This window comes from Ambystoma mexicanum, chromosome 4p (assembly GCF_040938575.1).
Source record: "Ambystoma mexicanum isolate Mex_15411 chromosome 4p, UKY_AmexF1_1, whole genome shotgun sequence".
Lineage (NCBI taxonomy): Eukaryota > Metazoa > Chordata > Amphibia > Caudata > Ambystomatidae > Ambystoma > Ambystoma mexicanum.
In genome coordinates this window covers 1,036,531,773-1,036,603,861 of record NC_090927.1, presented here as the reverse complement: position 1 = coordinate 1,036,603,861, position 72,089 = coordinate 1,036,531,773, and positions in this window count along the sequence as shown.

Sequence of the window (72,089 nt, the reverse complement as noted above, 5' to 3'; positions counted from 1 at the left end):
GTAGTCGAGTATGTTTACTATGTTTGACGTTTTTTTTGGGGGGGCTTGCCTCTCCATCATTGTTTTGTGAAATCCTTATTCTGACAAGAAAAGACTCAACTGGGAATGCTTTCCATTCAAACCTACGCTTTTCACTCGGAGTACGTGAAAATTCCTGTATTACATTGGAACACGCTCTGGAATCAGTTGATTGGAGCGCACGAAATAAGTGAAAGTTAAGTCCTAACGTGTTGCACTGCCAAAATGCCTGCTAAGGTACAGAGCAAAAATAAACATTACAATTTAAAGAAATCCAAACCTTACGGCAAAAACCTTGGGTAACAAAGAGAAGAACGTGATACTGCTATTAATGACAAACGAAATTATGTAGATGTAGCACATTTAAAAATAGAACCAGAACGGAAAAAGAAACCTTGCCATGCTATACAAACCTGTGGCCAAATTACTGATTTTTTTAAGCCTGGGAACGTTGGATCCGCCACTGCAGCAAATAACGAAATTGCTACAGCTGTGGCGGAAATCCATGCAATTATTTCCAACATTTGCTTGGTATCTGCAACATCTATGGGGGCTACTGAGGACAATTAATTATTAGATCTCTGCTACCAATACTGAGCACCCCCAAACAAACTCTGATTATGTCAAGCAAGGTCTGGGAGATAAAAAGACAATTGTCTCCACTAGACCATCGACTTCTCACACTCTGCCCTCCTGGCATCAGGGAGAGAAATGTGGTGGAAATGGAGCAAAATTACACTAAACAGAAAGATGGTGTCTCTACACCGAATGGGGGGGCTATCTTCTAGTAGCCCGGTGCATTTTGCTCAGAAAATTTTAATAAAATTATGTGACAGGATTTACTCACAAACTCAGAAACATAGTGAGATACTTTCTAAAAAAGTGAATTCGTCTGAGAGTGAGAAGAATAATATTGGCTCTCCGTGCCCTTTCTTGACTACTCCTGTAAAGAAAATCACCACAAACACTTCATGCAAAACAGTTGCTAGGGGAATCGTGAAAGAACCTGCGTGCCTGCTTAATATTAGAGTGGTAACTGATAGCGAAAAGAAAGATAAAAGAACAAAAAAGCATTTAAATAATTCAATGCTAGTTAATCTATTTTCAAAAATTCCACCATTGAGAATTTTGAAATCTTGTGATTTTGACTTCATACAACTAATGAAAAGAGATTTTGGAGCCATACCATTAGTGCACGGCGCACTACCTGCGACAGCCACATTGATCCGATCGCAAGAAGAATCTTTGGATCTCCTCGGATATGAGTTAGATAAAGAGATTGCTGTCTCTAGCCAAATCTCTTAGTGTGAACATTGTTGCATGGTAAAGAACAAAGTCGCTAGTAAGAATAATGTAGAACCGACTCCAGTTTGAGAACCAAGTGGGTTGAAGGTGGCTACAAAATGTAGTACATCAAACAGAAATTGCACAACCATGAGTATGCACTATTGCTGAGTGGAATACCCAAAGCAATGCACGCTTTCTCAAAATGGGCACCTCCCTTGACCGGATAATTGTCCTATATTTATGCTACAGGAGACGTGGTTGTGAATGATTTCCATACCATATTTCAACTAAATGCAAAAAAAAGGTCCAAAAGGCTGATTGCGTGGTGGCCTATTAATTGGTGTTAATCATGACTTGCATATTAGAGAAATTAGGTTAAAACAAGCAAATGATAATCTATTAGCAATCCAAGTGAAAGCTAAACATGGTGCTGTTGCTCCTAACATATTGATCATTAATATATATTACCCTCCCACTAGAAAATGTAAAAACAATATATTTGAAAGCGTTGATCTAATTATCACTGATTGGTTTCTGACTGTGGGTAATAATATGATCATTATGGGTGAAGATCTTAGTGCTCTGTGTGGTGTCTTCTCTCTGCCTGATCTGACTGATGAAAATATTGCTGTAACAAATGCAATGGAGAAGTCCAAAAGTAACGATAAAGGTTTAGAGTGGAAGAACTTTATGGTAAACTATTTTTGTGGTAATACATCTGCTCTTGACTATATTAGTGATTTTGGAACAGTCATTTACTGTATAGCGATCACTCTTTAATTTATGTCGACTCGAATATGCCTCTTCCCTCTGAGAATGAAAGGGATCGCATTAATGTTACCGCTAACTAATGATGTGAAAAACAACATAAATGTTATGAAGACTGAGGAAATTGAAAATCTAATTAAATTCACTAAAGCCGACGTTGCTATGATGCACGGAGCCCCTTTCATTGCCACAGGGAAAAGGTTAAATAAGTCCTATGATGGGGAAATATCAGTGGTCAAGAGATTGCATCTGAAGAATCTCTGTAAATTAAAGTGTCAGAATATGCCTGCTATAGAAAATCATATGAAACAGAAAAAAATGAATAATCTATATAGAAGCTGGCAGAAAAGCTAAAAAGCTGAGAAAATATACTCTAAGTGGCAACAGATGATAGGTGTATTGCAAAAAAAAAGACACCAGTAAAGTGTGGACATTGCTGAATAAAGTTAGAGGAAACTCCCCTTCTCAAAACTGAATTCTATTGGTGAGGTAAAATTAGTGACTTACCTCATAAATATGATGTATGAGGACCATTCAGAAATTGTTGGTAGACATTCAATGACAATGGGCCTCATTACAAATCAGGCGGTCCGGAAATAACGGTGGCGGTAAACCCGCCGCCACCGTTGTTTCCGGACCGCCTGATCCCGACTCCTGCAGGTGGGAGGTGATGTTCCCGCCAGGTCTGACCTGACGGGTTTAACACCGCCCACCTGCAGGCGGACGAGGAAACACCGGCAGCATTACGAGATGCTGCCGGTGTTTCCATGATCCCCATTCCCATTGAGTCCCATAGGACTCAATGGGAATGGAGATTAACACCATTCCGCCTCCGTGATTCCCAGGAAACCGGGGTTGTAATGCCCCGGTAATTCTGGGAATCATGGAGGCAGAATGGTAATGCGAGTCCGGCGGTAACCAGGCTGTTTTACCGCCTCGGTTACCGCCGGACTCGTAATGAGGCCCAATATGTCCATTAAAAATGTTCAATGCACAGTATCAGATAATTAGTAAAGCTTAAACTTCTAAAGCCCCTGTCCCAAATGGTCTAGCGACTATGGTTGTTAAATATAACCCTGTAATTTGAACAGAAATTATACATGTTCTCTGTATGATAGTGTGCAGTGAAAAACATATCACAGCTTCTTGCAAAACTTCCATCTTAATCCCTGTGTATAAGGCTGGGGAGAGGCTTGCCCCTGAAAATTACTGCTTACTTTCATTATTAGATACTACTAGTAAATTATTGGCGACCAATATCTTGATATGATATGATATTGTTTTTATATTGCGCTCGTACACAGGGGTTTCCGAGCGCGACCAGGTGAAGGGAGGGGAGCAAGGGAGAAACAAAAACAATGATCTTACTAGGCCCAGTGACATTGAGAATGTGCAAGTGCATGGGAAAGGTAAAAAGGATGAAAGTGCATAGAAGGGGAGAGACATAGGAAAATGCGGAGCATAGAGAGCAGAGTAAATAATAAGTCAAACAAATAAATAAAGGTGATAAACAGTGGTAGTGCAGCCGGTAAGTGGCGAAGTGCTAGGTTAGTCAGATAGGGTGTATCTGATAAGTGCAGAAGAGGAGTGGGTGGGGGACTGTATGGGTACATATACAGGCCCCAGTGCAAGGGGTGGCCCAGAGGCAGTGCAGGAGGGTGGCAGGGTAAGCAGGTACCTGGGCCCGAAGGAGAGAGGGTAGCCAGGTGCACAGTGCCGAGAGAGAAAGCAGATCAGCAGGGGAGAAGAGGGGCAAAAGCAGAGGTGAAGAGGAAGGTCTTGAGGAGCTTCCGGAAACGAAGATGTTTCTCCTCAAGTTTCAAGGTGGCAGGGAGGCAGTTCCAAAGGGAGGCCCCAGCCAAAGACAGAGATCTACCCCCAGCTTGTTTCTTTGAAAAACGACTGACCCTGAGGGAGTTACAGGTAGAGGAGCAAAGGGCCCGAGAAGGGAGGTATTTACGGAGGGATAGTTGAAGGTATTTTGGATCCAGGCCGCAAAAAGCCTTGTGGGGCCATTTGCAGGGTCGGACTAAACACAATAGACTTCTCCATCCTTTTCAGACAGGATTTAGAGCCGGGCCCAGCACTACACACAATATTCACCTATTAGATGCGATAATATCTAAGGCATAAAAGAGTAACAATCCATCTGTATATGTTACGTTTATAGACTTTTGATAGGCATTCAATAGTGTGGATCATAAGAAGCTGTGGGAAATATTAGAAGAAATGAATTCCCTCAGATTTTATTAAAACGTCATACTTCTAATAGTGCTCCAATACTCCTTGACAACAAAGGCCACCTGACTAGACCTATAAAGGTTAATAAAGGCGTTAAACAAGGTTGCCTGTTGGCGGCTCATTTATTTAATCTCTATCTAGCCAAACTAATGAAACGTCTTGAATATAAAGCTAATTGTCCATCTAAATTTAAATCTACAAGGGTCACAGCATTGCTTTATGTTGATGATCTTGTTGTAGTTGATCATACTTACAGTGGTATGAAAGCAATATACGAAGAACTCAGCCTATTTGCTTCTGAACATTCCATACACATTAATCTTAAAAAGACCCAGATTATGCTGATTTCAAATGAAAAGGTGAATAAGCCTAAAATGGAAACAAGCTGAGGGCTAATAGACTATACTGAATCCTACAAATATATAGGTGTTGTAATTCATAGTAGACTTGGCCACAATCCTCTCATAGAAAATAAGGTATGTCGAGCTAAACAAATAACTGTGCTAGTACATAGCTTTGTGTCAAACTATGTAGGATATTTTCTGAAAGGAATCATGAAACTATATATTCAGTGGCTGATTTCTGTGACAACTTATGGTCTAGGGGCCCTTTCAATTAGAAATCTATCCTGGTTGGACAGGGTGGAAGGATATTTTTGGCGAACTGTGCTTCGCCTTCCTTCATCATGTCCAATTCAATATGTAAGAGTTGAACTTGGCCTGTTATCGATTAAAGGTACCATTCTGCTACAGGGAGGTCTACTCCCTTTGAAGGCAATCAGTCATCCTGAAAGCCAAATGTTACGAACAATAGGACAACCATCATTGATTTGAAGACGAAAAAACATCCTAATATATATGATGATCTGTGTAGAGAATTGTATACCGAACTCCAATGGTCAACTGATTTGGCTTGCTCCGTCGATATAAATACATTACATTTAAAAAAAGTGGAAAAATGGGATAGGGTAAGTAATTTCATATATGAGTTCACTTCATAATTACCCCCAAATTGAGGGAATTATTCACTCATATTTTCTCCCGCAAACTCATCTCCTTTGATGCCCAAATCCAGCTGTACATAAATTTCGATTATTAATGAGGACAAACCAATTGCCGGTTAGGGCAATATGTGGCGCCCAATGGCAATTGTCTATTAACCAGCGCTATTGCTGTATTTATAAATGTAATACAAATCTTGAGACAGTAAGACATGTTCTTACTGAGTGCCCAGTTTTGACGTCACTATATATCTCTACCTACGTCCGGTATGTACATCAGTATGAAACAATTAAAACCGAGCACTTTTGGCACTGTTGCCTAAACACGAATACTGAAACAATGCATATTGCGTTACATAGTGTTAGGCTTCATCTGGTGACTGCTTTCAATCAACAGAAATTAAAAATGAGAGATTAAAATGTCAAAATAATAAACCTGGACATATAGAAGTAATGCGGTTTCAAGTATGAGGGCATGTGTGGCAGGTAGCTTTCAGTCTATAGCATCTGATTAGTAAGTTTGTTTTGTACACACTGTGAAGTGTTAACCTAAACTTTGAGATGTTCATATAGAAAATGTATGTAAGCTCATTGTATTGTATTCTTTTGTAATATTTATAAACGTTTGTAATATAATTAACTGAACGAATGAATTTTGATACACATTTTATGTAAATATATATGTAACATTTGTAAAAGATTCTAGGAACTAAATACAATTGTAAAAATAACTAAATAAATAAATAAATGCATAAATAAAACACAAAGTGAGCTTGGCAATAAAGCAATTAATCAGCAGTGAGGTGGCCATTTTAAATAAAATGTCAGCAGCTTAACTGTGGCCATGCAACGATCAGTCTGGTGAATTGAGAGTTACTGTAACAATGCAACAGTATGAAGGGTGAGTCAGCAGTCCATCAATGGATGTTCTTAGAGGTCATCGCTTTACCTGCCATATTTGCTATGGAAACCGTCATGGGACTTGAAGGTGCTGGTTTTGGACAGGCAGAGATCAAGCAAAAATACATCACTGTTTGTCTATGTCCTTTACTACCCACCTATCCGCCTAGGAAAGGCTGCCAGAGCAATTTATAGTGAACGACGGGGGTCACGTGACCCACAGGAAACTACAATTAGAGAAATCAGTATGTGGGAGTATAATGCGGCAAGGGCGATACCTGACATACCTGCCTATGTTCCAAAATAAAAAAAACCTGATGATCGACCTCCCTTCAAGGCCATGCCCACATGTTTGTTTGTTTGTTTATTTATTTGTTGTGCGCGCCGGACCCTCGAGTAGCAGGGCACATAAAACAAGGAAGTTTACAACTTGGATGCAGAAAGGTTACGGTTACAACATATGACAGGAAACAGGATATTCTTGGCTCCACAGGGTGAGGCATGTACAATACAGGAAAAACACAGCCACGCATTCAATATATAGCTAACGTTGCCTAGTAACAGGTCAGTCTATGACAGGTGAAATGCATGTAGTGGTGGGAGGGAGAGTACCCATTATATGGCATTTTCGGTAAGCCATTTTATAGTGTTTGTTCTGAATTTGTTGAATGTTAGGTCAGATCTGAGTGCCTGGAGTAGGGAGTTCCACAATAGAGCTGCCTTGACAGGGAAGCCAGGCCCACACTTTTGCAAGTGGGTAGTGATGTGGGAGATTCTGTTGTGGCACACAAGGCTAAAGTGTAACTTTAATTTTGAAATGAGAGTGGCGACGTTAATACATTTTGCGCTTCAATCACAAATAAGAGTGCACAATTAAACAAGGCTGCAAAAGAGAGGTATGATCTTCTCTTCCCATAGAAGATTATGCTTGTTTCATTTGTCTAGTAATGAAACACAAATCAAGTCCTCCAAACGACTTCCCCCGACAGGATCAAGAGGAATTCCTGCTCTCAGAAAGGTTTCAGCGTTATGAGTATTATTGTGTCGTGCAGCAGAGGACAGGTGGAGAGGAGGAGGAATGCAGCGAGGAGACAAGAGGGGACACCCAAAGACACAGACACTCCATGCTCTTCCCAGAGACACGGAGAACAGCGTTAAAACCCAGAGTCTCTGGACTAAACCCAGAGGTTAGTCGGGTAGGGCACGGAATAGGCCAGTAAGGGGAGAGGCAGAGTTGGATGTGTGAGTGGGCACAAAGAGGGGGAAAAACAACGCTCAAGCCGCACAGACAGCACTCTGAGAATGGCAATCAGGGGTCCCAATTGGAGACCAGGGAAAACGGGAACAGCCAGGGCAGAGAAGAGGGCAAGATCAGGAGACAAAGTAGGGTTGTAGATGGGCACAAGAGAGAGCTCAGCGGGTTGAGCGCTCTCTGCTGTGATCTGTGCGTGATCTGCAGGTCGCAGCTTCAAATCCCGGCAAGGCTGGCTCAGCCTTTGATCCTTCCGAGGTGGATAAATGAGGACCAATTTCGGTTTGGCGATATTGTATGTAAATATGTGCTCTGTAAAGCGGTTTGGATTAATGCGCTATATAAATAACACATCATTATCATTATCATTATCAAACCACACAGACAACACTGCAAAGAACATGGTGGGCCCATGCAAGGGTTGCAAGCAGTGGGGAACACGCATTCATCAGCATAAAAAGTCGGTCATCTAAGTGCCTGACCTGCAGCATGGAGAGGGAGAGATTGACTAACAATAACCCCTTGCAAAGATTACGGACATGTTTCTTGTCATCTTGTCTTGGATATTGGCAATCATAGGTTATGCATTCATTCATCACGCTCTGCAGCGAATGACCGAGGCGTGCCCTGATATTTCCCATGTTTTTCCCATGGTTGGTAACATTTTATTTTATATTTTATGCCCACTGGCAACGAGGCACTTTAAGGAAACTTAAGGAGGCTTGCTTGCGGGTTACAATATGCGGCCCAGGAAAGAATGCTTAGATACATTTGTTAGGTTACAGTTGTTATAATTTGAAACATTACAGTTGTTCACTCATTCTTCTTATCCAGGTAACAGACTGCAATACAGATAGATTACATATACATAGTGACACATGTATTACAGATCTAATGGGGATCTGCTCTTTAGATAAAAAGCCAGGTTTTTAGGGCCTTGCGGAAGGCTGTGTGTGAGTCGATTGTTCTAATCTGAGCTGGGAGGTTGTTCCACAGGGTTGCAGCCATAGTGGGGAAGCTGCTGCTTCCTGCATGCACTCTGCGCGTGTGAGGAACCATGATGCGGTTGGCATAGGCCGACCTCGAGGGTCTGGACGCTGTTTGTTTGGTGATCCATTGTGCAAGATAGGGAGGAGCCTGATCAAGGTGTTAGAGCCAAGGTTTTGAAAACCACCCTTTCCCTGATGGGGAGCCAGTGTACCTGCTTCCTGACCCCCGAGATATGTTTCTTATGCGAGATGCCTGTAGCAGCCCTTAAGGCATTATTTTGGGCAATCTGGAGTTTGGCAAGGTTTTTTTGAGAGGTTCCGATGAATAGGGCATTGCAATAGTCCAGTCTGGATCCGATGATGGCTCTGGCTATGGTGATGCAGTTCTGTTGGGATAGGAAAGGCCTAATGGCATTCATGAGTTTGCAGTGGTATGCTGCGGAGGAGGCGACGGCATTGACCTGCCTGTCCATGGTGAGGCTGGGTTCGAAGTACACACCCAGTGTTTTAATAACAATTAATCAATTAGTAATAAAAACATGGGGGAGATTACCTGAGTTTATAGAAACAATGCCATATTGCTTTCCGCTTATTGTTAAACCCATGTTCAGACCCTAATTCTCAGAACATTTTCCAATGGGGTTTTTCGATTATAAAATGCTTCTGTGAATTAGGCCCTTCATGTCATAAACTGTGCCTGTCTGGATTTCTTTTTACAAACTGAAAATGTTATCTGTTCACAAACACCTCCTTTTGTTGTCAATACGGCTCAGCATGAGTCAATTATATTAACTGTAACCATTTGAAATGTTAAATTACGGCAGATCAGAACGACAAATATGATTTAAAATTCATGATGTTTTCAATATATTCGACGGACGTACAACAGGCAATTTAATTTATTTCGAGGAATCAAAACCATCCAGTGTAAACAGTTTCTGCAGGAGGAATCACCATTGTCATGTTCATTCCCCTAAGAGGCTGTCTGCACTCATGCATGCAGACTGTGACTGAAAATATATACTTTACCATTTTAATACGCTGTACACATCACCGAGCCAATGTTAGTGCTGATTGCCTTCACGTTATTCTGGTATGTTGTCTTACGCATATTGGATGTGGGAGATAGCATTACATCAAATTATTTAGAAATTAATTCAGTACATAGTTTGAAGTGGGCGGGACCGGTCGGGAGCGGTGCTTCTACACTTTTTATTTTTAAGTGTCACTGTTCCTATACTTTTATTTTAAAAATAAACCAGGAATGGTTTTGTTTTAAAATAAAAGTGTAGGAAGAAGTTGTAACTTGCACTTCAGTGCATTGCACTCAACATTCCCTTAAATAGCAGGTGTGTTTGTTTGGGGGTTTGGATTGAGTGTGGGAGGGGGCGCAGGGATGGGGTTTGTGAGGAGCTGGGGGAGACAAGCAGGGAACATAGTTCCACTGCTTCTTTTCGTGCACTTCGGCCACTGTGGACCATGTGACGTTTGAAAGACTTTTTGAAATGTGTGGTAATGTATCGCAGCAACGCAGCTGCCTAATGGATCCATGTCACATGAGAACCACTTTCACCAATGCCCATATTTAGACTTGTAGGCAAAAGTTGGGAATACTAGATCCGGAATATAATGATAAAAGTCCCAGAAACCAACTGGTTTCCCTAAAATCCAAGGCAGGGTGGCAATGACCATCATGCCATGAGTTCAGTGTATAGTTATGTCCATTGCCTCTCACATCTGTTTCTAGGTTAGTTATTTCAGTGAATGTTTCGTTTCACTAGGGCTTGTCTTTTCATACCTTTGTCACGATAAATACTCCATCTAGAATCAGAAGTAGCGGTTGGGTGGATAGGAATGTTTTCACCGAAAAATTGAATCAGCATAAGGAGGTATTCTTGACCCTTACCAAGTGCCACACCCACACAAAGGGGCAGGATGTGTTATTTATGGGCGAACTGCCGCAATCAGGTGTCTCGCTGCTATTGCAATCCAAGAAAACTGCCTTATTGTGTGCAGTCCTTCTGTACACAAGCGATGACAAAAACAGTAGTTTCAGACCTATATGGTGCATGTGTCGGGGGCAGGGAACAGGGACGTCATTTCAGCAAAATGCCAGGAGTAGCGGAAGTGACATTACAAGACCCTGGAAGTGACATTACAAGACCCTTGACCTATAATGACATCACAAGAAGTGATGTCATTTCACCCACCCCGAAGTGACATCACAGGAAGGGATGGAAGATGACCTTTTACCCCTTGACAAAGCAGGAAGTGGCATCACATAGCATTGCCCCTAAGTACACTCGAAAATAAGGTCACGATATCACTGTAAAGTGATATACATTTCATACAAGAATGGAGCACCATATGTATCGTTAATATCAGTGCATTTAGGCCCATATTACCAAGCAGACTTCCAAGGCCAAACGATAATGATGTGTTATTATATCGTACTTGTGATTACATGCTTCGTATAGAACAAATATACATTCAATATCACCCAACCTGTGTTAGCACTAATTTGTCAACCTCAGCAGGATGAAAGGCTGAGTTGACCTTGCCGGAAGGCGAACCTGCAACCTGCAGATCACACACACACATTGCAGCTGCAAGCGCTCAACCCACTGAGCTTTCTTACCTCTATCGCTATCAGAAAACCAGCCACTCCAGAAACAAAGAGCCACATGCTGCTGGCCACAACCCCGAGCCTCAATTTAATAGGGGTAGCAAGGGAGACCACAGGGGTCGCAGGGGAGACATCAGGGGGCACGTGCACGACCCCTGGCGACCCCTACATGACGTCCATGACAGGGAATTATTTCTTTACAGCTATCGGCAGCTCCATCCTTCATGCCGTAAGGGCACATAAAGTTCCCTCCTTGTCTCAGGAGCACACAATCCACAGCATTATATGCTGTGCGCATCCACACTATTTTGCATGCAGATGGTTAAGACAATGGTGGTAATGCTTGGTATTCAGTACTTCATTGCCTCATTCCCGTACCATGTACATGAGAACAGTTGCCAGTTGGTGGCTATGCCACCAATGAGCGAAAATTAATAAAGACCCATTCCAGCTCCACAAGAACAGCAGTGTACTGGCCCATGGGCTTTCGACCAGGGGCCGAATTGAATTGTTGTTGGTGTCGGACGATTTTTCAAGCCATAGCATTGGGGAGAATTTAACTGTATTAAATACACACTTTTTTAGTGTGTGTTTTAAAAAAATAACTTAAAGTTTGTTTTTCCTGGATGCAGCCTGAGCTCTGCTGATGCTCTCTGAAATCTGACTGTGTTTCTAAGGGGCCTAACTTGTTACAATTAACACTCTGGGCCTGATTCATGGAAAAGTTTGCATTGATCCTGCAAAGTCCATGCGCTGAAAGCGACTATGCGTGTCTCTAAAATCCTAAACTTTGTGAGTTTGTCTTCTGCACAGTGGTTACAAAAGCACAAAGTGTACGTTTATTTCCATGTTCCTAACACGCTAATGTTCAGTGTTGTAATTTCGATAAATTAATGGTTTAGTTAGCTTATTTGGATAGGGCAAGTCGCCGTTTGGAGCCCTGTCATTTGTTGCTCTGTGGTTTCCTCCTTTCAATATCTTCTGCGGCGGTGTGTGCCTGCGCATGTGTTTGTGTGAGTGTGCATGTCTCTGTTTATATACGTGTGCAAGTGTCCGTCTGTGCTTGTGTGCCCGTGCACCTATGTGTGTACACACATAGTAAAGCTGCTCAACTAGAAGGAAGCTTAAATTGGTTGTCTTTCTTTAGATTGACACATTGAATCCCTACAAGCATCATCTTCAGACAATCGAGAAAACAGTAATTATTTTCATGGTTATGTCTGAACACGTGCCAGCCTTCTGCTCACACAGGCAAGGTGTCACTCTGAGCAAACATAGCCATGTCCCGTGCCTCACCAGCTTCTGCTCTGTGGCCAATAAAAGCTCATTTTAACTGAGAGAACCCCAGACTGCTTGTCCATTTACAAATGGGTCAAGCCAGCATGCTAGTGCAGTCCTAGTTTTTATATTTGCATTCTGAGACTTACAGTCCTAGATGTATGGTGGTGAAATGCAGTAACTGCTGAACCCATATGCATGCATTAGTAATGGCCGAGCCCCAAACCCTCACCCATAATGATAGGCTCACAACTTGTTTCAAGTGTTGGCAATAAAAAGGCCGTAGGATTTTATTGTACAGATATGGGTTATGACAATAACAATATCACATATCATGATGGTATCATACTTTTGGGCACCGGGTCCTGAGGTTACCCCCTCGGACCCGTGCCGCCTTCTTGTGTCCCACGACTTGCTGTGGGCACCGTACAGTGCCTTGTACTTCTTTTTGCTCTTCTCCCCTTTTTGTAGGGTGGGTGGGTTATGTGGTAAAGAAGCAAGAAGATGTGGAAGACACTGAGTAAACAGTGAACCTCCTGTTTGCTTGGGTCCCCGGTCAGGGTCCACAAACAGATTGTGTTTACTCTGAGCATGATGCTCTCATTTATAGGACCCAGGGAGGCCCTGGGTCTTTGTTGTTTATGTGATGGGGGCTGCTGTTGTCGCAGCCCCCGGCCGGATAGCCGACTGTCTGACCCCCTGGTGGGGGCAGATGTTTGAACCTGGGCTCTGCCTGATGGTTGTTTCCTTGTGGCGCTTTAGCACCTTGCTGTTTGGAGGAATGGTGCGATGACTGTTCACACCTTACCCTTCCGTGGCTTTTGTGCTGCCGAGACTGCGTTTCTCCGTAGCTGGGGGGGAGGAGAGGAGCAGGCGCGGGGGGTTGGGGCTGCCCCTCTCCCAGCTGCCGATGCTAACAGCAGTTACCCTGCCTCGCTTGTGGGATGCCCATGCAGCATTGCCCAGTCTTTAAGTTTCAGAAGACAAAAATAAAACCAGGCCTGGGCTACCATCACATGAATGGAATGAGGAGGCATGTTGGCATACGTGTCAAGTTCATGAAAGGTTGTGGGTTGCACTGGAATGGTACTCCAAACGTGAAATGGTGCATAAAAGTGACTGTCGTTTGTATTTGTGAGCATTTGTTAATTTGATGCCCACACAGAAAAAAAATTAAATTTCTTCAGCAGATTCAAATCATCCATATGAATTGCACACTCGACAAGGTGACCCCTTCCATTCGGTTGCTGCTATATCATTCCTGTATTTTACTTTGCATTCTAGTACTTATAACACTGAATTTGCCCATTTTAAATCCAATACTAAAAATCCCAGAATGCAAAGAAAACACAGGCTTGGGCTGTCATCTCCCGAATGGAATAAATTATAGACCATGTTTGGATGCATGCTATTGAGGAGTGGGATTTTCTTGTGAAAGGGGATAGTGTGTTTCTTTTCGTTTTTTCTGGAAAATGTCTAAACGTCCTGAACACTCTACCAAGCCCTGCATTCACGGAGAAGGGCCTGTGCGCTTAAAACTCACGCAAATAAGGCACTTTGTCATCCATGGTGGAACTCTACTTGTTGCCTGACTCAAAATACAGTGATTTCTTCTGCAAAAATCAGCTAAGTGGGTTACAACGTCAAACCAGACACTCTCACTCCACGAGGGAGGTTGGGGCGGTATGGGGTAATTGTATATCTCAGTCATGCTCGACTGTTTTATTTATACACCAGAGGTTCAAACTGACATGTGAGCAGATAGCAGATCTTTAGTTCTTAAAATCTATGTAAACATGTCCAGACACACAACAACAGGATGCTGTTTTAGCTATTTTTTCATTGATGTCTGTGTGAACTTATTTGCCCATGTCTGTGCATCTGTGTCTGCACAAGCGTCTTTCATAAAGTACTTCATTGGGTGGCATTGATTGAATGCCTGAGACGTTTTTATGTATAAATTAGCGCCTTCTCAGCACAGGCAGCCATGAATCAGTGGACAAATGGTGCTTTAGCTCCTCCCCACGAAACTGTGGGTTATGTTGACTGGACCTCTCGGTCACTTACAGAGCTGTCATGAGACACTTATGGTCCGATTCATGGAATAGAGGGCAGAGATCCTGCAAAGCCTACACGTAGAGAACAACACTGTTTTTCTGCACTCTCCATGTATTCATGGAATTGTTAATTCATGGAATTGTTCCTTCAAAAGTAACGGTATATGCAAGTTGTGACCGGAATGCCCCCAACACGCCCCCATGCAAAACAAAAACAGTCAGAAACAGCTACCTTTGCATGCTCCTTAGGCGCGGATACATGCACCCTTAAAACAGTGCATTGGGTCCCCTACAAACAGGATTGCATCTCAGGGACCCTGGGTGGGTCAAAAAAGTGCAATGCAATTGATTCCATGAATCGATAACCAGGATTTTGCATGCAGTTTGCCACGCATTTCCCCATTTACCATGAAAATGATTCCATGCATCAGGCCACTATTGTTGCAGAGGCAGTTGCATCCCTAAACCACTTCATTGTTAGCAGCTGTGCTTTTTGTATGCGAACATTTTTAGCTATGGAAATTGTGATGGGATGTTAGCACTTGCATGTTAGAGGAGTTCTTTCATGGGTAAGAGGGAACAGGGAACAATTCATCTTCACACAACAGTCCTTTAGCGTCTTGTTTCAGAGGTGAAGGGGAGAGTTTGGATACTTTTCACATTGAAACTTCAGCAGAAGAGTCTCTCTGGGAGTCAACGCACACAGTGTATTGGAGGAAACCAGGTAATAGAAGCGCTTGGGTTGAAAAGAAAATGTATATATAACCTGGATAGCACCAAAAATCTATGATGATGCTGGCTGCTGCACCCTTGTGCGTCTAGTAGGTACCTCCACCCTACTACAATGAAACCAAAAAAGGGACAGTGGGCCCACACAAAAGGTGCGCTGCTGGCTTGGCAAGTTTCAATAGGTACTAAAATTAAACCATGATATGCAAACACCAGATGAGTGGTGATGAAATTTGTGCATGAAGACTTTAATACGTTCTGTCAGATCTGTCTGCCGACACGTGTTTCGACCCTACCCGGGTCTTTCTCAAGGCAAAGGTGTGTAACCAGGACTGGTAATACAACAGGCCTGAGATGGCTGGAAGAAAACTGGAAGCTTGCCCAATGGCAACTCAAAGAGTTCCGATGCGTTAGGCTAATGAGTAGATTTGTGAGGAGTGTGCAAAGGGACCCTCTGCTGAAGTGATGTGATATCATATGCTCGAACAACAACTATCCACTTTGGGAATTCTGATCATTCTTATATCCAATGGACTAATACATGGCGTGTGCTCAGTCACAAGCTTGATATGCTTAATATTAAACAAGTCCAACGCTAGACGGATATGATAAAGATAGTGGCAGTATTATTATAGAAATAACCATGTTGAAATGCAGCAATATTGTGTGAATAATGAAATAGACCTAGGGATCCATGCCAAGATAGTTGACAAAACAGGTATATAAGAGTATATTATATTATTCTGGTTTAATAAAGAGACAAATATTGACTTGGTCAAGTAAAAACAGAAAAATATGTACTCAAAGATTCTGATGTTGAATTCCCCAACCTAACGACATCCTCTCTCTTTGGTAATGGCTCAATATCAAAAAGTGATGATAACATTAAACAACAGATTTAGAACAATATATGATAACGAAACATTGCAGGATCCGGAAATAATTATGTGTTAGTTTTAGTATGAGAACACAAATAATGTCACAAAAAAACATTAAGTTCCTGCTCGGAATTGAGACCATCTACTGTACATCTGAGTTTTAAGTGTTTGATTTCTAGTTAAAATGTTTCTGGAATATACTATACAAAATATGATTATCTTGTACATATTTGGTGATGAAAGAAACCTGATTATTATCCCTGATAGTTTTGGGACGATCTCGTAATAAATCCTCCCTCAATACCAAATTGGTCTTATGTACTGCTTTTTGTAAACATTTATTTCAGTATCCTCTTTCCTTCAACGTCTCTTGTATAAAAGTACACTATAGTTCGTATGCCTCCGGCATACTGCAATTCCTTTTGCAACGTAGAAATTCACCACCTGGAATGTTGGATTTAACTGTTTGTTTGTGACAGCTCGCAGAGTGTAGAATAGGTGGATGTGGTTTTCCTAAATGTTCTAGTCTGTAAGGTATTGCTGTGAATGTCAATTCTAAGATCCAAAAATTCCAAATGGGTGTTGCTTATTGTCCCTGAAAATTCAATACCAAAATTATCGGTATTTAGTGCCTCAGTACAGTCTAGAAATTGTTCTTTCGTCCCATTCCAAATAATAAAACATCATCTATGTATCGTTTCCAGGTAACGGTTTGTGCCTGGTATTTGTTAGCAACAAAACTATGGTGATATTAAAAAAAAAACATAAACAAATTGGCTAGTGAAGGAGCAAATTTTGCACCCATAGCTACACCTTGGGTCTTCAAAAAATATTCTTGATTAAATAGAAAATAGTTGTGTTGGAGTGTAAAATCAAGAACATCTTTAATCACATGAATGTGTTTTTTATATGATGCTGAGTGGTTACGAAATGAAAAGTCTATAGTTTCCAGTGCCAATTTGTGCTGTATTGAAGTATATGAGGATTTGACATCTAGACTCGCTAAGCGATAGCCAGGTTGCCATGTGATAGAATTCAGGAACACTAAAGTATGTGTTGTAGCTTTCAAGTACGCTGGGAGCAATACTAACAAGTCCTTAATTGCTGTATCAATATACTGTGAGAGGCCTTCAGTTGCCCATCCCATGCCACTCATAATGGGTTGGACCTCTGGCAACTCTTGATATTCTTTATGTATTTTGGGCAAAAAATACATAGTCAGCATTACCGGATGTGCCCTGATCAAAAAATGCTTTTCATCATCTGTCATCAATATTGGAGCCATAGGGTTAGTTTCAATCCGTTGGCAACAACCCGGTTTGTTCAAATGCTTATTGGCCATAAGTATATAATCTGTGGTATTGAGAATAATGATATTGCCACCTTTATCCGTCTCCTTTATTACGATAGTTTTATCATTAGCTAACTGAGAGAGCGCTCTGCGTTCTTCTGAAGTAAGATTAGGTTGACTACTTGAAAACCCATGTTTGGCATGATCAATACTGTGATGAATCTCTTTTGTGACAGCTTGATAAAATGTCTCAATAATACTATCATTAGCTGGGGAGGTGTGAACCTGGACCTATTTCAATGTTCCAATATATCCATATTCCGTTGATGTATCCCTAGTTCAGCATACAGATTATGGGTCGTGGAAGTACTGTCAGAAACTATAGAAAGAGCAAGTTGTCTATTTTCAATGTCTGATATGGAATAGTCACTGGGTTTAACATGTCTAGGAATTCACTTGTGCGTGCCGATAATGTTGCATGTTCATATTAATTGGACTTAGTCTATATTAACACAAGGCATTACTCATCCTCTCCCTTGGTTGGGCTCATAGTATGACAACATTTTTTGAGAGCATAATATCTCTGTTGTTTTCCACTAACCTAACAGTAATTATTGTTTTAGATCTTTGTTTTGGACCTTAACAGGATACTAATGTTTGTTATATTTTTGTCTCCCCACCCTTATATCTCTTGTGTTTTGTCTTTAACTATATGTTTTTGAATATACCAATGCTGATTTTGTTTGCATTTCATATGCATAACTGTCATGCCATTTATGTAATTTCATTATTTAATTTTTAATTTGTATTCTAATGTACCATGTCCTTTATACCTCTCCTCTTGATTCATACTTTTAATTTTTTAATGCAGTTGTGTTGTTTAGTAGGGGTTCAATCCACTTGATCATGGGTTTGTTGGCCTCACTGCTGCACCAACAAATCCATTGTGAGAACGCAGAGCCTGATCCACAACCCAGTTGACTCTTGGCCTCTAGGGGAAAATATTATGATCAGGTAATAGGACACATGTTCTCGGTTTTGGACCCTACTGGGGGTGATTCACAAAGATGTGAGAATCAGCAACTCTGACTTAATCCTCAGGTATACATGTATATAATGTTAAGATTTGCAAGGAACTTCCTATGAGTAACTCTGACCTACTTCTGACTTACTCTGACTTTCTCCTGATGAGATGAAAACATTAAATTATAGGAATGGCTCAAGGTTCAAGTACAAACTGAATAATAATAATAATAATAATAATAATAATAATAATAATAATAATGATGATGATAATAATAATAATAATAATAATAATAATAATAATAATAAATCAATACAATATGTACAACAATTCAGTAACACTTTTTTAAAATAGAAATGTTAATTTGGCCTTTCAACCCTCTCTACCTCCTGATTTCCTGCAAAAATGCAGTTTCTGTGTAAAATCGAATCAACGTATCTTGATCAGTCGATTTTAACATCCCCTTAATGTTCATTATCCCACACTGCATTCCCCCCTTAGCAGCCAGCCAGTCAGATCAAAGGCAAACAAACATAACTCTCACACTCATTCAATCCCTCCCTCAACAATGTCCTCATCGCCTTTACCCAAGCACCCAACCAAATATCCCCTGACAAAAGATTAAAAAAGAACATAACCATCACCACAAGCTATAGATCAACAACATCCTCCTTCAAACAGTGCTGATCTAAAGGCAAGATAGCAATACAAAGTGCCAAATCTGTCCACAATCTCAAAGCCCCTCCATCTGCCCCAATCACACATAAAACCTTTAATACCATCAACTCACTCTCAAGACCACCATCCATGCCTAGCACACCCCCATCCACCACAGTATGCAACTCTCTCATGGACAACTTCAACTCCAATATACCAAACATCAGACTAGCCACCCACAGGCCCTCTTTCACAACCCTCAGCCAAACCTTCTAGCACAAGCAATACATGCCAAGTGATCGACCAATCCACCCTCATTGCCAAAACTAATCTTAACCACTTCCTAGAAGATGTATGTCCAGCTCGAGCCACATCAAACTGCATCAATGACCTAGCTCCACAACAGGTACACGTTAGTAACACCTGTGTTTCACGGTGCACCATCACTCCTGCAATCAAAAGAGGACACATCTCAACCCTCCTGAATAAACCATTCCTTGATCCCACATGCCCTGAACACTAAGTTTCCATCACAATCCTGTTGAACCTCTCCACAATAATGCAGCACCTTGTAAACATCCAACTCCAACACCATATCACAACAAACAACCTGCTCAACCTATTTCAATCAGATTTCCCTTGAAGCCACAGCACAGATGCTGAAAACCGTCCCATCCTGTATGACGTCCACAATATCACTGACAAAAAACAGACAGGCCTTCAAGTACTCCTCTGCCTCACTTCAACTTTCAAAATCATTCACCAAACCATCTTCTTAAACATCCTAGTCCAGAGGATTTAATTCTCTGGCACTCTTCTAGCTGGTTTCCCTCCTTCCTCACTGCCAAGACAAACTTCATTTCCATTCCTCCCATTGATCAAATCCCACTCCAGTCAAAAAAGGAGTATGACGAGGGCCTTTCCTATCACCCTGTTCAACCAATGCATTGAATCTCTTGGACAGACTCTAAGAAGCCACAACATCCACTTTCACAAATACCGAGGTGACTCATAAACATACTTTAAGATCCCCCTCAGAACTCTACTCCTTCAAAACAGTCTTTCCACCATCGCCACCTGGATGCCCACCAATTTCCTAAACCTGGACACTTCTCTATTTCTATGGTGGCAGGGCGAGACATGAAGGAGTGACGGCGAGACAAGAAGGAGTGGCCAGAGTAGGGAGCTTGGAGCCCCAACAGGTAAGTATGGTGCAGGCAGATGGGAGATGATGTAGGCTGGGCAGGGGCAGGGTTAGGGTGCGGAGGAGGATTAGAGAGGGGCCAGGGGCCAAGGTATGTAAAGGTGGCTAACTGGTGGGCCTTTGTGGGCTTCATATGTTATTTCTTCCATTTTGAGATACTTTATATCATAGTATTTACTGTGTTCTCGAGGTGCCTATGTCAGGGCCTCAAAACGTGCTACATTCAATGTTTTGATTGAATTGTGAACACCAGCATTGCTTTTTGCAGCTTCCATTTCATCGAAATGTATCCCATCTGTGACTTTAGGAAAGGAGATTAACAATATGGAAAGTGTCTTGGTCCTCCGACCTTAGAGAGTATTCTCACACAACATTCTATGCCTGGTCCCCTCTGCGCAAGGATACAAGTAACCCCAGACATGTTTGAGACTATTTAGGGGATTTATTTATGTTTTATTTAATTTATTTAATAGGTTATGTATAACACGCGTAATACCCAGAGGTTTCTAAGCACCGACCAGGAGATTGAACCTGTGTGCTCTCCGTCGTCTTGCTTCCAAGGCGAGCTCGTTCCCCCTGAGCTATTCTCCCGGATTGACAGTGAGGTGCAGCTTGATACCTAAGGACCATTGAGAAAGAGACTCAGGTCTGGGCATACAGCCTTCAATCTCCGGAGACTTAAAATAAACATCAAACATGCTAAATGGAGAGCTGCAAATTAATCATAATCACTGCCATTGCTCTATGAAGATTATATTTAATCTTTTTTGTCTGATTGAACAATTGCTGAAGAGCAGCAGCCATATGCAAATCAGTCTTTGCGCTGCCTCCAATAGGGGAATTCCAGCCAGAACTGTGAGTCCATGTCTCTCAGCATGGGAATGCAGGTCATGTGTCAGCATCATCAGTTTATTTTAATTATTTTGCATTTTTAAAGCACTCACACAGCCTGGGGGCATTGAGTCGCTGTTACAGGAATATGTCTCTTAGTTGTGTATTTATAATGCGCTTAAAATCTGGAGGTTTTTAAGCACAGACCCGGGGATCGAACCTGTGTTGCTTTGTGTCGTCTTGTTTCGAAGGCGAGCACGTTGTCGCTGAGCTATCCTCCTGGCACGCAATCAGTGCAGTGTGACTTGAATCCATGCGATAGTGATTCTGAGACCCATGCCAGGTATGTCCCATCCTACTTGGACACCAAAAAGTGATTGAAAAAATCCTAACAACTCACATTGCTCTGGACCGCTTCAATTTCATGTTTTAGCCCACCTATGCCATTACCAAAGGAGACTATCCGTATCAACATTGGTCTTGGTTTTACCACTAAGGGGAGCAGTCCATCACACACTGCTTGGCCAGATCCCCACTGCATGGGGGCACAAGTAATCCCAGATATTTTTAGGCCCGGTAAAGGTATAATTTGTGAAGTGCAGATTGATTGTCTAAGCACAGCGAAAAAATACCCACAACTGGGCATGCCCCTCCTTCTCTGAGAGTACCAAGCTACATATCGGTGATGCTGCAAAGTGAGGCTGAATGATGTCTAGCAATGTTTATGTTCTCAAATAAAAGGTGTATGGCCTAACAGGTTAACTGGACTTCACCTTTAGAGGTGTTTGTTTCCTGTTCTGTAATGGCATGGCAGGCTGATTTATAGTTTTGCCAAGGGCAATGTCAGTGTTAATGATTGATTCAAAACTTTCCATCTATTACCATTTAGATTTTGCTCACATGAGGGCACTTCCCTGTGAGGGAGATTTACTTCTAGTTGAGAGTGTGATGCAGTTTATGCCTAAGCATTCATCTGAAGAAGGAATAGAAGGCAAACAGAGCCTCATTATGTGAGTGACCAGTGTCGGTGTCCCAAGTAGATGTGTATGAAATATAATCTAGCTCCCTTGGGGGACAGGGAGGAGCCTATGCTTGAGGCAGAGATGGAAAGGGAGTTGTGAGAGTGACAGTGATTTCCTTAATGGAATCAGCGATCATCTGATAAGGGTGTTGAAGCCCAAACATTTTTGACCTAATTAAATAATAAAATGATGTTGATCTCTGCATGTGTGATCTGCTAATCAGGCCCCTCTTTCTCAAAGCGTTGTGCCAAAAGCATTGGGTACACCTGTGCCTGCTGTATTCTGATCTGCAGCTTATCCTCTCCAGTGGCACAAAGCAGGTTCAGAGGTCACTGGTGCACTGTTTGACAACTGATGTGCCACAAAGGTCATTGCAGTGCAGAGGCTTGACTTAAGTTTCGTCCTCTGTTCCAAATCCATAATAATTATGATAAGCTATCACCTGGCGAAGGATAATCTAAAAATATAAGCCAGACCTAGGTTTTGGTATGGTGGCTGATAGTTATTAAAGTCCCATCTGAATTGTAGCATACCATACAGATTCGAGAGGCTGTGCAGATTCCAAGTACCTGGCTGTCTACATTCCAGTGAATGGCGCAAAAGTCAGGATGCTGCCTCTGTTGACACCCTGGGAGGATATCTAACTCCTCCTTGCCTAGCCCAGCAGACCACAACATGAGATGTCCTGGGAGCCTGGCTTCAAAGAGGCAATTCAATGTCAAAAGCCTGCAGCATGCTATGGGTAGATGCATTTTGAAGCTGCAGACTGAAGGATGACTTGTAAATGCTGCATCAATCCAAGCATCAAACTGCCAGGTCTTTTCAATGCAGCTCAGCTCGAACCACTGATTCATGGTGTCACTCATCAACCCGAACCAGCATGACTCATCATTTCTAACCATGCTGGATCACTGAACCACTGGTAGTGATCCATCGACCTGCAACACTCCCCAGTGCCTTGCTCGAACAGACTCATTGCTGATTCACTGCCAGGGATCAACACGACTCACTGCACTAGAACCTGGTTTGATGCAAAAGCATTGCATCTCAAAGCCGGTTTCAGGCCTGTTGAACCTTCTAAACTCTTAAGGACTGGAATCAGGTATTATTGAGAGACCATGTCCCTTCTGTCCATTTTCAAGTCCAAATTGACTGGTCAAGGCCCTTATGCACTTTTTTTCTTCAAGAAACATATCCTTTTGAGAGACATCATTCCCCTTTCCCTCGTGCCAAACTATTCAGAATGACTACACACATGTTGTCTGCATTTTCTGTTTTCTTATACAGCAGGGGCAGGGTTTTATAGTGTTTTTTAATAGGTGTATTACTGATTTTTTAAATTAAAATATGTGTATTTGTAGAAAACCATGATTGGAAATTCTTTTGTATTGGAACATTTGTATTAGGTCTCCTTCGGTTGCTACTGTCTCACATGCACACCCCTTCTAAGAGTATCTATAATAGCCTCCCCTCAACCCATGTTACAACACAAGGCAAAGGAGGTATATCTCTTGGCTGTGCCTGTGTTACCTTTATGACTGGGATCATTGTTGGTTTGTAGAAGTGTAGGGCTGAGAAGGTGGTATAGACAGTACTCATCCTTGTACTGCCGAGCAGAAGTTATTTTGTCACAGTTCCATACAACACCCTGCACTGATTTTGCACTGACAGCCACGCACAGTTTTTAAACCTCAAACTTCCCCTGTGGCAACCTTCCCTTTCCAGTATCTCTGGCATTACCAACAATTCCTCCCTTTCTGGTCTGTTTCTTAAGAAAGACACTCTCCAATGTTTGTGAAAAATCTAGGGCATCCTGAATAAAATGTCAGGCACATTTACCATCACGGAAGAGCAGACAGCAGGACTGCAGAGACAAAACCTGGACGCACCCACCCAGGTTAGAACGTCAATAGATGTGAACAAATGTTTTAGGGTGTACCTAAATAGAAGCACTGCATATGATATTAGGGAGGAGCCCTAGGCCACTGGCCAAGAGGTTGCCATGCCCACTGGTGGATGTTCCCACCATGAAGGGGAGGTCCACATGAAGGTGATTGTTAGAGAGATAATAGGCCAGAGAGATGGTGTCCAGAAGCAATCAAACTATGAGAAATCAGGAAGAGGCTTATTTGGATATATGGTCGCCTTTCAATGATGTGTATGGTGCATAATATTGAATTTGGAGATTGTTAACTGTTATCAGCTTATTCAAGTGGGTTGTGATGAATGCTAGGCATGCTGAGTGAGGGGTGTGTGTATGTTTTATATGAAGTATTTGACCTCTGTGTTTTTTTCTTTGTTTTTTCTTCTTTCTCTTTCTCTTATTCTTTTTATGTTTTTCTCCCTCTTTATCTTGGTTTTAGATTTTGTGTGTTTACCAATTGTATATGGAGGGTGGATAACAATGGGTATAGATATTTTTTGTTAACCTACTCAGTGGATATTTATTATTTTTTGGGAATTTCTTGTTTCACTCATAGATGATTCTGTAAATTTTGTAAATATTCCGGTTAAGTTCCTTGAATATTATTGCCTGTTGTTGATCTTGTTACATGTTCTTTGGTAAAATATAAATAAAATGTACACACACAAAAAAAAAAACTATTCGAGAGCAAAGAGGATTTGTGACTTTGGTGATGCCCTCAAAAACTCTTAGAGATAATTCAAAGACCAAAACTTTGAAGTCCTGTCATGGTTGGTGAGGATGATAGATGCAACATCTAGGGAAGACAACAGGGCTCCATCCTCCTGCGAAAGAACTGGTTGGAGAGCAAGAAAAACATTTTCCTGAGAGAGATGACAAGAAGAGACCACATTCAGCTTGCAAGCTGGGTGACAGTGAAGGATAACAGAGAAGCGATGTGTGTTCCCCAAACCCTCTGGCCGAGGCAATAGCCACAAAAAAGAAAATATCTTCAGAATCACATGTTTTAAGTTTGTCTACAGGAGGGGCTCTGAGAGGGTGGATTCCAGGAAACCTGTGAACCAAGAGCAGATTCATAGGATGGGCCAGAAACATAAAGGTATGTAAACATAGCCACCTCGGGCTGGGCCAATTGGCTTGTTAACAACTCAAACGTTGATGGACAGGTGGGCATCTCCTGGGAGGCTGCTAAGTTCCTGCTGAGGAAGTACGCACCTACGTTATTGATCATCCTTGTGTGAGAGGCTGCTAGCGATTCCACATTCTTTTCTGTCTATTGACTCAATTAAAGGAAGATTTGGCCGCAAAGGGCTCCCTGATGGTCCACATAAGAGACTGCTGTTCTGTCATTGGAAAACAACCTCCCCACTGGGACCTGATAAGGAAGGGGACGTCCACAAGGGCCTGTGGATGGTTTCCAACTCCTTCACAGCCTTGAGCACTTTCACGTGTGTGGTGAATGCAGCTGGCAAGGGAAAGTCGAGGGAAACCCTCTGAGGAGTATCTCATGCAAACCTATATGTGTAGATTACATTTTGCCAATTGCAGTCTTACATTTACAATGAACATTAAAACTATACGTACCTTTGTTATTCACCTCTGATCATCTGTAGGGTCTGTATCACAAACACATAAGTGAGATGATGTCCCTCTATTGCCAGTGTCAAGTCCATTCTGAGGTATAATTCTCAAGATACTGATATGTGTCCACGTTTTTATGTGGGGCATAAAAATTCAAGGGCAGTAGGCACTGCTGAAAATGGAAATACAATACTCTGGGATTCCACCTGAGGGTGGAATGATGGGGTTGAGCTAGGGCTGGAGAGGAGTCGTGGAAAACCAGAGAGAATAAATAAGACCCGAGTTTTCACTGGCTTGTTTCTATAATTTAAGAAAGCATTTGCTGAGAGGAACACCTTATTTGAGTTTATAAGAGATGCAGATCACGGTCATGTAACTTCAGTTTTTATGACAGGCTGCACGAACTAAATGCTACTGATTAGTTTTAAATTGTCGGAAGGTAATGTTTGTTTTATTCAAATGAATGAATTGCGGAAGGAAGCTTTATTGTGGTGCTGGCGGTGTATATTATTCACACATCCATACAAAATCCACACATGTCAGAACAGGTAAAAGTCTTTCCTAGCTTGTCAAGACCACAACCATACATGTCACACGTCCCTGATAGGCACACTGCAGCCCCATGTGTATTTGCTTTAATAGTTAATGTACAAATTACACTGTGGATGCTTGTCAGGCTGTGGAAAGACACACAATCCACACCTCTGAAGTGTTAAGGAATTAACTGTTTAAACACTGTGCTCATATGAAACTGTGGTGTCTTCTGATACATTTCGGTCCCATTTGACGGCCCGTAGACAGATCTCTTTAATTATTGTTATTGGTTTTTATTGTGAACGATTACTGTTTTTTTTAAATAATGTTTTATTTATTTGCTATGTAAGGTTTGTTATAAGCCATTTCACTATACATAGGCACATAAAATAACTGAGTTTTAAAGAGATGCCTTGCGGGGTGTACAGTTCGCATAATAAACCAACACAAAGATATATCAACTATTATACTACCATGTTTAGCAAAACAAATATTGACTTAATGTAACATCCTGAAAGGAGGCCGGAAATTACCAGCATGCAAAGTCATTTCAGTCTATTACAATCGAATCTGGATTTAAATTTACTGTCAAGACAGAAAAGAAACACAGTGAAAGCAGATGCATTGCGAACACCTGAATGCAAACGTTATTACACAAAGGTTGCAGATTTACGCACCTTCCCCTTTCTAATCACACACTATCAGCTCCTCAGAAGGGACCAGGGGTGGACTGGCCTATAGGGAACTCTGGAGATTTCCCAGTAGGCTTCAGAACCCTGGGCTACTTTTGTTTGGTAAACTATTTTATTTCCAAATGTTCTCATAGGCATAGGGTTGGGCTCGCTGGAAATGTGTAATATTCACCCAAATATGCGGCTCTGTATGTAGCCAACTCATGCTTATAGCATTATATTGTACATAACTGTAAAACAAAGTCACACTACAGCCACGCCCTTCTAAGCTTGGAAGGCACCGAACAATGGGATCAGCTGATCACTGCAGGAGCAGGGTGCTCGAAACTGTGCTTTTAATTATTATTATTTTTTAAAAGATGTATGGTTCAATTCTTTAAACCTTTATCTTTCCATCCCAAATCAAACATACTAAAAGTAGAAGGTAAAGAAAGATTCATCCCTTAAGTACATTAGGGTGCAGCCTTTCCCCATATAAGTCAACATTCTGTCAATTAGCCTCACAAGAGTTCAGCAAAACATTCACCCTCCCCTTTCTTCCCATTTCCTCATCATGAGAGTTATCATTCCTTGTCCCCCCACCCCAAGATTTCCTTTAAAAACTGAATGGTCGTGATTAACAGTGGGTGAGAGTCAGTCGAGATAGCTTCACCATCTTCCACGCATCTTCCATTTAATTTACAAAGGTATCTCAAATGGGTCTCTGTTAATCATGAGCAAAACAAGACAATTGGCCTCATTACGAGTTTGGCAGTAAAAATCTGGTGTTATCGTGATGGCGGTCCCACCGTTTCTGCCACCGCGGGGTGCTGGCAACAAGGTAGGATAATACCTTGTTGGCCACGAGCATCACCTATCTGCGGAACCGGTTCAACCACTAACATTATGATAACACTGGTGGGGACTAATGTACTACCACCAAGGTCGGCAGTGCATCTACCTCTGCCATGTGCATGCCGGACGTAGCAGCACAGCGGAAACACCAGAACCGGAAATAACATGACCGCCGGAACCGGAAAGAGCCCAGCAGCCATTACGAAAATCACAATCCACTGCAATCTCCCTGTGCTGGAAGCCAGCCACCCCTTCTGAGTTCCTGAGCAAATCAAGGGACATGTCAGCCAGGATCCCCCAAACCCGACAGTGCAAGCCATGCTTTCATGCGGTAGAGCTCTATATGCTGATTGATGTCATATTTGAGCATGCCAGGGACCTTTTTTCAGTGGACCAGCGCCGCAGCACGCAGCTGCGTAGGAAGGCAATCTGGGCAGAAGTTGCCCGGAAAGTGACTGCTTTGGGGTGACACCACGCAGTGTCACGGACTGGAACAAGCGCTGGGACCACCTGAGAAATGTGGGTGCGCAATCTCCTTGCTGCATACCACAGGCACAGCACGGCTACAGGTGGCGGTCCATCCTGCCCCGGCAAGCTGCTGCCCTGGGAGAAGAAGTGCATCAGTGTGCTGCATATGGAGGGGATTGAGGAGCCGGTGCAGTGGAAGCGGGGGCTTGGGCACCTATTGATGCTGGTAAGTAAAGAAAGTGTCAAAATATAAAGCACAAACCTGCCCACCCGGAAACCTTGCTGGTTTCTGAATCCTGGCAAATAAAGCCCATTTGCAGCACTAGCAGTAACCGTTAAATGAAGTATAGGGTATTGAAATACAACTGCACACACTCAAACACAGACATCTGGGTTTCATTTAAAATTGTGTATAGTTTTATTTAATCATGTCTGCAATGCTTCATTGAGCACAGTATATTAAATCAGCAACATACTGCTAAAAGCTCTGTGAAAGTGGTCAGGGGACTTTTAGCAGCCTCCAGATGTACAGGCAAGAGAAACTGGGCCCTGGAAATCCCCTGAACCAAAAACAGAAGACCCAGCATGGAGAAAAGTTCAAGTGCCTTTATTACGCATTCATATGACAGGAACTGCTGCATGAACAACATAACATACTCCAAGCTCACTCTCATTGTCTAGGCAGTTGTAAACTGCTTTTATTCACTAGTGATATCACAAAATGTAGTTGCATCCCAAAAAACCTTACGTGAGACGGGATATGTTAGTAAGGTGAGCTACATGAACTTTTCTATAGGTGTTAGTGCACCCATTGGGTAAGTATATCTGGTGGCTCCTCCTGAGACTACCTCCAAAAGTATCAAATACAAAGTGACAGGTTAGCGAAAGGTGATTGGACAGTGCAATGGTGTATATATGCATCAGAGAAGGAGACTAGGGATTGGACAGACAGGGACTTCTTATCCTTGGAGCCTTGGACAGGTACCAGGCCAAGTGCAACACTCAAGGTAGTGGGAACGACTATGAGGGTGCTGCATGTTCCCAATAAATTACCTTCCCCGATCTCCTGTGCCGTGAGACAGAACATTTGTCTTTCAACCTGTGCTACATTTGTAGCTCCCTTTATTCAGTCCAGTGGGAAAAGCAATCTCTACCTAGCTCAAATGGATATGAATTGTCTACCATGTTTAGGCCACATGTGTAGGGACCACAACATGGCTCTCTCTCCCTGTAATTATGAGGATTTTCTGTTTTGTCTTCTCACGGGTGCCCTATTGTTTCTGCTTATCTGGGACCGCTCCTTTCCACTGTATGCTTGCTTATCGGTGCACGGTAACTGCACTGGAAGCCTGCTCTGTCAGCTTCAGCTGGATCAGTCTATCCGCTTTCTCTGTGTCTTGAATTCTCAAAGCTTCTCTCATTTACTCCAATGTACCTTTGTCATCCATCTTCATTTGCGTGGCTGTCCATGTTAGTTGCATTGTCTGTCTTCTAACTATGTGGGTCATAAGCATATCCTTCCTGTCTAGCAGCAAAAAACTAAAATGTCTGCGTAGCTTCATGCAGGAATCCATATGTACTTCCTGTCTAACACATCTAAGTCATGATGTTAGTTGTGCCGGCATCATCTCTATATGGCTGCAGTCATTCGACTTGCTCTATAGATTGCATGCTTGATTCTTCTGTGACATCATCAGGATATGGTCTGAATGTCTGTCTAAGGGAATAGTGCCTCTCACACCTGCGGTACAACATTGATGAAGAGGAGGAGGTGTTTACGAGTGATGTACATCTCTTGTTTCTTTGTCGATGTGCTGAGAGCAGGATATGTACAACAAGGGTGATGTTCAGGTCCCTCTCTTCAATCCTCCATCTGGTCGACAAGTCAACCACACTTCAAAACTATTCTCTCTGGTCAGTTATGGCTACGGGATCCATACATTTGTCACTCCTCCTAAGTTTCCAACATATCTTACTTGTTGCACCACATGCATTTTCCCCAATATTTGCATGCATTTGGTGGAAAGGAGAACCTCGTACATGGTGAGAACACAGGACACTGCTTCAGTTGTGATTGCACTACATCAAGGGTATCCATTTGTCTCCACGTCCACTAAGATTTTGATCCCTATTATCATTTCATTGGTCTTCTTGCATCGAGCTATTGCTACCCTGATAACGCAGAAGGTGAACAATACTAGCACTAAAGTTATTATCAGCAATTTCAGCCCGCTAGTCATCCATGATGGTATACAGGAAAAGATGTATGACAGCCAGTCTCCATCTTCTATCTGGTTTGTCACTTCCTCCATCTTAGCCTCAGTGAGTGTTCCATTGTCTCCTTTGTGGGAAGGCACGTATGTGCAACATGAAGGCACAATCTTGGTGCAAATACCTCCTTCCATAGCTTTGAGCAGATCCAAGATGTATCTGTTCTCTAGGGTCATCAAACTAACAGCCCTCAGCTCCTCCTTGATAGCATTGAACCCTTTGATGGTCATATTTATCATCAGCAACAGCTCCCATATGGTGATCTGGAGCCCTTTGGCATTTGAACTGGCCTGCATGCCGGGGATCACCAATGCAAAGAATGTCTCAGTCCTACTGAATTGTCCGTGCTCTGCTTGTATCAAATCTAATGTGTCTTCCATCTTGGATGAGATGTAGTTACTTCTCTTTACTCTTGTCAGTTCTGTAGACCTTTCCTTCTCTGGTGTGCTTCGTTTTTATGGAACGAGTCCATTTGAATGTATTTCTCAGGCTCTACTAATGCTGGTGTATTCATTTGCACTAATGAGCATATTTCTCCCCAGTTTGGCGGTATTTGAATGTACACTTTAGATCCACAGGCCCAATAGTGGTCCATCAATACTGCTGTGCAAAACTTTATGCCTGGTATCGTCGATATTCTCTTGCATCCTTTGTTCTCTCCAACCTTCACTGGTTCATCATTCTGCATGCATAAGGAAGCATTTTCAAATGGTATAATTGGCATAGGACCTGATTCATTCTCCACCCTGTTGAACAGTTTTGGCTTGCTGTCCATTCTTTGAGACATTTGTAATTCTATTTCTGCACTATTTGAACTTGAACTGTCAGGAGTGCACATGCTTTGCTCCATACCAATCCCTCTCTTTCCATCCTTCTTCTGTGAATATGTGCCCATATTCTAGCAACTGCCATTTCTCCCAGCATCCTGGCATCCCCCCTATCTCACTTTGTCTTGTCTTTGGGAATTGTAACTCATTTTGTGTAACTCATTCTGGCTTCCCCTTTGTTTGGCCTATCAGGGATGTACTCTATCGCCTTGTCAGTGCTTCAATAGTCGTCTATCAATTCTTGAGTCTTGATGTAGCTGTCTTCATACAGGAACGTCTTCTGAGACATCCATCTTAGTTTAGCCCATTTCCCTTGAAACCAACCTCTTGTGGTGCAGGGTGACAGGTACATAAGGCATTGTGCTCCGGCCAATTGTATTTCTGTTGCTATGAATGTTCTGGATGCACCAATGGCATAGGGGGAGCATACATAGCAGCTCTCTTTCATTGTCTTTTCTTCCACCATGATCATGTGCTTGCTTGTACCACAAATTGCAAGATACATGGGCCAAATCAGGATGGTATGCATTCAAAATCTATGCCTGTGCTACTCATTTGACCAGATATGGTTGCCATGATAGTAGTGTTAGGGGTAGTGTTAGCAGGTACCAAAGTATACCCATCAGACAGCACAATCCTTTGTAAAGCAGTGAGGGAAAAGAGGTAGACAGCAGAAGTAAAAACACATCATCACAATAACTCTTGTGGCACCTTCCATGTTTTGTATTGCTAGATAACTTACATATTGTCCATAGAGTCCATATAACAAATAAAAAAAGTCTTTGGCATACATTATTAATGCTGTATTATGTTAGTCAAGCTCTGTGGTGGTAATATTGTGCAAGTGCTGCAAGAAACAATTGTTCACAAATGAACCTAGTTTCATAGTAATAAGTAGTGTAATAATTGTTGGGTTGCCTTGAGTCGATGCTGGGTAAGTGTGTGTGACGAAAAGAAGAAAAACATTAAAGAACACTTTAGACGGTGTCATTGGTTCTGAGGTTTTGATGAATTTAGGAAAGTGCATCTTCATAGGTGTACAGTTATAAAAATGGTTTGCCACAAATCAGTTCAACTTTCACGATGAATACCTAGCGTAAAGAAATAACATTGTGCCTATTATAACTGTTCATTTTTCTCTTATCTAGCTCTAGTCTGCAATCACATCTGCATGCACTGTGGTGTCTATTCTCCCTGCGGTTCGTCTTCTTGCACCCGATCCTCTATGAGCTGGGCTGAGGAGGACTCATCTCTGCAGGGCTTGACGTCTCCGATATAGGTCCAGGTCTTTTTCCCAGTGTTACGCTCACCTGGTCTCTGCTGGGACATTGGGGCACGGTTGGAGCCTTCCCTGGACTTGGCTCCCCTGGATCAGTCTCTGCCCCCAGCTGCTGTTGTGTGGATTGCTCTGGTTGCTGGAAATGCCCTTGGGAGAAGGTAAGAGGCAGTGAAAATGCTGCGGATGAATTGCTATCCCCCTCGAACCCTTCGTTCCATAGTGAAATGAGCATACGTTTTCCCATATGTTCTCACCTGTTGATTTGTAAGGATGAGGTCTCCGTGCTGCTTCTCATCAGCAGGGGCGCCGTTGAGGACCTAGTTGCTTCACTGGTCTGTGTGCATGGGGGCCCAATCTGGCTGTGACCAATCCACTTTGTAGGTTAGTGTTTGTAACTATGATTTTTGTCCGTACCCTTTGCAATGACCTTTCCCAATGATTATTGTCCATAACCTTTGCAATGTCTTTTCCCAATGATTATTGTCCATAATTCTTGTAATGTCTTTCTCTCCCCCTATAGGGGTAAAGATGGCCACGCAGTGTCGCAGTGTTGAAAGCGGGTCCAAACGGTGCCAAAGGGGGATTGAGCGGGCCCCACTCGAAGGTAAGTAGGGTTTTATGTGTTGCGTGGCCAAGCGTAAGATGTTTATTCAGTGTCTAATCTGAGCGTTGCTTTTCTCTTGCAGGGATGACCTAGCAGCGACTGATGGAGAGCAGCGATCTGAGGAACACTCGGCGGGTGCCAGATGGATGGATCCGAGAGGATGCTGGAACAGGTGAGGATGTTGCCCGACTCCGATGGTTCCGGGAATCGGTTAAGAAGTTGCATGCTGCAGACTATGGGTTTGCAGTGTCAGGTAAGAAGCATGCTTAAGGTGCAGAGTTGGTCTCAGGTAAGCTGCGCTCAAACAATGGTATGGCTGGAGTCAGGTAAGATGCGCACTGAAGATGCAGAGTTGGAATTAGGTAAGCTGCGCTCGAGTGTTGGTATGGCTGGAGTCAGGTAAGATGCGCACTGAAGATGATGTTCCAGAACCTGATGAGGAGCGTGCTGAGCTGGAAACAGGTAAGAGCTTCAGACGGCGATAAGTGTTACGCTGCACACAGCAGACTAATGCGAAGTGCCTGAATGCGGGTGGGGCTGGCTTAAATAGCCTGTGCCTCCACCTTGCCACTCCCACAGACTTCTGCACGTGCCTTCCAATGATTTCCAAGGCCACGCCCAGCCTGGGAAGCATGTGCCTTAATCATAAAGTGTGCAGAGCTCATAAGAAAGTGTGCAGAGCACACTTTCCTATGAGCCTGGCGCCAAAGTCACCAGGACTGGGTCCATTTGGACCTTTTTGAGTAAATTGGTAGTGGCCCTTGACCAGTGGCCATGACACCCAGCAAGCTTTGTGGCCTTGTGCATCGCTTTCTACACCATGAAGTGGCCCTCGAAACTGGGCTTATGCCGGATGTGGGTAAAATTACGTAAGAAGACCTGGTCCCCCGGATACAGCAGAGGTTGTTTGAGTAGTTCAGAGTCTGTTACTTGGGCATCATCTTCCTCATCCTTCTTCGACCTCCCTGGAGGTGTTAAGAGCTTCAAGAAGCCTTAGCCATCATTGAAGCAACATAGTCTGCTTTTTATCACCTAGGACAGTAGAGGTATTCTGGGCATCTGTCAGCGCTCAAGTGGGAGGAGCGAGTGGAAGTTGCATGCAGTGTCCTGTCACCACCTCATGAGGGGTTAAAAGGTGGTCCGATCCAGGCTGATTATGCAATGCAAACAGGCCTAAGGGCCGGCAATGGAGTCATACCTTCCTCAGTGTTGCTTTTCTTTTGGCAATTTCTTTCCTTGAGCAAGCCATTGAGGTATTAAAAAATTATCTTTGCTTGCAGGTGATATGCACAGGAAACCATATGGATAATCCCAAATAGGGTTGTGATGTGCTCAAAGGTTTCATTTACAAAGTGGGGTCCATTGACTGAACACAGGACCTTTCACAACCCATTGCGGGGACACCTCTCTGGTGAGGAATTTCGATGAACTCTGGGCATCGGTGTGTGAGCATGGACCAGCTTCGATCCATCGACAGAAAGGGCATATGACCACTATCATGTAGTGGTATGCTTGGCATACTTGGATTATGTCCACATAATCTACATTGAGATGTTAGAAAGGCCCTCTAAGGTGCAGTATTGCTCCTCGCATTGGGTGCAAAGTGTGTTCCACATTGTATTTCTGACAAATCACACAAGAACTTCTAAAAGTGGCAACAAGTCCTGCCAAATTTGGACAGAACCAGTCTTTCGCAAGGCATGCAGCAAGAACATCCTTACTATGGTGGGTGAGATAATGCAGCAGCGTGAGCACAATCTGCAGCAATACCGAAGGAATTTTTGGCTTTCCTGAGCTCTCCAGTCTACACAGTGCATCCTTTTGGAATATCTAGCACCCTCGCCCTAGCCACTTTTCCTTCTCCTCTTTTGGTGCTTGCCCTTGGAACTCTATTATTCGGGTAACATGCAATGAATCATATTCTTCCTTCAATATCAAATTGCGCACCCACATTTGTGCGTTAGATGGTTTATCAAATTCTGTTATTTCTGTAAAATATGCTGCGCGTTTCGCTTCTGTGCTTGTGGCTTAGTTGCCAATGAAAATAAATTGCGTCCTTCCCCCCTGTGTGTGCCTGGCACTTCACGACTGCCATGGCTGATGGGACTTGCAGTGCGTATATGAGTCTGGCCATTAGGGGCACATGCTGTATTGGTGTGCTGTCAGCAGGTCGATAGCCCCTCCTCTTCCAATGTGACAGTGCTGAATATAATGTCGATGTTACCTAGGTGGAGTACACAGTGATCTCCTCCTCCTTGTGTGCTTCTAAGGCCATGATGAGAGCCACCAGTTCTGCCGTTTTCACTGAAAACTGTGAAGGCAATATCACACTTGCTACTACTTTGACTGTCCCAAAATACACATTAGTACCCGGCGAGAGTCAAGCAGAATGCAACACACATTCTGATTGGCTCTCACCGAGTCGTTACCCTGCCGAGAATCCCTCGATTCTCGGCTGGCATTCCAGCCTCTTTGTCCACGGCGGGGGGCTCAATGAGGAGGCTCGAAGCGGGGCCATCCCCGCTCCGAGCCTCCCTGTGGCTGAGAGGCTGCCTTCGCCCACTGCCGGAGCCTCGGGTAAGGCTTTTATTTATTTTTTTATTTTGCCCTTTCCTCCATCCTCCCTCCTCCCTCCTCCTTGCCCTCCCCACCCCACTTACCTTTTTGCTCCTTCGAAAAAAATGCTTTTAGTATCCCGGTCACGCAGATCCTGCAGGCTGGGGTACTAATAGCAATATGACCCTTGCGGCAGGGGCATTACCTGAGTCGGTAATGCCCCCGCCGCTCGGGTCATATTGCTCAATTATAGCAGCATAACAATAGCGCATTGACTCATAAAACATTGCATGCTCCACGTCACATAGGCCCTCATGATAGGTTGGCATACTCTCCCAACCTTGGACACTTGGCTCACCAGCAGAACGTAAGCAAAATTAAGCTCAGGTGCAGAAAACAATGCCAGACCACTGCCCACTTGTCCAATTAGTTCTATCATCTTTCATCAGCCACACCTCCAGCCAACACTTTTCCTTGCTGGATGTTCTCTTCTCTGGAACTTTAAGGGGAGTTAATCTGCATTGTTATCTTCGGATCTGGCTTATGAATAGGCCTTGTTTTCAGGTCTTGCACCACACGTGAAGAAGCCACAATTTTGTCAATTTTGCCTTATATATATAGTGCTATTTGATTCAATTATTTCAAGTGCCATTTGCCCTCTTCGGCCACTTCGGCATTTTTAATTGAGAATACTTTGCATCCACAAATGTTCACTCATTTATTTAATCTAACAAATCTAAGTCCTGCGTACATTGTATATCCTTGGTAACTCCCTTTGTACCCTTCAGTAGGTTCTCCCCTTGGCCACCTTGATCCCTGGCCAGCAGCTATTCTTTGTTTATGCACACATTTGTATTTACAGACACTTCTGGCTCTGCAGCTCTGGTGTCTCTCCTTGGAGCTCTTCACTTCCTATAATTGAGAGCTGGTGTCCATTTTTCCCAACATGGCCGCTCTATCCATGTCATGTTTTCTACTGCAGCAAGCTTTCTATATGTTTCATCTACCTTGTGTTTTTGCGTATACACAGTTATTATTCTGCTGGCTGCATATCTTTTTTGGATATATGATTTCTTCTTATGTGTACGTATGTTACTTTGTTTCTTTAGTTATGTCTTCATTCTTAAAGTATTTTTATTGTTTTGGTTTGTCATTGTATTGTCTCCTTATGATATCAATCTGCACCTGTCAGGTTTTTCTTTACAGCTCTATGATATTCAGTGGTTCCTGCAACCCTCCTGCTACCACTTCAGTATGAGGGTGCATTTGATACTGTTGTCTGAGTGGATAATGTTTCTCATACACTCGAATCGGTACTGGGATGATACCTGGTATACTGCACAGTGTCTTCCTGCCTTTCATCCACTATGATGGAAGTGAGGGGGCAGAGCCTATCAATGACGTACACGTCTGCTGCTGTACATTCCCCGTTCTGGTTGGGTCCTTGACTACCTGCTCTTCCTCAATTCTCACAAATTCTCTTCCACAGAATGGCTATTTCTGGATCCATATCTTAGTCACCCCCCTCAGGTCAACTGCATTCTTTATGTGTTCATCCTGTTGTTTGACAGAACACCCAACAGCCTGCATAGTTCTTATGATCATCAGGGTACCGGGACATCGATCACCGAGCCTCTTAAAGAAAGTACTGTGAACAGTAGCCTGTGTTGCACTCTTAGAGAATTGTTAATGCTGCACTGAGTCACACCTTGAAAGTGCCACATTGAGCTAATACTGTGAACAGTAGCCTGCGTTGCACTCTTAGAGAATTGTTAATGTTGCATTAAGTCACACCTAGAAAGTGCCACACTGAGATAGTACTGTGAACATTATACTGTGTCGCACTCTTAGAGAATTGTTAATACTGCTTGAGTCACACTGGCGTGTTCTGTCTTGTACCCAAAATGCACTGTGAAACTTTGACCTCTCTCCCACTATACACGACCATCAAATCTAGGTGTGTTTTTTCCTCTTGTACTTAAATTGCACTGTGAAACCTAGGCCTCTCTCCCACTATAGCGGATTCTCGGATCTAGATGTATTTTCTTCTTTCTTGTACTCAAACTGCATTGTGAGGCCTAGGCCTCTCCCACACAATATGGAACTCCCAAATCTAGGTATGTTTCTCTCCTGTACTGTAACCACATTGTGAGACCTAGGCCTCTCCCTCACTACACGGGACTCTCAAATCTAGCCGTATCTCTTTCCTATACTCAAACTGCACTGTGAAACCTAGGCATCCCTCCCACTCTACATGATTCTCTCCCACTATACAGGACCTCTATATAATGCCAAATAACATAACATAACATTATTTTCATCATAATTGTTTTCTTTGTTGTCTTCTTGCATTCTTGCATTGTCCAATGAAAATTCTTGTAAGAATTCTTACATTGGAATCCATGAAAACAGGGACGAAAACCAATCTTCATCCTCTGTCTTGTCTACTTCATCAACAATCTTAGTTTGCAGGGTTGACAGCATAGTTATTGCTTCTGTCAGGGTTCCATTTTCGTTATCATGGGCAGGTGTAATGCACGGAAAGAAGGCCAGATCTTGGCACACAAGCCTCCTTCCATTGCTGTAATTAAGTCCAGGACATACATTTTCTGGAGGGTCTTAAGCCTGATTGCCCTCAGTTCTTCTTTGATCACATTGAATCATTTTATTGTCATGTTGATTGTGTGCAGCAGCTGCCACCTAGTGATCTGAAACCACTTGGCATTTGCTGCAGTCTGAACTCCCGGGAGTAATATAGCTAAAAATATCACTGCTGTTTTACTGAACAACTTGTTCATCTGTAATGTCATTATGAGCATCTATCGGTTTTGCTGGGCAATTATTCTCCCTCTTTCGTTGTGTGAGATTAAGCGATCTTCTTCCTCAAGTGTGCATACATTTTCAGGAAACTGTCAATATGAAGATCATTTTGGGGAATCACTTATGCAGGAACATGTATCATGACCAAGCAACACGTACCTCCCCAATTTTTTGGTAACTGCATGAATGCTCTAGATTTAAAATGCCAATATCGATCCATTAGTATAGCAGTTCCTCCATCCACTCCTGGTGCTTCAAGCGTCTGCTAACATCCTTCATTTTCACCAACTGGAACCAGGCTTGGTTCCAGAAGCATCCTGTGAAATTCTTTATTGGCATTATGTACACCGGCCCTGCTTCATTTTCAACTTATGTTAGTATTTTGGAATACTTGGCCAATCACTTTAGGCATCCTCAGCCTCAAAGCATCCTCAAAACAAACTCAGCCCGTCCTACTTACCGAGTGAGAGCATTCAACCGACATTGACCTGGCTACAACCTCCAAAGACAGGCTTTTCCAAATTTGCAATGTGCACCATGTGCACATTTGCACACAAAAACACACACATATTTATTGATTCACGAGCAACAACATTCAGATTAAGGACTACATTAACTGTAAATCAAAATATGTTATTTATGCACTGATATGTGTATGAAATAAAGTGTACATTATTAGTGCTATTAGATCATTGAAAACTAGAATCAGGGAACACATCTCTACCATCGGTAGTCAGGATCCTAAACTCCTGTTGGCCCAACATTGGCAAACAACACATCAAATGCAGAATAGGCAAGACCTAAGATTTTATGGCCTCAGAACAATGACATTGGGTAAAAGAGGAGGGGACAGAGAATGTTTATTAGGGCAAAGAGAGCCATGTATTATATGTAAGAGGTGGGCAACAGAATTTGGTCTGAAAATGGACCATGAAATGGGATCTTTTCTATAATTGTAGCAATTTTGCTAAGATATTATAGGATCATCAACAGGGGGTCTATTATGGACCAAGAAAAGGCGATATTTCTATGACTCAATAGAAGTAAAAGAAAGAAAATGTCATTAGAAAAATTAGGAACAATGGCAAATTCAGCTAAGAACCCATGTAAACTGAGTCTAAATTATATCACTATGAGTAAATAGAAGCAGCAATTTCTTATCTTGCAAAATGTGGAACTATGGCAAATTCAGCAATGATTTTGCATAATAATAGCACATTTTAAATAGGCCTAACAGCTACATAATAAGTGATTCTAACATTTAAATGGTGTCAAAATAAAATAGTAGATAGGCACACTGATTGTTTTATGATCAAACAAGGTTTAGCACTATCAAAATTCTTGTTCATGTGTATCTAATCAGAACACTATTCCTATATGTATTGGGAATCTGCATAATTAATGTACGAAGTAAATTTACCGTTAACATATTGTTGGCTAGCAATAATTAAAAAACATTTTTTTTGACTAAAATAGTGAATTGGGGCTTGGGAGATGCCTACAGGTGGTATATTTGTTTGTTTAGCAGAAATAGACATATAATAGATAACATGAACGTTTGGAAAGGTTTATAGTCATAAAACCGAAAACAAAAATCCCGAATACAATAATCTCGAATCCAAAATCTCGAAAAAAAAAAAGTCGAATTTTTTTTTAATGACGTTTTTTGTTCGAAATGGGGGGGTTCCCCCCCCAACCCCCCTTTTTTCTATTTTTTTTTATTTTAACCCATTTTTTTTACTTACCTGACCCCAAAAAAGCATATAATTAAATAAATAAAAAATTCGACTTTTTTTTTTCGGGATTTTGGATTCGAGATTATTGTATTTCGAGATTTTTTTTTCGGTCTTTTGACCGACCACCGTTTGGAAAGGTTGCGGTAATGTGATGACATCACACGTGAGAAAACACCTACCACGTGACAGCAGCCACAAGTATAAAAGAGATTTTAAAAATGGCGGCCCCGCTGGAAAAAACAGATGCGGGTTGATACAAAGGCTCCATGTGGATACACAAGCCAAGTACCTTTTAAGCCTAACGCAGAGAAATTCGGCGGATAATGTGAGAGGGGTACTTGACCTTAATGTGGAAGGTTTGCCGAATGGGTTACTATTAGCAGGTTAAGACTACACTTCGTTAGTCTGTTTTAATGTTTTTATAGAGAAGTTTAAAATGGATCTCGCGTGCTGATAGAATGATGGTCAATCCTAAAAGGTTGTTACTTTTAATTTCAATATGAAGAGGAATATGAGATTGTATAATTTGTTTAATTCCAAATAAATATATTTTTTTATAATGGGAACTATCCCAGATATTTGTGAGCAATAATGAGAACTGTATCAAAGGAGATGGACTTGAATGCACACCAGAACGCTGTTTATGTAATGTGAGTATTGTGCAAGCACATTTTCTCTAGTAAAAAACACATTGTGATGGAGAAACCAATTCCTATTATAAAATGATCTAATAACAGTTCATATATAAGACCGATGAAAATATTGAAATAACACTTGTTTACCAATTAACATTGAGAATTTATCACTAACAAAATATTAACCTCTTTGCCTCTCTTTCGCTACCAATCCTACCTAACACCAACCCTAATTTCCTGTCTGTCTGTCCTATCTATGGTATATGTTCATAGATAATTACATATTTGAATCAGCCATTGGAGATTTTGATTTATGTATTATGAGACTTAGCCCGGTTTTGAGAAAGGCCTGCTGGCCGAAACACTTGTTATCCACGTAGGGCATCTTGAGCACAAACTAGTAAACTAGTCAAATCTAACAATCTTGAGTAGATATTTGAATAAAACGATGTTGGAATAACACCAATCCATGTGTCTTTTTTGATGTCTGGTTGTACATCAAAATACCAATAACTTCCATTGTTTTAATGTTATTCGTTTCTGTCATGTGGCTACTTAAGCCATCCATTGACCTCTGTGAACTGCTTTGACTGCTGCCATTAAGGTGTCAGTTTGGAGTAGTGAGAGGTTGTTTAGGTGCAAATATTAATGTTAAGCTTCTTGAAGGAGTACATTTTCTTCAGGTCCTCGACATGAACAAATATTCATTCACCAGTTAAACTTCGAGGGTCTCTGCAGTGAATATTGTTTAAAATGGGGGAATGATCAGAAATGTGGCTGCAATTATTTCATATGTCATTTTTGCAGGAAGGGCCTATTGTGATAGCGCATGGTAGTCTGTTCTGGAAAGTGTACCATTTACACATGATCGATTACTATATTCACAATCTATTAATTGTAAAAGACACTGTGGTTCCATCAGCCCATTATCCATGAGGATAAGCCTATTCTTCCCTATGTGACATCTTAACATAATCCATCTACCGTCCACTTCAACCCATTGTTTAGAAATTCTATAGTGTAGATTGTTATGTAGCAAGATAGAAACTCTGCATTTCCTAACACTCAGTAGGGAAATGTGACATACTTTCCCAACCCATTGTCAGTTCAGTTTCTCTTGTTCAGCTGGAGCAATATACGTTTCTAGCAAGAGAACCTCATCTGGGCATTGTGTTTGAAAGTATTTAAGGCTTTTTTCTATGTTCAGAAAGTGATTAAAATCATTCATATTTAATGAAATAATTTTCAAAGCAGTTATTTAACGGTGTGATGGTTTTTGTAAATGGCAAAGTCCACTTTCAATGTGCACGAAGAAATGTGGCTCTAAGATATATAACACACATGTCCTGATCTGAAGCAGAGTTCCTTAAAAGGAAGTAAAACCGAAATGGACCCCTACTGGTGCCTTTCTTACAAGATTGGAGGATGGTGACAAATACAGTATAACATAGTCACAGAAATGAGGCGACTAATAGAAACATTAAACAATTTTCCATGTTTGAACTCCATGTATGACTTCTTGCTGCCATTAATTATTACATAGAAATATTTTGTATCTATAACAACTTTACCTATGTGGTTATGTGGGCGAGCAATTACACTAGGAGACTTATTAATGGTTATTAGTTTCCTAAGTTCCTTTGTAAATATATCTCATCATTGCGAGACACCGAGCCTGCAGAGGTTTACGCTTGGGGAAAGTTATGAGGGTTCTGAAGAAAGTTCATTTTGATGATTTGTCTGGTAATATATTGTCCAGCTGCCTTGCACCAATAATGTCTACAGCAAGTAATGATATACTATAATTAGGCATTTCATGGCTTAAGGGGATAGCTATTAAGCTAGGATATATGGTTATTCTGAGCTAGTCGTGAGTTCATTTATCAGTATTCCATCTAGATTTGCCTCTTAGTATACCATTTTGGAGTTATTTTCCAGAGTATTTCAGCGAGTCAACACCTCTTAATTCATGTGTTGCCATCGTGTGGTATCAGAACCTGCTCCATCTGTCTTCTCCGCCGTGGGGGTCAACTCTTTTGCCGTCATCTTTTTTGTATTTGCTCTTATGTGCTATCCATCATTTGTATTTGCAATTTAGTGAACTATCAGACTGCTTCCTCGGGATCTGTGAATTATTCTGTCACTCCACCTGAGCTTGTTATGATCACCTTCATAGGATCCACTGACTCATATTTGCATTTCTGCCTCTTCCATTCAGGTCTAAAGTCCAGAAAACATTTGCTTTTGAATAGTGTATCTTGGGTAAATCCGCTGATTCGTAGATATTGTAAACAACAACAATATCCGAAATGTCCGCACCAAATAGTTAATTACCTTAATCTAAATACTTCTATTGATTCAAATCAGCTAATATAAAACAATGTTATTCACATTTCATAATCCGTATTTTTTTTTTTAGTATTTTCAATCCACATAATATAATATGTCAAAGAAATGGATCAGACACTCAATGTGTAGGGTACGACGTTGTTTCATCGCCTGCTGTTACATTGCCAGGCTTTAAAACGTGCACATTACATTGTATGTGCTCATCAAATTTTTTAGGGGGGGTGGGAAAGGGCAAATAAGGGTTTGGGTAGGTGGGCAATAGTAAAAAATAAGTGTCGGTGGGAGGTTTGGGGGGACGCCCCCTTCCCAAAAAAACCAAAAAAAACCCATGAGCACATTCGATGGAATGTGCACGTTTAAAAGCCTGGCGATGTAAAAGCAGGCGATGAAATCACATGGAACCATGTGTGGTTGCACCTGCCTATTTCCGTTCTAAGCTGTATGTCGGATTTCTCTGAAACTATAGAAATTGTAGATACTGTTGTTGATGCTTTAAACATTTGTTCCCAGTGAAAAAAATGCAACAATAAACAAGACTACAATCTTTCTCGGGATTATTGTGTCAATGATGACCAAATCTGACATGTTTCATTCTTGCACAGCATTCACAGAATGTCATCATAGACTGCAGGCAGTGCCAGATATAATGTTTATCTATACAAACAGAAATAATTAATATGTGTTAAACGCGGGTGCTGCTAACTTTTATTTAAAAAAGAAAGAAACTATTGCATGCACGTTACGGAGACAAATAAATAATCTTCCATACCGGAGTGTTTAATAGTCCATGGGTCCTCATTACACGGTATGCGGTTGGTTGCCGCCGGTATTTTACCGTGTCCGCCTTGATGGATGGCGGAATTACCGCCCTACTCCAAGGTGAGCGGAGCCGGTAATTCCCCATTCACCAAGGCACTTCCCCATTCCCATTTTTTGCCCCCTTAGGGCTCAATGGGAATGGGGAAGGAGCTAATTACGGTGCTGCAAATTGCGGTACCGTAATTGGCACCAAGGTCCCTTTGCGGGCCCGTTCCTTAACGGCTGGTAAAACCAGCCATTGATGTCGGGTCCCGCAAAGGGACCTCATAGTAAGGCGGTAAGGGTTTACCGGTACCGGTGCCCTTACCGGTACCGGTAAACCCTTACCGCATTCCGTGTAATGAGGCCCCATGCCTAATTAGTCCATTGCGGTAGATATTCATACACTCCTTCATCTTGTACTTGGTAACCTCATACATCTGCAACAGAAACACAGGTCATGAATGAGCAGTTAAATACTGCTGCCCCTCGACTCAAAGGCTATTCTACTTTAAAACTCCCCAACAAAATGCAACCACCATGACCCTGATCCCATAAATCAACTAAACTTTCTGGAACCGTTGCAGTCTGGGCCTTGTCTTTAATGTTGACAACATCCCATTTCTAATAGTTTGTAGTATGCGAGAAACAAAAACAAAGAACACCGCATATGTAATATGTTATCTGTCTGTATGTGGACTTTTTTCACCACATAAGCGGGTGCAGAGAGGTGCTATTAAGTAGCAGCATTCACCTCTATCACCACATGCAAGGCATAATCGGGTTCCAACGTTAACCGGCACCCTTTGAAAGCAGCACTGTTATCTTCTTCAGCCCACGTGCGTCACAACGCTAGAACGTAACACCGTAAGTGTATAAACAATCCTACGTTGTCATGACAGCTCAATCATTTCCTATTTAACATTAAACCACGGACCTGTGTTTGGTTATTTCTCTTACATATGGGAAAAAAAGTGCTCTAATCTTATAAAACTGTAACGTTGTATAATCAAAGTTGCACGTAGCACACTTAAAACATGTTGATATTTGAAAAGCCTTTATGTGTGATGTGTGCATAATATATAGAAGGCCTGGCAAGAGGCCCCCATTTGACAGTAGGCGCCATTAAGCCCAAAAGATGTTTGATCAAAACCCAACATTTTACCACTCAATGGCATAATTCACATTGAATCCCTCATTCAGTCCAGCAATGGGACTTCTGGTGTTAAATATCATTGTATGTTCAGTTCTTCCAAGGAAACTTTCTGCGCCTCCTCCATCCTGGTATTGAATTCTTTTCATAACCATCTAATTCCATTCTCAGTTTGTGGTTTGGTAATAAAAATGTTCTAGAATTGGTGCAGTCATCACCTTATTCCTTCTACAACCCTGATGGTCAATGATTCTATTTTTGACTTTCCGTCTTGATTTTCCTTTGTGTGACATGTTGCACGGACACCATAAGCAATAGACCACTACTTGACTGTTGCAGTAATGACATGCTCATGGTGCCGAGGGCTCTAAAGTTGAAAGTCAATTTCATGTGTGTCAGAAATAAACTTGTATACGTCACAGGTGCCACATGGCCAGTGCTCTGTGATACATGGAAGCCCCACATGACAGTGTGCCCTGCATGACAGTTTGGAAATGTACATCACTCCGCACCACTTTATCTTTCACTGATGCACTTCTATTAAAATCGAACAGTGGGTATTCCAGTCTGTGTAACCACAATTAAGAATGTTCCAACGCCCATTTATACTGTGTTTAATTCTCATGTACAACGTTGTAAAAGTGCTCACAAAAACTATTGCATCAAGGGCATTCTTTTTGATCCTCTTTTCTAAGACGACTACCCTGTTGATGTTGCTAGCTCTTTTCTTTACCCCCTTAATGCATTTTTGGTAATATCATCACTGAAGTTATTGGAAAAATGCTCAACTTCCGGGTCGGAATGTTAAACGGGATATCATATTGTACCTCCTTTATTGTATATATTGGCCTAAACCCAGTCGCTCTGCGAAGAAATCCGCGTTGCAAAGATCTGACCTTAGATCGATTTAGCCGCCATTTTAGGTCCATCCGCCATTTTGATTTCCATTTCAAAGTCACTCTGTGTTATGAAATGGTGGACAGTGTTTCCCACTTGTGACCTAGCCGTCCTGACCTTCGCACAAAAGTTAATGTCTAAACTGCCCGTAGGCCAAATGTTAGGGTTGTGTAATGAGACTTTGTCCTACGTTTGACCTGAAGATTGAGGATTACCCGCGCCAACAAGTCCGATCCACGGACATATATCAAATACAATGTTCTTTAAATACTAAACGTGAACACTTGTTGAACTACATTGCATAGGACGTGTACTAAGCCTTAATGTTAAATTCAAAGATACACTGTTGCCATTGTAACTTGTTTTTGTACAAACTGGAAATAATCATATAGTTGGACAAACTAGAGGTGAACTCGGCACGAACCCTAGACCGAGAATTATTAACCTGCAGAGGAGTTGGATATTACGATTGGAAAATGTATAAAAGATGTAAATGTTTAAACGTCAAGTACCTCTCACTTCTCACACCGAAAGGGCTGGTATTTGCTGTTATGTACTGAGGGCCAGATAGCTATCTGATACTTTGTTTCTTTGCAAACTGTATAGTTATTTGAATAAAGATCTGTGAATCGTTATAAGCCTGTGTTTGGTATATTTCCTTCTGGGGTACTCAACCTCGACATTTTTCTTTGCTTTTACAGATGGGGCCCGAATAGGGACCCTCAAGATTGATGCCAGCTCGTTGAAGGTTGACGCGGCTATCAGACCAGGATCGGACGGTGTAAAAGGGGGCCCCTTTCTTGGATGAGACGCGACACTTCAGCAGTGCTGCACGACCCGATCCCTGGACGTTGAGCATGCGGTCCGAGTCGGCATCTTGACGAGGGTCCATATATCGAGGCGGGCAGATTTGTCTAAATCACCAACCACGAGGGACCTTAGTTAGAACTTTGCAATCTGATCAGACCTCCTTAGGATTTGATCAGGTAAGTCGTGACCCGATTCTTAAGTATCCTGATAATTTGTTTTGGCGTATTGCACTCACAAGTACAATTATTGACCAGGTAACACCAGTATTCTGATATGCCTGGGAAATTGTCTGCCTGCTTCAGGGCGTTATTCCGCAGTGACAGACAATCTTTGGAATTTGGCCGACCAGCGCCAATGGAGGGGTCGCCGGCGTGTACTATGTACTGTAAGTACGGCATTGGTAGTATAGTATTTAATGATATTTGGCACAGACAAACTAGACATGCTTCTGAACTTCAGTGGCCAATCAATGGTAGTTTTGAAATTCTTCGTATTGAATACTTTGAATCCATATTATTGAAGAAAAAGGCTAGACCTGCAGCATTCGATGTATTACAGAATTGGAAGAAAGAAGCTATGCAGCAGCTTAAGAGTAGAGAAAAGCATGCGCGCCGTCATATGACGAACGCTGAAAAAGCGTTGTTATATGACCAGAATAAACAGTCTGAGTCAGTTAGGAATATGGATAGGCCTTTTTCACTTGGTGTTCAGAAAATGTATCCTTCCAAAAACTTTCATGTATCATATGAACTTATTGACAAACTTCTAAATGAACGAAGGCCTGGTGCCACTGCGCCACCTCCGTATGTTCCTCTTCCTGCTGTTATTCCTCCTCCCATTGTTCCTCCTGCTCCTCGTATTGTTCCTCTTAATGTTCCTCTTCTTCCGGCTGTTGTTCCTCCACTTGTCATCACTCCTCCACCTGTTCCTCCACCTTTGTCTGCTGTTACGGGTACGGAGGGCTTGCCTGCCGTGCCAGTGATAGTACCTTTGTTTCCAGATGTTCAAAATTTGCCTACTCTCCCTCTTCCAAGTGGCTCTACACTGCATGTAGTGGATCGGGGAGCGGGATCGAGGGTTGTAACTCGTAATAGTGTGTCTTCAGAGAAAAAAGCGTGAATTAACTGCATGGGCTAAACATTGCATGGAGAGGACAATTTTCCTGAGAAAAACTTTTTTTATTGAAGAATTAAGAATTCACTTATGTGTAATGTGGAATAGACTAAATGATATAGATCTCCGAAAAGGGTATAGAAAGGAGTTGGAAAGGTTGAAGAATGAAGATATAGATGGTGATAGTTTGGATGCTATGTTAGTACAGAAACATTTTTTTCCTTGTCGTAAATCGATGAGGAAACACAAATTTGTACGAAAGATGCGATTAGATGGATCTCAGACATGTCGATAACTCCTGTTGAAGTATATGACACGTATAGACAGTATACGCCAGAAATGCAGAGGAAAGTGATACAGGTAATGGTAGAGTACCTGCATGATGAATGCGTAAAAAGAAAGATTTGTTGTCCCGCAGAGTATTCAGCTGCTTTAGCGCTCGATTTAGCTCTGTTGCTTAGTAAGCGTTCGGAGTTGCCTATGTCTCAGTTGCCTATGAGAGAGGTTCCTCCGACATTTGTCCCAAAAGTAGTGATTCCCGCTAATCCTGCAGCAGGTACTGCTGCTCAAGAAATTCCTGCACAATAACGAAAAGCAAAGAGTTGAAAAGAGAAAAGGTGACTTAAAGACAAAAGTACTATTGCAACAAATTGTTAGAGGCCATAGAGAGGGTAATTCGTAATTTAGAGGTCAGTACGTTCCACAGGGAAATGCGCCATTGGGTCCTGTAAACATAAACCAGTGTGCTTATTGCAGGCAAGAGGGTCATTGGCGTGCACAATGCCCGATCCTCCAGCAGAGGTCAAATAACGCATTTGGGAATATGGGTAGATGATCCAGAGGCCGTCCAGGGGCAGGGGGTCCTGGTAGAAGTCAGTTTTCACAGGATTCACAGGAACCTTTTTCGCAGGACAATCAGGCACCAAGTGTGGACAATAGAAACATTTTTGATCATCCTTCTGCCGCTTACCTCTCTGAAGAACTTCCTTTCAATGACATTCTGTTTTGCTAAGATTGCCCAAAGCAGGGTTTGCAACCAACACCTATTCCCGTTAATCAGAAAGGTCCCTACATTGAAATGATAGTGGTAAATAGGAAACATCTATTCTTGATAGATACAGGGGCACAGAAGTGTTCTATTGACCAGTCACGGGTTCCAAACATTTCACTGTCAGAGCAAATCTATGTTTCTGTAGGGTTTTCTGGCACACCAGTCGTCTGTCCGGTTTCTTCGCTGGTACCTACTACTTTGGGTCCATTTACGGACCACTGTCCATTTCTTTTGTCCACAAATTGTGGAGATCATTTGATGGGGTTGAATCTGTTGAAAGAATTAAATGCAGTAATTCATTGTTCTTCTGATGGAGTGCGTCTGACGATTTCACCACAGCAACTTTCTGTCTCCCAATTCTTAACCAGACCTTTGCTGCTGGAATTTAGTAATGTTCCGGAGGGTTTGTGGGCAATTGACGACAATGATGTCAGTGTTTTGCAAATTGAGCCCATTAAGATTATTCTGAAACATCGAGTAAAGTTGCCACGTCTCCCCCGTATAAGATCTCGGTCGATGGTGAGCAAGTTTTGAAACGCATAGTTTCCGATTTTGTGCATCGAGGGACGATTGAGTAAATTGCAGGTAGTTTGTGCAATAGTCTGATTTTGCCCATTTACATAAAAGGCGATAATGCAATTCCCTTCCGTTTTATTATTGATCTACCTGCCATTAATATGATTGTTGCGCCACAATTTCCCATTGTGCCTAATGTGACAACAATATTAACCATGATTCCGGCTTCAGCTACTCAATTTAGTGTGGTGGATCTAAAGAACGCTTTCTTTAGTATCCCTATACATAAGGACAGTAGATACTTGTTCGCGTTCACCTTAGGGGGACGCTCGTTTACCTTTACCCGTGCACCGCAAGGTTACATGGAAAGTCCTAGCATCTAAAGCAGGGCTTTGAAAGAGCAGCTCAACACACTTGCGTTGCCCTCTACTTGTACACTGCTTCAGTATGTAGACGATCTTCTCTTAGCTGCTGACTCAGAAAGTGCCTGTAAAAGGAGGGCACCGTGTTGTTGCTTATCCACCTAGCACAACATGGACACAAAGCTTCACTTAAAAAAGTGTCAATATTGAAGACAGGAGGTCGCCTATTTAGGCTATATCCTGTCAAAGGAGGGAAGAAGGTTGACGCCTGAACGGATAAAAATCATTTCTAGCATGTCTGTCCCAAATACACAGAAGGAAGTCAGAGCCTTGATAGGAATAGCTTCTTACTGTAGGCAGTGGATCCCGAACTTCGCCTTAGTGAGTAAATCAATGTTGGCTTTGACGAAGAAGGGCATTTCTTCACCATTGCCGTGGAACTTGGAACACCAGCGAGCATTTGATCTGCTCAAGAATGCATTGTGCTCGGCACCAGTTTTGGGCACACCAAATTATGAAAAGGCCTTCGTGTTGTATGTGCATGAATGTGATGGATGTGATTTGGCTGTGTTAACGCAGGAATATGGAGGGAAGAATAGGCCGTGCCTCTACTTTTCTTCCGCCCTTGATCCTGTTCCATGCCCTTTGCCAAGATGTTTGAGAGCTGTCGCTGCTGCTGTGCCCGGAAAACAGAGCGAGGGAATGGTTCTAGGCCATGCTTTAACCCTGATGGTACCTCACTCTTTAGATGTTCTATTAAACAGAACATAAACGCAACACCTCACCTCCGCACGATTAACGAGGTTTGAATTGATCTTGTTTGCACTGCACATCCAAATCAAGAGGTGTTGTGTTCTTAATCCGGCTGAACTTTTACCTTTCCCGCAAGGTACTGCTTGCAGTGACGAAGAGTCACATGACTGCATTTACAGTACAGAACAAGAGACCAAAGGCAGAATCAATCTAAGAGACATTCCTTTGAACAATCCACAAGGGGAGCTGTTTTGTGATGGCTCCTGTTTCAAACTCCCGGATGGTACATCCACAGCTGCTTATGCAATCACCACATTGAGCACTGTCATGGTTAGAAAACTGTCCCAAGGGCTTATCGTAAACATATATACTGACAGTCAGTATGCCTTTGGGGTGGTTCACAACTTTGGCAGATTTTGGGCAGAACGAGGGTTCTTAACCTCACATGGCACTAAAATCCAGGAAGGCTCCTTGATAGTACGGTTACTCCCAGCGCTTGCACTCCCTACTCAGCTAGCGATTATAAAATATGCAGCACATCAGAATATCGTAGATAAAAGGGAAGGCTTTCGCTGACCAGATAGCTAAACAGACTGCCACTGATCTCTCTTCAGAAATGTATACTTCAAGGGAAGCCACAAATGGTTGTACTTTGGATGAGGGTATCGAATCCGTAAAGAACATTCAAGCCAATGTGTTGTGACTTGAATGTCGTGTAGACCGAAGAGACCTCCGTCCCCAAGTACCGCACAGGGAGAACCTAGATCACTCCCTGTGCAGTCCTTGAGGCCACAGGTGGGAGAAGATGACACCGGAACCACGAACGTCTGGAGACCCCAAGTACCGCTGCAAAGGAAATAATGGTTAAACACCAGGCAACAACAGTTGACACTAATACAAAATAACCATAAAAGGGCTTACCAGGAAAGGGCAGAAAGGGTGCTGCTAACCCTTGGGGATCAGGGTTCCGGGACTCACGTGGACAGCAGTCCCAGTGCTGTAATGGATGATGGTAAGAATCCACAGAGTTGAGCAAACTGGTCCCACCTGACAAGAGACCAAAGCCAGATAACCGTAGAATGGAACCATGGAGCGGTTCCTCAGAATACGATGAGCAAGACTCTAATGCAAGGTAATCCAAAGGCAATCCAGGAGCAGTCCGAGATCAAATACCAGTATATGAATCAAAGAATCAATAGCCAGCAAGGATGATGCAAAAGAAGTCTGTGAAAGCAAAGCCGAGGTCGAGTAATCCAGATTCCAGAGACAGGTACGTGACGCCAAACAGAGTAACGGGGAACAGCTGTGAAGCGGTGCTTGAACGGAAGCGCCGCGTTTAAATCAGGCTACTTCCTGGTCACATGACGCGTGACCGCATCACGTGATCGGGTTCCTAAGTCATGTGAGCGGGATCCTGCGATCACGCGAAGCAGAAGCGTCCGAGTGCTTCTTCTGTCTCTCAGTCGCCATGGAAGCTGCCAATGAGTAAACGGGCGCAATCGGGAATGCACAGTATTACTAGTGGCAACCCGTACTCGAACATTAAGGGCAGCTCACTGTAAGCGTGAGTCCCGCAACACATGTGGGGAGTGGGAGGAGGATGTAGGGCAAGGACGGGCCGATGGAACCCCAGGGCTGCTAGTTGTGGAACGTGTGCGTGTTGTGGAGTGTCTGCGAGATGTGAGGTGCAGAACACGATGCCACGTTAGAGGAATCTAAGAAGTGGGCTGAGGGTTTGGTGAAATCGGATGATGACGGGTGTTGGGTGGACAAAGTTGAGGGAAGTGGTTATTGCCTGACGCGTATATTATGATGATGGTTGTTATGGCTCACAGTCCCACCCATATTTGTGCTCGTAAGGTCACCAAAATGTTGCAAAATGTGTGGGTAAATGACAAAATCCCCAAGGTAGCTGAACGCTTCATTCAGGGGTGTATGATTTGTTTGCAGCACAATGTGGGAAAGGGCACATCAACTCCTAGGGGCAGTTTTGGTCCACCTTCTGTCTCCTTTGAAGTAATCCATTTTGACTTCATAGAGAGTTGTAACAACTTGAAATATGTACTAGTTGTTATCTGTGCCTTTAGCAAATGGGTTGAAGCTTTTCAAGTCAAAGATGCCACCGCTATGACCACGGCAAAGACCATGCTGAAGGAATAGTTTCCAAGATTTGGTTTGCCAAGAGTCATCCGGTCGGACAATGGTCCACATTTTATCGCTGCTGTAATTCTGCAGATATGCGCGGGATTACAGATCGATAAATGGTTCCATTCGGCTAGACACGCATAGAGTGCTGGACTAGTAGAGAGACACAACAGCATCATCAAGAACAAGCTCGCTAAGACGTGTGCCGGCACCAAACTAAAATCGGCGGACCCCTTACCGTTTGTTTTATTGTCCATGAGGATGACCCCTCAAACTAAGACTCTCCCTTTGAGGTGGTCATGGGTAGGCCAGCTAACACTTGGAATGTCCCAAAGCCCCGTTCTTTACGAGATGTTGAAAATGTACTTCTTTCTGATTACTGTGGCCAGTTAAAAAAAATCTGTATTTGATATATCACCAGGTGCGAGAGGCTTTACCGGTCAGATACGAGGGCCTCGGTCACAGCATACGGCCGGGAGACTCGGTCCTCACAAAAGCATTTGAGCGATCTTCTTGCTTCATACCTCGTTGGAGGGGCCCCCACCAGGTCCTCCTGGTTACACAGACGGTGGTGCGGGTAGCAGGCAAGAAGCACTGGATCCACGCATCCCACATCAAGAGAATTCCATACCCTGTGCCACACGCTACAGAAGATACAGAACCCCTCACCAGTACTGCAACCAATGATCATGAAGCAGTAAACAGCACCGAGAGTGCATCGGAGACTCTCCCTGAGCCTGTGGGGCCTAGGAAAACAACCATTTCACCTCCACACTCTCCAACAGTTCCGTCTTTTAAATTTGTTCCGGATCTTGATTCAGATCCTGCTTTGGATTCGTTGCTTCCAACGGGAACTGACTACTTGTTGTTCACAGATCACTCAGTACCAGGAGTCACAAGGTACGATCTGCGTCCAAGGAAATAGACCTACTGCACGGTTCAGCTGTGCCATCAACGGGCTTTTCTTTTTGGCCCGATAATTTGTATATAAGGGGATTCTGTTGGCTAGGGTTTGTGAAAGGACTAAGAAGACGCTCGGCTTGGAGGTCGGCAGCAAATAAACTTTGGTGCAAATCGTTTGAAGAACACAATGCCTGCAACCGCTCCCGCTCATACAGAACAGATAAGAGACTGTGTGACCAGCCATGAAAAAGAACGATCGAATGTGTTGGCCCCGAAAACGTATTGTTGTTTAGTGATAATGTTAACTGGTTTTACAATAGTAATTGCCTTAGGATTCTGGTGTCTGGAAGAAGTACATCCGCTTGAAAATGTGTTACCCACTGAAAATGTACCCACTGTTTCTACTCCCTTCGTGCTTCTTCATACTCTATCTCCTAGAGACTCTCACCACAGAGTTACCACAACAACACTTTGCTACTCATTATGAATGCTACACATGCCATTTTTAAGAAGTCCAATTGTTGGGTCTGTTCGCATTTACCGCAACATGGGGATAAGGGGCTGGGTTGGTATATTCATCCTTTACCTTTGACAACTGCTTGCTATGCTTTCCTTAGAGCGCTATTTTTTGGCCGATGGAATGATAGCATCTCAGGGAATTTTGATGGGACTATCTTGAATGATTTTGAGAAACGTGTCTTAACGCCCCTGGGATGCTCACTCTTTACAAATAGGAGTAAGCTAATGTTGCTTCTATTCAGCCTTCTGACAGACTGTCCTGTCCTTTTCAATCCTTGATCTCTTTTAAGATGGCTCCTATAGGCAATAGGGATGCCACGTCTCCTTCTAATACTGTCAACCACAGCCCTGATTCAGTTTCTTTCTGCATACAGAGGAATGGTACTTAGTCAATGGGTGATTTTAAGGGTTGCGCCAACGTTGCAAATCTGACTAGTGAGGACAGACCTTTGTATGTAGGCGAACCTGTCTACTTTGTTTGCGGTAATGTAGCATTTTCATGGGTACCCAGGGATTGGCAGGGAACTTGTTATTTAGGGATTCTGTGACCCGGGGTATTCATTGCTTGCACTATAAAAGTTTCAAAGGCTCGTCCACGGCGGGACAAATATGGGGATACTTCAGCACAAATTCAGGGCGATGTAGCTAAATCCGTTGTGCCTTTTTGGGGACAAATATTGAACTCCGAAGATATCAGGAGACTAGCGAGAGTACTAGAGAGGACCGTCAACTGGACCACTGACTAATATGACGTTAGAACAGAAAGCAATAAGGTTAGTGGCACTTAAGAACCGGATGGCATTAGATGTCATTCTCGTTGAACGTGGTGGGGTATGCAAATTAGAGGGGTCTGCTTGCTGTGTTTTCGTGTCAGATTCCTCCCCAACTATCTTTAGGGCGATTCAAAATCTGCATGTTTTCAGTTCAGAAGTGCATGTTCCTGAGGGAAACTGGGATCTTAGTGCTTGGTTCTGGGACCTCCTACGATCTTGGGGATGCTGATTATTTTAGGTATTCTGTTGTTTCTTTGCTGTTTTATACAATGTCTTCCTGGTATGTGTTCGATGGTAGGAGGATGTTAAAATTGACAGCAAACATGAATGAGAAGATTGATTTTGTTAGATCTCACTATATTCAAAGGTAATAGTGTCGGTTCATTTAATGGTTTTGTTTTCAAGACACCATTACCTTTGAATATAGTGAGCTTTAACAAAATCAATCTTCTCATTCATGTTTGCTGTCAATTTTAAATTGATTCTGTATTGCCTTTCCATACAATGGATACATCATCAATACATTCTCTCCATGTTTGTATATTACTGTTGAATGGATTAGTATCATAATAAATATGTTCCATCTCAAAAGCCTCAACGTAAAGGTTGGCAATGCTCGTGACAACTGGATAACCCATATCTGTACTGCCAACTTGATGATAAAGTGGTCAGTGCAGCAAAAGATTAGCTTTTTGGATGCTTCTTCTGGGGGACAACCATGTAACACCTTCCCAATATCCTGAGAGACTCTTTTTGCGGAAACTTAGTATATCGTTACTCAATGTCCATTGTGATGAGAATGTTATCACTGTCATGCACAGGCATTCTCTCAATGGTTCTTATCATATCCCTACTATCTTCGATGTATGACAGAATCGTTCTCAGAAACAAATCTGCATGTTTGGCCACAGGTTCTAAAATGGATCCTGACAAAATAAGTCTGCACTGTGAATTATCAGGATTGTTATATTTTTTAGGTAGAGTGTAAAACACAGAAACAAATAGGAATGGGCTCATAACTATTAACTCTCCTTTTTACTGACCCAACCTTCCAAAACTGCATGCTCTATTTCAACTTCAATGGTGTCTTTTAGACGTGGTGTGGGATCTATATATATATTTTCTGGTAACTCTCAGAATCACTCAATAGACGTATACACTCTGCCATATATTTGGTTCTACTCATCACAATATCTCTATTTTTCTTGAGATCCTCTAAATCTTGCTTTCTTTGCTGCAATTAGGGAACCACCTGTGATTCCATATTTTCTACTTTTTGAAGAACTTTGCTTTCAAACACACTTGACTCAGCGGTCTTACTAGGTGCCTCAAAGGGGGAGTCTGAAACCAGTGACATTCTTTATACATTGAATATTCTTTATCCATAAAGAATTCCTTAAGTCTGACTTTTCTCATGAAATTGTTGAATTCAAAATTCTGATCTAAATTTTAAATTAAAAAAATGTATGTGGATTTCTTAGTACATATGCCAATCCCTTATTCAGAAATGCTCTCTCTCTATGCCAAGACGTTCTCTGAAATAGTCACCACCAACATGTCCCACTGTGAATTGACCTGAACCTCAGATCCCCATGAACCGGATCACTGTCCCTGCCTTTGCCTAAAAAAAATTTCTTATTACCTCAACCTGTCATTTCCGCCTTGTGCAGTATCTGGACGTACATATTGTATACTTTGTATGAAAGACAAGGTTTCTTCTCTGCTGTTGATAAGATATGTCTTGCATGCTGATGTCTGAAGGTTCATATTATCAGTGGTCTCTGACTTGTACATTTGGTATTTTCTCTGAGTTTTATACTAATGGGTATGCTGATGCTCAATTTGTGGTGTAAATGTCAATATAAACTTCCCCACATAATTTCCTCCCATTTGTTTTGGAATCCCCAAAAATCAAAATTGTTCCTTCAAATACTATCTTTTGTATCTATGCATGCAAGGTTTAATCCTTGCTCTGTTCTCTCTCCGTTGAAATGAATATCTTGTCAATGTTGATGTGGTGTGAAGATTGTGAAATTCCACACATTTACACAGGCCTACTGATTACTAATCAGTGAGATGATAACACTGTTAATCAAGTATGCAAATATCATTACTGATATATTGCTCCAAGTATGGTTTTAACACTATTAACACAATTTACCAAAGTGTGATCCTAACATTGAGGTGACTAATTATGTATTGTATTAATATTTACCGGGCAACTCACTTAGAAATGAGTTCAAATTAGTAAAGTAACAAGTTATAAGGATAGAGACTCAAGTAACATGGGGCCTGATAATGAAATTGGCAGTATTTACATTTGTCGGATGCAGTACATACAGGGTACCTGGAAATGTTTGTATGAGAACATGTCATATGGACCTTTTTGTTGTCCCCCATTTTGGAGTCTCATATGGCTCTATGGCGTTTGTAGATATTTCACATTAGCAACCTGTTTCCATGTTTAATGTGATGTATTTGTTTCTAGCATATACAAGTAAATATACAATATACAGGTAAATGAAATGCAAGCTCTTGTTTGAAGCATCAGTATTTATGGAAGCTGTGTTATCAAGTAAACAAACACAGAATATTGGGATATCCACACTATGTATCCACCCAAGTTTATGATTGACTGAAAGGACAGCAACTGCTCCCCCCCTTATTCTCGTGGATTATTTGGGTATATCTAATTTGTGGTTCTCTTAATGCAACACAATGTCATTGGTAAAATTATACCGTTGATGGGGATATCAGTATCTATGTAATTGGCAGTGGTTCAACTAAGCTCCTTCTGTTCCCACTATCTCTTTTTAAATAACTCGGCTTCACAGGTCACATTGTATCAGTCAATGTAGCTCAGATATAAAATGCTGCACTCCCTGCTTTCTGAACTGTGAGAACATGTATCTGTTCTAAACTACACACACAGCAAAGAGAAAAGCATACCATTCTATTTGATCTTTGTTACATGTAATCTCACTCAGCTTTGAATATACTGAAAGCAGAACACAGTTCACACTAACAAGCAACAACACACTTTTCCTATTCTATTGGAGATCATTTATCAGCCACTGAGCACTGTGTACAGGCAAAATGCTATGTGTTCTACAATAAATCAGAATTCACTTAGCTTTCAATGTAGTTTGAAAGCAATGTTGCATTTCACAGTAAAATGTTAAAGTTTTCGATTTAGAGTGAGCCTCCTCGCTACTCCTTTGGCATTCTCTCCCAGTGCACCCACTCCTGTGACTTAGCAGACAAATGGTTCTAGAGGGCCTATATCTAATTAAATTGTGGTATTTCCATACTTACTTTTGCATGATTATTTCGAAGCACAGAGCCAGTATCTACCAGAAGAGTTCTCAAATAATCTCCCAGTCAGCAAGGCACCACCTAGTCCCTAACTCCCACCTCCAGAAATCAGGTCTGCCTCAATTTAAATATGTTCCAGACTTCCACATGGGACTATTATCCAAGCTCAGCACTCATCCATTTGGGAAAGTTATTCCCTTTTCTGCTGCCTTCACAATCCCAAAGCTTGTCTTCCAATTTCCTGTATTTGTTCTGCTTACATGATATGTAATATCCCCATTCTATATCATACTGAAAAAGCCCTTTTTGATTGGTGGGATCATACCATTGGTTTGCTTAACAGGCTGACACTCCTATAGAACACACCTGTTCTTTTTAATAGGTTGTTCATATTTCTGCAAATGTGAGAGAATTAGTCTGTACACTTTAGACTCATAATCATATTTGATCCCACATCTCATTGTAGCAACATGGGACATAAATGACATATACATTTCTAGACTCCCATCACCCTCACAAAGTCAGGGACATGTGGCATGCATTTCTTTGATTTATTTTTGATTTAGCAATTAACATGTATTAATATTTATGGGTTTATGAATTATTAACAACCAAACTGATCAACACATCCTTCTCCTCCAACACCATACCAAGTAATAGAATCCTGGGTTCTGCCTCTCCTCAAGAAGCAAACCCTAGACCCTGCTATTCCCACCAATTACAGGCCCATCACCACAGTGCAGTTTCTGTTAAAAAAAATAGACAGAGTAGCATACCTGCAAATCCAGCAATACCTAGAAACTCACAAACTACTAGGTGCCCGGCAATCGGGATTCAGACCATAGCACGGTACTGATACAGCCGTAATCGACCTTAAAACCCAGATCAACGAGATTAACGACAAAGGAAACACTGCCATGCTACTCCTTCTCGACCTGTCAGCGATGTTCGACCTGGTGGATCATACAGTCCTGTGCAAATACCTGGCCTCGGCTGCCCACTTCTCGAAAGAGGCCATAGCCTGGATCCAATCATTTTTGGACAATCAAACTATGAGAGTCTTCTCCTCAAAAGCCTCAGCAGACCTCATAAAAATAACCTGCAGTGTACCCCAGGGCTCCTCCGTCTCCCCAACCCTCTACAACATCTTTACCAAGCCCTTATTTAACAAGTTGGACAGACTGGGTGTCTCATACACTAATTATGCAGATGAAACCCAGATCCTCACACCCCTTTCGGTCAAATTCGAATCGGATACGGCCTTGGCAAACAAAATATATCTCATCATTCAGGCATGGATGGCCACACACTGCTTATGCCTGAATGATGAGAAAACCGAAATCCTGCTCTTCGGCTCCAACGCCAGTCTAAAAAAACTCAGCTCCAACTACAAGGCTTTCAACATTGATGGCAACACCATCACAGTGGCCAAAACAGTGAAAACGTTAGGATTTCATCTAGATTCAGCCTTGTCACTAAAAAAAACAAGTAAACTCACTAGCATCCTCTACCGCCTACACATGCAAGCTAATCAGGGCAAGTAGTGCCTTCCTCTCCCAAGCTAGCTGCGTCATCAACGCTAATGCCCTAATACTCTCTAGACTTGATTATTGTAATGTCATGTACCTAGGAGCCAACAAATACATAACCGACAAACTTAAAACACTACAAAACAACACAATCAGAACAGCCCTTAACCTACCTTCCAAGGAACACATCTCCAACAAAAGAAGAGAACACAAATGGCACAAAATCTGTGACCGCATCTCACTCAAAATGGCATCACTCACTTTCAAATGCTTAAACAATGCAGCCCCCGCCCCCTATCTTGCAGCCAGAATAGTAAAAAAAATCCTCCACCCGCCCCACCAGAATGATTAACTCTTACTGCCTGCAGGTACCCAAATTCAGACAAAAGAAAACCGGCGGCAGTAGCTTCCCTGTCATGGCAGCCCAACATTGGAACGCCCTCCAACTCAACATCAGGACAGGCCAATCCTACTACAGCTTTAGGCGAAACACTCTCACCTGGTTACGATCCAATGATCCCCATGACTAAACCGTGCCCTCTCACACTAACAGACCATATCCAACCTGACTGTATTTATGAACATCCTTAACTGACCGACCAAAATGTAATTAACTGTATGTATATATGTAAATATGTCCTTTCACCAGATTCTACGCAATGTAATGGGTTTATAGACAAAAAGTCGAAAACATAATGTCGAAAAAAAAATGTCGAATGTAAAAAAGTCGAAAACACATACATATAATAGGAAAAGTCATAATTTCGAAAAAAAAATGTCGAAAAAAAAATTGAAAACCCAAAACACTCTTTTTTTTTTTTTTACCCAGATAGTAACATTTATTATGGGGGGGTCCCCCCCAACCCCCCCATCCCAAACCCCTACCCCAACCACCCCCACCCCCCATAGATATACCTTTAATTATTTTAAAAAAATCTTTAATATAATATTAAATAATTAATTAATTATTTAAAAAACCATCCCAAACCCCTATCCCCAACCCCCCCCCCCCCATCCTCCCCATCACCCCCACCCCCCATGGAAATACCTTTAATTATTTTTAAAAAAAAGTTTAATAAAATATTTATTATTAACACATAAAATCGAAAAAAGTCGAAAAAAAGTCGACATTTTTGTTTTTCGACATTTTTGTTTTTCGACTAAATATTTTCGACATTTTTACTTTCGAATATATTGTATTCGAAATTATGACTGGATACCAATGTAATGCTATGCAAAATGTAATTAACTATATGTATATATGTAATATGCCCTCACACCAGATTCTACGTAATGTAATGCTATGCTTTATACTTATGTGTGCCTTATCCTGCGAGTAAGTTTTTATGTAATCTTACCTTCCTGTTCTGTGTTGCGCCCTGTTACCTCTGGGTTTTGCGTGCCATACTAAATAAATAAACAAACAAACAACCTAATTAATACATCTACACATGTTGTGTTCAGACTCATTGTGTAGAAGAGACTGTCACCGTTTTTAAAAACTATTTCTTTTTATTCTAAACTTCATATTTGGCATTCTATTACTAAACGTGTTTTCATGCACCTGTATGCTAATTATGTTAGCACAATAAGCCACGTGTGCAGCTCTCAGAGTTCCCTTTTAAATTATTAATACAGTTAGCTGACAGGCCTCTTTTGTTTGAGCTCCCATAAGTACCAACTGTGGTAGATTTGTTATTGAGCTAATAACAAGAGGTGAAACTTGGATTGGATTTCAGCCTTTGATGGTTTGAGCATACCTTCTCAGACCTCTACACCATATTGTCAGCTCGAATTGTATCTCTTCAGAAGAACATATTTGAGACATTGCTGGCATGTAATCAAGGGTACTTGTTAAGCATATCTCTCTTTGCATGAGCCCACACGGATTGGGCATCCCACTACCCCGAGGCCCTGAACAGATACGTGTTTGCTTAATGTTAGGGCTTTTAAGATGCTTCTTTGATTCAAGATAAATATGACGGTTGGTGTCCAAATTGCCAAGCTAATATCCTGAGACTTTAAGCATTCTCCTTCACCAATACATTCAGGGCTAAACAGAAATTAGCTTGTTGTCAGGTCCACTGGCAGACCAGCAAAATTGGCATTGGCAAAGCCACGTGCAAATATGTATCTTGTCATGCAGATCTAAACCATAATGTATTCCATATACAACTTCTAATAGTCTAACATGCTATCATAACATTTAATACATTTTCAATCGGCTACAATAGGATTCTAAATGTATTTATGATTGCATCATGTGTATATGCTCCGAATGAGGTAAACTTCTAAATTAAAGCAAATCATTTCAAACTGTGATGCTTCATTTGAAATTACTTTTTAACACTTTCCATAATGGGGATAGGGGAGTAGGAGGGTGGCGGTGGAGGTTGAGGGGGTGGCAGTGTGGACTTGGGGCTCATGGGGTGGAAATCATGATAACCAAATTGCACAAAACAATTCAGACTTTTAAATAGAACTGGCATGGTATACTCCTTCAGTTTAAATACATTATAATGCTGTGCATGAGTGGGTCATTTTCACATTGAATTTGCAAAGGTTCACAACTCCACAGATGTACCTTTAGCTATAGACAAGAAAGTTGTATCACAAAGACAGTGGACTAAGATCTAGTTACCTACCTAACTCAGGTTAATCACCAAGTTGTGACTAGTAGCTGCTAAGCAAAGAAACACTTAGCCCTATTCCATTATGGTTTACAAGAGTGTATTAGGAATCTTGTGGCTGTTCACATTTTTCAGTCATAATAGACTTAGTTTTGAGGTGTGTTCATTAATCAATGGACTTGAACCCACCTTTGACCTAATGGGCTCAGCAAAAGGCTCTTAAGGAAACAAAGCAGACACAGAAGAAAAAAACATTCCCTGCTCCTAATGAACACGAGAGGACCCTTGGCAAAGGAGGAAAAAGACAAAAGTAAAGAGGCACATTCTTTATTTTGGGAATTGGGATACTTTATAAATGTTTAGCCTGTAAAACCAAACTCCTACCAGCACTGCAACGCAACAGCTCAGCAATAATGGGGATGTTTGTGCTGTGCAGCCCAGAAACAACCTAGCAAACTCTGACAAATTCTACATAAGCAATAATGGTTTATCTAGTTCTGGTTACTATACTTGAATAAAATCACACTAGAAACCATAGAAAATTACACAGTATACAAAGCAACGCTGAAAGAGCTCGTATTACACATTCAAATAAATTGTTCAGAAATAGAGTGTCATTACAATTTATTATTAAACAAGTGCATCACGATAAAACCTGTTGTTATACTTCTTTACTGTAAAGGCAGCTACATTCTGGAACTCACTGCCACAAGATTTGAGAGCCAACCAACCCTACCCACACTTTAGAAAAAATGTAATAAAATACATCATCACTACCAATCCCTAGTCTCCCAGTACCTGCCGTGGACCTTCCCACATCTGAAGAGACCTCTCACCTGGCACTAATAGAGTACTACTGTGTCTACATCTGAAGACCATGCGTAATCTATTCTACCTGTGAGCCTAAGTGATTCACGAAGGGCCTCACCTTGTAATCTATATTGTGTATAGTGTTCACTGTCTATTTTTGTAATTACATAGGCCATTTTTCGTCTTTGCCCATACTCTGTACATTGTGTATTTCCTGTAAGCATGTAATTATTGTATCCTGTCCATTTTTGTAAATCCTGTGCATATTTGTAACTTTGTAAGCTTTGCATCTCCATATTGCTGCGCCCTTTTACTTACGAGTCTGGTGCGCTTAACAAATGAATAAACAAACAAACAAAAAACAAAAAAAATAAAATCCCTAAACAGATCATAGTAACATACAATGACATTTTTTATCTGTCACAGACTTTTCTCAATCTCGTCTATCATTTAAAGGGAGTAAGTTCAGTCTCGTCATTAGTACCAATCACCTACATTCGGAAGATTTTATAGAACATATTTCATCACCGTGTGCCGTATTTATGCATAGGCCAGTATACATTTAGAGCGAGGATAGAGTGTCCACTTTTTATATGCTCACCTTCTGGTCACTCCTTAGTGCTCTCTGTTTCTGAATGTTTTTAAATGGGACGAAGAGAAATGCTGAGTGACATTCATGTTTAATACTTCCCAATTGACCTATACATTATAGCCCTTCCTGTGCCAAACATGTTTTTGGGACACATGGGACCCAAGAATGTCCCCCATCACCTTCTTCAGATTCGGATTCTCCAAATAGCCCAGGCATACCTTCAGAAAATAACAGACATGTTAGTTTCACCTGGACCACTAGCGATCTCAAGTCCTAAACGCAATGCACAATTAGGCATACTTTGAGGTAGGTCTACAAGTTTTTTTATTTTTTATTCTGTTTTGGGTCACCTCAATGACAAAGCAGTTGAAGTAGCCCTAGATCTCGCTCCAATATAGCAAGAGCATGTGTAGCCTGGCTGTGTAAAAGATGAGACATCTATCAAACATCCACCCACCATACATAAAATGAAATCTAAGCAACCCCCTGCCTTGCCTCAGCCTTCATGGCAATTGCCCTTTCTATATCTTGACCATTTCCCATTTTGTAGAAAAGCAAATCTAGATAACAATATCACTCAACCTCGATCTGTTCTCTCTTTTAGGCCATGAGTATCGATTTCTGCCTTTCCCAAATACAAGTCCATTCTTTGTGAGCAGCAGGGAAAGATAGAGAGCGGGTGGGTTGAATGTACCCTTGCTCTTGTTCACCATTATGAACTGGATATATTCTCCCTGGTCGTGACTAGTTCCTCCTCCTCTGTCTGGTCCTGCATGTGGCTGACCTGGCCCACCAGAACAGTGCCTCTCGGTATGCCAAGAACCTGCACTCTTTCTGCTTCAGTCACTCCTGGCTCTTTTCTGGTTTCATCCCAACTCCTCTCTACCACTCAACTGGAATACTTGTTGGATTAGTAGTGAGCTATTGCTCTGATTTGGGGATCAGGGTGTCTCTGCCCCTGGGAATGATCAGCCGTGACACTGATATTTTCTATCTTTGGTATGGATCTTACATACTAGGAAACAACACGTTTTCAGTGCATGTTTTGGTTTTGAATGGAGCAGGATCTTGCACACTTGATATGAGTCATCCATGGCATTCCGGCGTCCACAGTGGTGTGCTTTTATTAATCTTTCATTTTGGCAGGTCATTATTATTGATTATGGGCAGAGGTTACTGTTATCAGGATCTTAGGGATCCTTTCCCATAAAGGGCCATAAAGGGCCAATCGGTGGCTTCATGGCTGGTGCTAATGTATTTCCTGTGAAGTGCGGCAGAGCTTTCCAGCAAACATATAACTAAAGTTTGCCCTCTAAATGTGTTGGTGCCCTGACAGGGTCTGTGGCAGGCCAAGAGGGTCATTTTAGGGTGAATGTTATGATGGCCACAGAGCTCATTCACAGTGGGGCTCAGGGAGAGGTATGTTTGTCGGAGGTGAACTTCCTCAGTCATGAGACTGAGCCCTGCAAAGTGCCAGCCACCAAGGGGAAGTGATGAGGATATCCATATCAATTCAGCACAGGCTTCTGCTAGTCCACATAACCTGGCAAGGCAACCTATCATACAATTGCAGCTCATTTTGGTGCTATTGGTTCATGTATGGACTGCTGAAATGTATTCAAAGCTGAACCTAGGGTGAATTTAAGATATGTTGAAATTATCCAATTAGTTGAAACAGTCTGTCTGGATATGACCCTTAACAAAAGAATCTATTGTTCTTCAACATTTTCAGTTTCTTCAATATTTCACTGACATATCTACGAATTGGGATGAATTGTTATATGCCACTTTTGGATTTGTACAACACACTTTTGGTATGAATTTTCGCTACTTTTGTTAATTCAAGTTTTTTCTTTGTCTTTAATATAACAACCGTACAATATATTGACAGAATACGATCTTATCTGGACTGGGCGGCTCTCATTGGTGGCAGTACCTGAATGATTTGCATACGGCTGGGCACCCTTGCAATGGTGCAGACGAGCTAAAATATGGTGGTGGGGAAGGTTGCCTAGAGCAGTGTCAGCGGTTCAGATTTATTTAAAACCTTCCACCCATCACTTTTTTGGTTAATGTTTTTGGTGGCCATTCATTAACCAAAGAGAACAACACTATTTTCACAACTCTGAAACCTGTTCTGGAATAAAAGCCTATCAGATGAAACCTTCCGGGCTCCTTAAGCCGTTGAACATTACACCAGTGCCATGGAACACAGTGGGCCTCATTACGACCCTGGCGCTAAGTGAAAAACGATGGCGGTAAATGGTTACCGCCATCGTTTTCCGCCAGGTCCGATCATGACCCGTGACCGTTAACTATGATGCCATTAGCGGCATCGTAGTTAACGCTGGCGCTAACTGCGCCAAGGGTGCGCGCACGCGACCGGCCACACCGTGCTTAACGCCATGGCGGAAAGGCACGCAAATGCCGACCCAAGCGGACATGCACCTAACGCCATCAACCAGCCCGTTAAGTACCTTACCGCCATGGTGCAAATAACGCCATCGCGAACCAACCGTAAAGGGCCATGTTAAGTGAATGCAGCTGCCACAGGTGCACAGAAACAGCACAGGTGAAGGCAATACAGACTCAGGGAAGCACAAAAAGAGCACACCCCACCCCTTCCCACACCCAGTCACACTCCACAATGATGCCAATACGACTAGCAATGTTGGGGCTGGAGGACCTGATAGCAATGCATGTGCTACAACAGCAACAACAACAACAACAACAGGCAGCACAGAGGAGACGCAGGAGGAGAAGGAGGGCAAGGCAGGCCCAGCAAGCCCCACCAGCACAGCCAGTGCCACCACGCAGGCAGCCCCCAATCCCACGCATCAGAGCCAATCCATTCAACCTCACTGCTGAGCAGATCCACACCCTGTACCGTTTGGACCGGGACACCATCACCGCCATCGTAGACATGACACACAACGACATCGTCAGCATGATAGAAAGTCCAACCGCCATCCCCCCCCTACTAAAGGTAGTGTCTGTACTCCACTTCCTGGCCACAGGCACCTACCAGCACACAGTGGGGCACCTGCATGGCATTTCACAACCATTATTCTCACGAACACTCATCCAAGTGCTCGATGCCCTCCTCAAGCACACAGACGACCACATCTCATTACCACGGACTGCCCAGGAGATTGCAAACACCAAAGTGGGTTTCCATGCACTAGCCGGCATACCCGGTTGCATTGGTGCCATCGACTGCACCCATGTGGAATTGGTGGTTCCACGTGCCATGGAGGTACCGTACCGCAACCGGAAACAGTTCCACTCAATCAACGTGCAAATGGTCTGTGACTCCAACAAGATCATCACACATTGTTGTGCCCGATTCCCCGGATCAACCCATGATTCAATGGTCCTGAGGAACTCCACAATACCACGCTACATGGAGCGACATGCAGGCCCAAGATCCTGGCTACTCGGTGAGTCCAATGTCATGGAAGTGGGCAGGTGAATGACGTACCGATGCATACTCCACCTGGCAGAAAGGGGGGGGGGATGATGCATACTCCACCTGGCAGAAAGGGGGGGGGATGATGCATACTCCACCTGGCAGAAAGGGGGGGGGATGATGCATACTCCACCTGGCAGAAAGGGGGGGGGGATGATGCATACTCCACCTGGCAGAAAGGGGGGGGGGATGATGCATACTCCACCTGGCAGAAAGGGGGGGGGGATGATGCATACTCCACCTGGCAGAAAGGGGGGGGGATGATGCATACTCCACCTGGCAGAAAGGGGGGGGGGATGATGCATACTCCACCTGGCAGAAAGGGGGGGGGGTGATGCATACTCCACCTGGCTGTGAGTAACACAGAGAACGGAGACAGCGGATGGGCACTCACAATGCACACAACCCCTCTGCATACATTGGGTGATGGCATGCAAAACAGGCCATGGGAGCCATGAGCATATACTGGTTGCATTGTGTGAATCAATCAGTGCATGTAGAAGTGAGCCAAAGTAACAGTTGGATGCGAGCCATGGCGGAACACCATGTTCCTGATCAGACAACATGACTGACACATACATTCTCGCCTACATACAGGTGATGCAGGCTATCCCCTGAAGAGGTGGCTCCTTACACCAGTCCGGAACCCGCAGAACCAGCACGAGGAGGACTTCAACTGTGCACATACACGTACTCGTGTGGTCATAGAGCAGACATTCGGACTATTGAAGGCACGGTTCCGAAGCCTCAGCAGGTCTGGTGGCGCACTCCTGTATGGCCATGAGAAGGTGGCAAAGATCGTCATGGCATGTGTCATGCTACACAATATGTGCGTCAGACGGAATGTTCCCCTGCCCCCTGACGCAGAACTGCAACCACCTGACGATGAGGATGAGGAGGGTGCAGATGGGGCGGCACCCCATGGAGGAGGCGATGCACAGGAGGGGCGTGCAATGCGCCAAAGTATCATCGACCACTGCTTCTAGCACACACGGCTGGTGTTTATCACATGGAGACTGCACTTGGGGCACTGTGTGTCTCTGGGACATGCACACTGTGGACTGTACACCAATAAAGCACACATACGCAATGAAAATGTCCACACATTACTTTTTTTGAAAGAATAAAGTGTATTGAAACTATGAACTGTCGTGTCACACCCCCTCCCACCTCCCCCCTGCACACCCCAACACACCCCCTCCCACCTCCCCCCTGCACACCCCAACACACCCCCTCCCACCTCCCCCCTGCACACCCCAACACACCCCCTCCCACCTCCCCCCTGCACACCCCAACACACACCCTCTAGGTGTCAACAGATGCCTGTGACAGTGGCCACAGACTGTTACAAGCCCCCTCTCCCGGCCCCCGGGGCACCCCTGGCTGTGGAGCGCAGGTTACGACCGGAACGTCGCACGGGGCTGCTCTGCGCAGAACTGGCAGTGGAGGATGTCCCTGGCTGCCCCTGTGCATGCACGTCCTGTCGTGTGTGGGTGAGGCCAGTGACCGCACGACGCAAGGCCGCAAGTTCTGCACAGATGTCCCTGGACATGGCCTGCATGGCATCCCTCAGGGTGGCAGTGCTCTGCGCCACTTCGGCCCTTAGGGTCTCCGTGGCCTGTTCAATGCTAGACCTAGCCCCCACACATTCCGCGGCATGCTCATCCAGCATTGCGGACAGTTGATGCTGCCGTTGAGTGATGTCCTGGAGGGACTGCTGGCCGTGCTGGCCCATGGCCAGTGCTGGTGGAGTGATGGAGGGGCTGCTCCCCTCCTGTGGAGTGTGGACAGGGCATGGGGTGGATGGCCACTCCTCTACCTCTGTGTGCCCCTGTGTGTGACCCTCATGGGGGCTGGCGTCTGAGAAACAGGGGGAATGTAGTAGGTCAGTGGGGCTTCTGACCTCGTGCTCCATGTCCGAGTCTGAACATGCAGCTGTTGCAGCTGTCTCCCCGATGTTGCTGCTGGCCGCTGACCCCCTGCCTCCTGTGGCAGGCAATGTCGGTGGAGGTGGAGCAGCTGCTGCTGGCCTGCTGCCAACAGGGGTGCTTGCCGGTGGGACCTCCGGTATGCCTGCAGTGGGACCTGCTTGTTGTGGGGTCTGCCTCACTGCAGCTGAGGTTGAGGGTGCAGGGCCGTTGTTGATGGCCTTCTTGGCTCTCTTTGGCGCAGGGGTGTCCTGCTCCTCTGGGTGTGAATCTGTGCCTGTGGTGGAGCAAAGGAGGGAGGGCGTTATTGATGGGTCTGCGTACTTTGGAATGAAATGTTTGACATTATTGTGGTCAGTGGATGAGGAAGATTTCAGGCAGTGCCATGCAGGTTGTCTCCTTTTGGTGTGGTATGTGGATGCAGGTATGCGGGTGCCAGCAGTGTATGCAGGGTGGTGCTCGCATGTGGCTATGGGCAGTGTTGATATGTGTTGCATTTACACTCTAGGGCAACCTTGTGCTACACTTGATTGGACTGCTGTGACTATGGCATGTCTTGTTTGAGGCACCTACCTTCATCGCCTGATGTCGGGGCTCCCCTTTCCATCCCTCCAACGCCTTCAATGGATTCCATGCCAATCGTGGTTGCACAGATCTCCTCCCACGGTTGGAGTTTCAGGGGGGATTCCGATCCTCCACCGGTACCCAGGGCAAGGTTGCGGTTTGCTGAGATGACGGCTCTGACCCGTATGCGTAGGTCATCCCAGCGCTTCCTGCACTGCTGTGGGGTGCGGGGTACGGTCCCCACCGTGCTGACGCGCTCAGCCACCAGGGCCCAGATGGCCTTCTTTTTCCCGATCGCTGTCCTGGTCATGTCCGGGGAGAAAACGACACCTGCGTTGTCTTGCAGGGTCTCCGCAAGCATGCAGAGTTCCTCCCGGCTGAATCTCTCCTGGCGCTGGCGGTCACATGCCTTTTTCACAGATTTAGGCATTTTCGGGTACTTGGATGGGTGGGTGGTTGGTTGGGACAGGTGTCAGGGTTGGGTCTGGTGTTGTTTGGTAGGATGGCGATGGATTGTGTTTTTCAAGATGGCCGACGGGCTGTTTCCCGTTCCGGCGCGATGACGCTATTTCCGGTTCGACTTTTTACGGCCGCCGCTAATTACGGCCGCCGCTACTTACGGTGGCCGCTACTTACGGTGGCCGCTACTTACGGTGGCGGAAGTGCACCTTGCTCGCTTAACGATGCCGGTAGGGGCCTTTTCCGCAATGGCGTTAATTGCATTGCCGCCATGGCGTAATGCTCGTGCGCGATGGGTCGTAATGTGGCGCTCATTACGCCATCGTCCCACGGCGTAAACGCTCATTACGCCATGGCGGTAATGACGGGCGATTACCGCCGGGGTCGTAATGAGGCCCAGTGTCTATGGATCTGATGATGGATTTACCCAAGGTACAAACGTACACCACTGTTTTAGTCGTCACAGAGTCTGCCTTCTGGTGATGTATTCCATACGCAGTTAAAGTGGCTGATTAGTCTCTGGAAAATTGAGTGATATTGCACAAAATTCTGCATTGTATAATTACAGGTTGAGGCTCACAGTTCACTTCACAGGTTTGGCCTGCTTTCTGTGGTATCATCTGAACAAGTAAATACGTCTGTCAAACAGTTGCATCCTCACATAACAGTCAAACTGAAAAGAAAAGGCTAGATTCTGAAACAGTTTCTGAGATCTTTCATGATAAATAATCAAACACCTTTGCTGTTGTTACGGTCATATATCTACAGTAAGTGAGCCACTTTTTAGCAACTACCAGTATCTTCCCTGTTTTCTACCATCCATAGCCCCTATCCAAGCAACATACTTCTACATGCACTGGTTAACATAGAACAACCCAAAGATGCTGGTAAACATTGGAATTGGATGCCACAGAAAAGGCACCAAACTATCAAGCAGACTGTGACTATCTAGACACCATGTTCACATTGAGGGACCGTATAAAGGCCATGCAAAGTTCATACACTACTGAGCAGGAATCAATAACATCATAATTAAACTGGGCCTGCCATCAATAACAATAATCAATTATGTTTCATGTTGCCTTTCTGAAAACTAACCAGCATCACTTTGACATGAAATGCACCAGGCCCACCACAGATTCAAGAGCCATTTGAATTCCAGAATGAAAAATTGAATGGTGTGTAATTTAACGGGATTAGCTGGGTTTGTGTTTCTTAAGAAAGGCTTTGGGACCCTGCTCATATCAATCATGCTTCATGGCTCTTCCATTTGAACCATGCAATCAAACTGTGTCCACAGTAATTCTTTGGGTGGGGAACAGAAACCATTACATAGCCAATCGGGACTGGTGCAGACAGTTCGTGCTAGGTGCAATACAGCATGTAACAGAACATGCATGAACCCCCTTAATAAGAGTCATCTGGCCCAGGGCCGGGTTTTGTAACCAGCAGTACATGTGGCTGTCTGAGGTGCCAGCCTCTAGGAGGCACCATGTTGCAATGCTGAATCATTTACTTTTATTGTATTACACTTAAACTAGTACTTTGCACACTGCTATGAAAAAAATCATCAGACTCAAAGAGTACTGCATGATGCTGCAGTGCCTGCTATCAGCAAAGCAGTGCAGAGTGCAGGCAAAGCCTTGCTAGAAGTGCTTCATATTTCAAAAAGGTAGCAGGCGCTCCTCTCCAGAAAGAACATGGCATGATAACCTGTTCTGAGATGAGAGTTTGCAGCACACGCTTTTTGCTCACTGTACCTTTCACAGATGGGAAATATCCATTTGCATATCAGTCTTTGTCCTGCCCACATGGGCAGTCCAGCATCGAAATGCTAT